The sequence below is a fragment of the Panthera onca genome, chromosome A3, assembly GCF_046562875.1.
Source record: "Panthera onca isolate mPanOnc1 chromosome A3, mPanOnc1 haplotype 2, whole genome shotgun sequence".
Lineage (NCBI taxonomy): Eukaryota > Metazoa > Chordata > Mammalia > Carnivora > Felidae > Panthera > Panthera onca.
In genome coordinates, this window is record NC_138341.1 from 89,393,243 (window position 1) to 89,465,331 (window position 72,089).

Consider the following 72,089-nt stretch of genomic DNA (forward strand, 5'->3'; position numbering starts at 1 on the left):
CATCACCTTTGTCCACTTCCAAAGCATTTTTATCACCCTCAAAGGAGACTCCATAACCATTAACCCAGTCACTCCTTATTCTCTCCTCTCCCAAGCCCCTGACAACTATCAATTTATCCTCTCAATTTTTTCCTGTTAAAAAAGAAAGAATCTGCATTTTCAGTAAGAGCATAGCCCCTTTTAGCAATTGTCACCTGTATGGTAAGGGAAAGGGGTCAAAATGTGACCCCTGTATGTAGCTGGCTGTGTAGACCAGTGCCTCTGGATTAATGTCCAGTAAAAAGACTTTGAAGAACTTATAAAGCATAGAGATGTTGTCAATCTGGGGATTGAGTGGCAAGAGCAATTAGGAAACCATCTTAGGTCTTTTGGTGTAATAAATGCCACAGCCAATAATAAATTCCCAGTTTCACACATTTCTAACATCAGATTATGTTGCTTGACTTTATCATCAAGAAAACAATGCTTATTGTCATAATAATGATCTTTGAATAATGAATAATTAATGATGAATAACCATCTTTGTATCCATTCCATGACTGAAGAAAGGGAGCTCAACACTATTGTGACTAAGATAATTAAACAGAACATGTGTGTGAATTTCTAAGGTAATCTTTAACAGAGAGGAATCTCTTTGTTACTTGTTAACCTTTTTCATCATCTTATTTCCAAATTAGGGCTGGACATAATTTTAGTTTTATCTGGATCAGGTTCTGTGTATGTGTAGGTGGGGGCAGGGGGAAGATAATGGAAATGTCATCGTTCTTTCCTACCAGTTGGGCCACTTGCCCCCTCCACCTGTTTTTCTCTTTTCCTACTGTTTTCCATTGCCATCCTTTCCCTCACTATTTGAGTCATTTTTGACAGCACAATGCGGCTGCACTGATGGAATCCATTTGCCTTGTAATGGTATTGTCAATCCAGGCCCAATGGGGAGACATCATGAAGAGGGACTTCAGCAGGGAGACTTCGTTGTTGAGTGCAAAGTTGCCTTCAAAACAGATAAACATCATAGATACATCAGAACCTTAACAAGCACCTATCCTGATTTTCATCCTTGCAACATCTATCCATCCATGTCCTCAACAAAAGCCTCCAAACATACCCCCCCACCACACCACCAAGTGGTCATTCCACTCTGTCTCCTGTACAGTGCCTAGTTTTTCTAAATTATTTATTTATATTTATTTATTTATTTATTTTCCTAGCTAACATACAGTGTAGTCTTGGTTTCAGGAGTAGAACTCAGTGATTCATTTCTTACATATAATACCCAGTGCTCATCCCCAAAAGTGCCCTCCTTAATGCCCATCACCCATTTAACCCATCCCTCCACTCATCTCCTCTCCAGTAACCCTCAGTTTGTTCTCTGTATTTAAGGGTCTCTTATGGTTTGCCTCCCTCTGTGTTTTTTATATTATTTTTCCTTCCCTTCCCCTATGTCTATCTGTTGTGTTTCTTAAGTTTCAAATATGCATGAAATCATGTGATATTTGCCTTTCTCTAACTTATTTGGCTTAGCATAATACCCAATAAATACATAAGGTTTACTTTTAAAATTTTTATTTATTTTGAGAGAAACACAGAGAGAGCATGAATGGATGATGGGCACAGAGAGAGGGAGGGAGAGAGACTCCCAAGCAGGTTCCATGCTGCCAGTGCAGAGCCTGATGCAAGGCTCAAACTCATGAACTGTGAGATCATGACCTCAGCAGAAATCAAGAGTCAGACACTTAACCAACTCAGTCATCCAGGCGCCCCAAGCTTTTTTAACATTTAAAAAAGAAATTTCTCAGGAAAATATTCCTGTGCCTGAACCCTTTTAGAGCTGAGTTGCCTGGTAGGTGGCAGGTGAGATGAGGTGAACCAAGTTAAGGGTCACTTTTCATGACCCTGACTTCAAATCTAGGTCCCTCCTTGTGGCTGGAGAACAATTCAGGTGCTATTTGAAGATATGCAGAAATCTTTTGCCCGCTGCTGCACATAACCTCTTTTCCTTTCTCTCCCTGCTTTCTTGAGGTCTTTTACTTGCCCTAACTTTATTTGGGCAACTTTTGTTGGGATGAAAAGCAGAAAACCATGTTTTTCAAAGCTCACTATGCTTTGGGTCCACAATTTAAGGCAGACAAATTTCCAAGGGTGATACCACACATATCTGTGTACTGGTACCTTATTTGAAGTCCTGTGCATCCTCTCTGGGTTTAATATGGAATGAAAAACTGGATATCTAGCCCATGAACATTTTCATTTGACAAAAAGAGGTGAACAAAGCCTGTGGTAGTCTTGAAGACAGCTCCAGTCCCCTCTAACCCACACAGAACCAGCAGTTCTGTGTTCCCTATTACTCTAGAACATGTTACATGGGGGAAGAGATGGGAGCTAGTGGTCAGCTGTACATTTGCATTAGAATTATGAATTGAGGAGAAGAGACTATCTCCCAGCCTATTTCAGGAAGGGAGTTGGATCTGGGGTGCAGGGGAAACTGTGCCCCACCAAGATATTGAAGGGTATGGATTTCTCTCTACCCTTCTGAATTCAAGGCCTTAACACCCCCAATTTCCAGTTCCACTTTTGAGATATGTGAAGTCTCTTGCCACTTACTCTTCCTAGATTTTGAATGGAGAGTTTTGGTCCTATTAAGCCCTAGCTACTTTATAGCTACATGCATTTAGATGAAGAGGTAATGGGAAGGTCTGCATGGTCCAGGTCATAACATTTGTTCTTTTCTTTGATTTTCTCACTTTTACAAGTTCTTGCATATTTGTCTGGTGGCATTTTGATTTTTTTTTTCCTTAATAACAGTCATATTAAAAAGTAATGCTTTTTAAATCACAAATTCAAATGAAGGAAGCCTGGCTGGTAGTGGAACAGCAATGCTGCTGTCACCCTCCCTGCCTTACACATATCCTCTTCTAGAAACCAAAGCCAGTGCTTAGTAAGAGCCATAGCCCACTCATTCTCTTCTCTAAGCCTGAGGTCCATCTCATCCCCATGAGGCAGAGACAGAGAATGCTCTTTCCTTTTTGTAGGGACCAAATATACATTATTTGGGAAGAATCAATATCTCTGGTTATGAGAATCTGAAGCCATCCTGTTCAGAAGATGTGGCCTTGTAAGAATGAGTCCGTTCTCTGATTAGGTAGTAAAAGTTTTCTGGGAGGGAAGCTGTGGAGGGGGGACACTCTGACCATTGGAAAATACTCCCCAGGCACAACCTAGGGAAGGGCTGGAGCAACGTGAGGTCTTCGCCTTCATGGCCCAGGCTGGCAAGACATGGAAGGGGGTGTAGATTCCCTGGGGAGTATGAAAGTGGGATCGCTCAAAACCATTTCATGATTCTGGAATCTCCCAGTGTTCTTGAAGTGTCTGATCCTGTCTCAGGCCAGTCCTCAAATTCCCAGAGCATTCAGGCCTCAAACTTCTACTTTTGGCTTCTCCTTCGTCCTTGAGTTCCTGCCAAGGTGGAATTACTTTCCTTGAGTAAATGTGAGCCCTTGTTTCTTCTTAAGGATGGTGATGTGTTCTTCATGTTTCAATGTGCCCTTTGCCCACAGAAGCAGCTGAATTCTAGTGGGCCTGGGCTCAGCACAGACACCAACACTGTTGTGGATTTGGGCTGTGGGTCTTCCTCTTCCATCTCTATATTCTGAAGGTTGAGTCCCTGAAACCAAACCTCACTTGGTTTCTTAATTTAGTCTTTGGTGGAAACTATAGTAGAAACTGAATTATCTTGTTCCCAGGTCTTTGGTAATTTCATCCCTAGACAAGAAGATTTTTCTCTGTGAAGTGGGAGGTTTCCTATTCCTTGTCCCTTCTTTGATCTCCTCCTGCAAATATTCTTATCTGGTCTCCTCTCTTGAGTTGGTGATTCATTCATAGGATAAGAATGTTCTCCCCAGTCCTAGGGAGCTCTGTTAGCCTATGGGCAAAATTAGATGAAGACTCGCATTGTTTCCGATATTCTTTACCTATAGGTGATGATTCAGGGAAAGGTGTACTTAGACTAGGGACTGCATTTTGTGTGTTTGACCCTTTTCCCTGAACTTTTAAGAGTGTTTCTCAAGGAAAATCATAGCCTCAGTCAGCTCTTGAAATACAAGTAGTTGAAGAGAGAAAGGTGGACTAGAGAGAGATATGTGAGGTCAGGTGAGAAGGTAGTGTGGAAAGACACAATGAGGTTTGAGTGGGGAAGAGGTTTCAGTACTTGAGTGTGCTTTGGGGGCAGAAGGGAAAAAGCAAGGGGTGGGGGTGACAGGTGGCTCATGGGGGATTCAAGAGTAAAAGAGTCTGTAGGCAGAGAGGCAGGCATTGTTGGCAGTGATAAAATGAAATGTGAGAGGTTAGCACAGTTCAGTGAGAGGGTGGAGGCTACAGGTAAAAATACCAGAGGGAGTGATGATGCTTTGGACCCCAAAAGTGATGGGAGAGAGCAACATCTTCCCCTGACTTCCTGCATGGCAGAATGTTTTACTTCCAGGGTTTTACTGACAGTTGCTGAGAGCATGGATCCTGCTGTAACTGCTCTAGAAAACTACTCTCAAAAGAGAGCTTGCACTTGTATTTGATCCTCAGAAGGATCTAAAGGGACTGAGAAGCAGAATGAGGACAAGCAGGTCTGGAAAGCTTGGTAGAGATCACATTCCCTAACATCCTGACTTCATAGTACCTCTCAATTCCTCACCCCAAGGCTTCCTTGCACATTTCCCACCCTTTATGTTCTGCCTCTCATATCAAACAAATGCTGCACCTGGGCCTGGGGCAAGGTAGGAAGAGAGTAATCAGCTTTTACAAAGAGGATGCCAGTCCAGCACCTTAGTCCCTTTAAGGCAAGCTCTGCAAGCTGGGAGAAGAGGAACGGGGGTTACACTGAGTGAAGGTAGAAGCAAGGGATCTATAGGAGGCTTTGGAATATGCAATTGAGAATATACTTTTTCACGATTAGACCTTGAGATCTTGAAACTCTCCCCCCAAGGGATTAGTATTCAAAATAAAAGAGTCAGTGCCAAGAATATGAAAGCCCACTATGTCATTTATAAAATGCTTCCAAGCTCATTGTCCTGGGTAATCCTGTGAGTTTTGCAGACCAGAAGCTCTCTCAAAGAAGTAAGAATCTAGAATTATAACAACTTCTCCAAGTAAAGATCAGAAAATTTTCTCTGTAACACCAACCAATATTCCTTTTTATACCACCTCTTAAGGGCAACTGCTGTCTGTGGGCAAAGTTTGTTGTCCAGCTTCATCACTGTATAACTCACAAGAGGGAAAGAACATGGATGAGAAGTGCCCCTTCCTCTGAACGTCTTCTTAGTCATTTCTGAGGTGGATCATCTCTGGGAACCTTAGTCCTCAGCAATTGTAGACCTGAAACCTCTTGGAAAGAAAACATTAAGGTTAAATCTGGGACAGGCTAGGGAGTCTGGAAGGTAAACCTTAGCTTTTAAAACTCCTACCTTGTTTCTCTTCCTATTACTGCACTGCATTCTAAAGAAGCAGCACACATGCATTATCAATGAATAAACTATCTTTCTAGGTTACTTTTGTTGAGGTTGGCATTATTACCATGACATTCATTTTTAAAGTGGATGGGAATATTTTACTCTATGCTTATCTGCAAAACTCAGATAAAAACACATTTCTTTGGTCCTCAATTAATATCTCTGTCAGTAGTCCTCTGCTGCAGAAGGGCACAGATCTCAGATAATCAGAAATGTGGGAGAATCCTGAGAAGATGGTGGCGTAGGAGGATGCTGGGCTCACCACGTGTCCTTTTGATCACTTAGATTCCACATACACCTGCCTAAATAACCCAGAAAACAGCCAGAAGACTAGCAGAATGGAGTCTCCGGAGCCAAGCGCAGACAAGAAGCCCATGGAAGAGGGTAGGAAGGGCAACGAGGCGGTGCAGGCTACAAGGACTGGCAGGAGGGAGTCAGGGCAAAGGGGCAGCCCACCAACCAAGCAGACCCCCCGAGTCTGGCTTGCAAAAGTGGAGGGGCCAGACAGAGTGTGTTCCGACAGCAAGGGGGACTTGACATCTGGAAGGTTATAAGCTAACAGCTCTGCTTGGAGAATGGGAGGACTGGAGGACAACAGGAGGGAGAGTTGTTGAGCCCTGGACAACAGAGCTCAGCTTGGTGGGGAACAAAGGCACTCGCCAGCACCATCTCCCTCACCCATCCCCCAGCCAAAATCCCAAAGGGAACCAGTTCCTGCCAGGGAACTTGCTTGCACCACGCAAACAACCAACGCTGTGCTTCTGCGGATCCATCCCTCCAGCGGCGGGTCTGACTCCCTCTTGGTGCCACAGGGACCCTCCTGAAGCAGATCTCTGAAGGAAAAACGAGCTGAGCCTGCCCCTCCCGCCCCTGTGCACATTGCCGATCCACCCCAGCTAATATACCAGATCCCCAGCACCACAGGCCTGGCAGTGTGCAAGTAGCCCAGACGGGCCACGCCACTCCACAGTGAATCCCGCCCCTAGGAGAGGGGAAGAGAAGGCACACACCAGTCTGACTGTGGCCCCAGCGGTGGGCTGGGGGCAGACGTCAGGTCTGACTGTGGCCCCGCCCACCAACGCAAGTTATTCAAGACAGCACAGGAGAAGTGCCCTGCAGTTCCTCACCACTCCAGGGACTATCCAAAATGACCAAACAGAAGAATTCCCCTCAGAAAAATGTCCAGGAAATAACAACAGCTAACGAACTGATCAAAAATGATTTAAACAAGATAACAGAAAGTGAATTTAGAATAATAGTCATAAAATTAATCGCTGGGCTTGAAAACAGTATCAAGGACAACAGAGAATCTCTTGCTACAGAGATCAAGGGACTAAGGAACAGCCAGGAGGAGCTAAAAAATGCTATCAATGAACTGCAAAATAAAATGGAGACAACTACGGCTCGTATTGAAGAGGCAGAGGAGAGAATAGGTGAACTAGAAGATAAAATTATGGAAAAAGAAGAAGCTGAGAAAAAGAGAGACTAAAAAAAACCAGGAGTATGAGGGGAAAATTAGAGAACTAAGTGATACACTAAAAAGAAATAATATACGCATAATTGGTATTCCAGAGGAGGAAGACAGAGGGAAAGGTGCTGAAGGTGTACTTGAAGAAACCATAGCTGAGAACTTCCCAGATTTGGGGAAGGAAAAAGGCATTAAAATCCAAGAGGCACAGAGAACTCCCTTCAGACGGAACTTGAATCAATCTTCTGCACAACATATCATAGTGAAACTGGCAAAATACAAGGATAAAGAGAAAATTCTGAAAGCAGCTAGAGATAAACGTGCTGTAACATATAAAGGAAGACCTATAAGACTCGTGACTGATCTCTCTACTGAAACTTGGCAGGCAAAAAAGGAATGGCAGGAGATCTTCCATGTGATGAACAGAAAAAAATATGCAGCCGAGAATCCTTTATCCAGCAAGTCTGTCGTTTAGAATAGAAGGAGAGATAAAGGTCTTCCCAAACAAACAAAAACTGAAGGAATTCGTCACCACTAAACCAGCCCTACAAAAGATCCTAAGGGGGATCCTGTGAGACAAAGTACCAGAGACATCGCTACAAGCATGAAACCTACGTGCATCACAATGACTCTAAATCCATATCTTTCTATAATAACACTGAATGTAAATGGACTAAATGCGCCAACCAAAAGACATAGGGTATCAGAATGGATAAAAAAACAAGACCCATCTATTTGTTGTCTACAAGAGACTGATTTTAGACCTGAGGACACCTTCAGATTGAGAGTGAGGGGATGGAGAACTATTTATCATGCCACTGGAAGTCAAAAGAAAGCTGGAGTCGCCATACTTATATCAGACAAACTAGACTTTAAATTAAAGGCTGTAACAAGAGATGAAGAAGGACATTACAGGGTCTATCCATCAGGAAGAGCTAACAATTATAAATGTCTATGCGCTGAATACAGGAGCCCCCGAATATACAAAACTATTACTCACAAACATAAGCAACCTTATTGATAAGAATGTGGTAATTGCAGGGGACTTTAACACCCCACTTACAGCAATGGATAAATCATCTAGACACATGGTCAATAAAGAAACAAGGGCCCTGAATGATACACTGGATCAGATGGACTTGACAGATATATTTAGAACTCTGCATCCCAAAGCAACAGAATATACTTTCTTCTCGAGTGCACATGGAACCTTCTCCAAGATAGATCACATACTGGGTCACAAAGCAGCCCTTCATAAGTATACGAGACTTGAAATCATACCATGCATACTTTCAGACCACAATGCTATGAAGCTTGAAATCAACCACAGGAAAAAGTCTGGAAAACCTCCAAAAGCATGGAGGTTAAAGAATACCCTACTGATGAATGAGTGGGTCAACCAGGCAATTAGAGAAGAAATTAAAAAATATATGGAAACAAATGAAAATGAAAACACAACAATCCAAACGCTTTGGGACGCAGCGAAGGCAGTCCTGAGAGGAAAATACATTGCAATCCAGGCCTATCTCAAGAAACAAGAAAAATCCCAAATACAAAATCTAACAGCACACCTAAAGGAAATAGAAGCCGAACAGCAAAGGCAGCCTAAACCCAGCAAAAGAAGAGAAATAATAAAGATCAGAGCAGAAATAAACAATATAGAATCTAAAAAAACTGTAGAGCAGATCAACGAAACGAAGAATTGGTTTTTTTGAAAAAATAAACAAAATTGATAAACCTCTAACCAGGCTTCTCAAAAAGAAAAGGGAGATGACTGAAATAGATAAAATCATGAATGAAAATGTAATTATTACAACCAATCCCTCAGAAATACAAGCAATTGTCAGGGAATACTATGAAAAATTATATGCCAACAAACTGGACAACCTGGAAGAAATGGACAAATTCCTAAACACCCACACTCTTCCAAAACTCAATCAGGAGGAAATAGAAAGTTTGAACAGATCCATAACCAGCAAAGAAATTGAATCAGTCATCAAAAACCTCCCAACAAATAAGAGTCCAGGACCAGATGGCTTCCCAGGGGAGTTCTACCAGACGTTTAAAGCAGAGATAATACCTATCCTTCTCAAGCTATTCCAAAAAATAGAAAGGGAAGGAAAACTTCCAGACTCTTTCTATGAAGCCAGCATTACTTTGATTCCTAAACCAGACAGAGACCCAGTAAAAAAAAGAGAACTACAGGCCAATATCCCTGATGAATATGGATGCAAAAATTCTCAATAAGATACTAGCAAATCGAATTCAACAGCATATAAAAAGAATTATTCACCATGATCAAGTGGGATTCATTCCTGGGATGCAGGGCTTGTTCAACATTCGCAAATCAATCAACGTGATACATCACATTAATAAAAGATAAGAACCATATGATCCTTTTCTGAAAGGCCTTTGACAAAATTCAGCAACCTTTCTTCATAAAAACCCTCGAGAAAGTCGGGATAGAAGGAACATACTCAAAGATCATAAAAACCATTTATGAAAAGCCCACGGCTAACATCATCCTCAATGGGGAAAAACAGAGCTTTTTCCCTGAGATCAGGAACACGACAGGGATGTCCACTCTCACCGCTGTTGTCTAACATAGTGTTGGAAGTTCTAGCATCAGCAATCAGACAACAAAAGGAAATCAAAGCCATCAAAATTGGCAAAGATGAAGTCAAGCTTTCATTTTTTGCAGATGACATGATATTATACATGGAAAATCCGATAGACTCCACCAGAAGTCTGCTAGAACTGATACATGAATTTAGCAAAGTTGCAAGATAAAAAATCAATGTACAGAAATCAGTTGCATTCTTATACACTAATAATGAAGCAGCAGAAAGACAAATAAAGAAACTGAGCCCATTCACAATTGCACCAAGAAGCATAAAATACCTAGGGATAAATCTAACCAAAGATGTACAAGATCTGTATGCTGAAAACTATAGAAAGCTTATGAAGGAAATTGAAGAAGATATAAAGAAATGGAAAAACATTCCATGCTCATGGATTGGAAGAATAAATATTGTCAAAATGTCGATACTACCCAAAGCTATCTACACATTCAATGCAATCCCAATCAAAATTGCACCAGCATTCTTCTTGAAACTAGAACAAGCAATCCTAAAATTCATATGGAACCACAAAAGGCCCCAAATAGCCAAAGTCATTTTGAAGAAGAAGACCAAAGCAGGAGGCATCACAATCCCAGACTTTGGCCTCTACTACAAAGCTGATATCATCAAGACAGCATGGTATTGGCACAAAAACAGACACATAGACCAATGGAATAGAATAGAAACCCCAGAACTAGACCCACAAACGTATGACCAACTAATCTTTGACAAAGCAGGAAAAAATATCCAATGGAAAAAAGACAGTCTCTTTAACAAATGGTGCTGGGAGAACTGGACAGCAACATGCAGAAGATTGAAACTAGACCACTTTTCACACCATTCACAAAAATAAACTCAAAATGAATAAAGGACCTGAATGTGAGACAGGAAACCATCAAAACCCTGGAGGAGAAAGCAGGAAAAGACCTCTCTGACCTCAGCCTCAGCAGTTTCTTACTTGACACATCTCCAAAGGCAAGGGAATTAAAAGCAAAAATGGACTACTGGGACCTTATGAAGATAAAAAGCTTCTGCACAGCAAAGGAAACAACCAACAAAACTAAAAGGCAACCAACGGAATGGGAAAAGATATTTGCAAATGACATATCGGACAAAGGGCTAGTATCCAAAATCTATACAGAGCTCACCAAACTCCACACCTGAAAAACAAGTAATCCAGTGAAGAAATGGGCAGACAACATGAATAGACATTTCTCTAAAGAAGACATCCAGATGGCCAACAGGCACATGAAAAGATGCTCAACATCGCTCCTCATCAGGGAAATACAAATCAAAACCACACTCAGATATCCCCTCACTCCAGTCAGAGTGGCCAAAATGAACAAATCAGGAGACTATAGATGCTGGCGAAGATGTGGAGAAACGGGAACTCTCTTGCACTGTTGGTGGGAATGCAAACTGGTGCAGCCACTCTGGAAAACATTGTGGAGATTCCTCAAAAAATTAAAAATAGACCTACCCTATGACCCAGCAATAGCACTGCTAGGAATTTACCCAAGGGATACAGGAGTACTGATGCATAGGGGCACTTGTACCCAATGTTTATAGCAGCACTCTCAACAATAGCCAAATTGTGGAAAGAGCCTAAATGTCCATCAACTGATGAATGGATAAAGAAATTGTGGTTTATATACACAATGGAGTACTATGTGACAATGAGAAAGAATGAATATGGCCCTTTGTAGCAACATGGATGGAACTGGAGAGTGTGATGCTCAGTGAAATAAGCCATACAGAGAAAGACAGATACCATATGGTTTCACTCTTATGTGGATCCTGAGAAACTTAACAGAAACCCATGCAGGAGGGGAAGGAAAAAAAAAAGAGGTTAGAGTGGAAGAGAGCCAAAGCATAAGAGACTGTTAAAAACTGAGAAGAAACTGAGGGTTGATGGGGGGTGGGAGGGAGGGCAGGGTGGGTGATGGGTATTGAGGAGGGCACCTTTTGGGATGAGCACTGGGTGTTGTATGGAAACCAATTTGACAATAAACTTCATATATTGAAAAAATTAAAAATTAAAAATTAAAAAAAAGGAAATGTGTATGCGCATTCTGGGAACTGACAGAGAGTGTCTGATCAGAGTCTCTTTAGGTCAGCCATAGTACACATGAGATCCTTGGCCCAGAGATAACTGAGAAGGGGAAGTGGCTGATAAGCAAGTGCTGAGAGCCTGCTCTCAAGTGTTCTGTGTTCACTTAATAAGCCAATTCATAAACCCTGAATCATAGTGTTTGTGGTTTTACCCTGGCACCCTGACTACACCCAGGAGGGTGGTCTGTGCACTTTGTGCAGAAGCCCTGGTTGGTTCCCACTTCAACTTTTGTCTTGCTTGGCCTGTTCCTCTAGATCTATGATGTTCATTAGAACATTTCCTTCAAGTTACTCCTCCTGGGGTCTCTATGGTCCAGTAATCAACTTAGAAGAGTGGAAAGAAAGATAAAATAGTTCATTTCTTTCAGTGGGCTGAAAATAGGGTTTTCTTAACAAATTTATGTCTCTGTTTTTTTCCAAACCTTGCTTAATATGGAAGGCACTGAATAAAGTTGGATCTCAGAAGATCCTAATCCTGTGCGAAATAACCAAAGATAGGATCAAAGCCCCAGGACTCAACAAAATACAGATGAAACCACTCATCAATTCTTCATAATCTGAAGTATGCTGCTGCCTCAGCAACTGAGAACAGAGAATGCATGGTTCAGTGTAGAGATCCAAGCCTACATCACAAAGTGGAACAGTCACAAATTGCTCTTGAGTCTGGGGGAGGGCACAGAAAAGGGAAAGTGAACCAATAGTCACTCCCTTACTAACCATCCTAGTAGATCCACCACCCCTTTTGGCTTCTAGATACCTCCACCCTTCCCTGTAACTACCTATTTTCTGTCGCCTAACTTACTTTACTACAAGTTCTTTTTTACTCTACCTATAATCCATTCTTAGCAGGGTTTCCCATTCTTCCTTAAAAGAATCTTGATAGGAGTCTATAGAGGGTTTTTTTGTAATGTGGGCATGTTAACGATATTATTTCTTTCAATTCATAAACATGGAATATTATTCAATTTATTTGTGGTTTTTTAAATAACTGTCATCAGTATCTTATAATTTTCAGTGTACAGATCTTTCATCTCCTTGATTAAATTTATTTCTAAGTATTTTATTTTTATTCCAATGTAAATGGTATTATTTTCTTTATATCTTTTTAAGATTGTTGTTGGTGTATAGCAATGCTACTGATATTTGTACATTTATTTTATATTTTGCAACTTTATTGAATTCATTGATTAGATCTAACAGGTTTTTTTTATTTTAAAATCTCTATTGGATTTCTATATATAAAATAATGTCATCTGCAAATTAAGATATCTTTATTTCTTCCTTTACAATTCTGATGCATGTTATTTCTTTGTTTTGCCTGATTGCCTTAGCTAGGACTTCTATACTATATTGAATAGGAGTGTTGAGAGTGGGCATCCTTCTCTTGTTCCTGATCCAAAATGAAGTTTTTAATATTTCACCATTGAGTATGATGTTAGCTGATGGTTTGCCATATATGGGCTTTATTGTGTTGTATTTGTCAAATCCATGTCAAATGATTTTTCTGAACCTATTGACATTTGTGTGGTTTTTATCTTTCATTCTAATAATCTGATGTGTTACAGTGATTGGTTTGCACATGTCGAACCATCGTTGATTCCCATGGACAAATCCCATTTGATCATGGTGTATAATCCTTTAAAGTACTGCTGAGTTCAGTTTGTTAATATTTAAGGAAACTTTTTTCATCTATATTCATCAGGGATACCAGTATATTGTTTTCTTTCCTTGTAATCTTCTTATCTGGCTTTGGTATCAAGGTGATGCTGGCCTCCTAAAATGTGTTTGTGATTTCTCCCTTCGTTGACATTTTTGAAAGAATTTAGGTAATCTAGATGTTAATTCTTCTTGTAAGGCAGGTCTTATAGTGAGGAACTCATTCAGCTTTTGTTGTTTGGAGAAGTCTTTATCTTTCCTTTATTTCTGAAGGACAGCTTTGTCAGATAGAGCATTCTTGGTTGACAGTTTTTCTCTTTCAATATTTTAATATATCAATAAATTCTTTCTTGGCCTGAAAAGTTTCTGTTGGGAAATCCATGATAGGCTCATGGATATTCCCTTGTATGTAATTTCTCTTCTCACCTGATGCTTTCAAAATTATTTGTCTTTCAATTTTTACAATTTAATTATGATGTGTCTTGGTGTAGCTCTATTCAGGTTCATCTCTTTGTGGTCTTTTGAGCCTCATGGATCTGGATATCCATTTCTCTCTCCAGGTTTAGGAAGTTTCCAGCCGTTGTTGCTTTAAATATACTTTCTGTCCCTTTCTCTTTCTCTTCTCTTAGGATTCTAATAATGCAGAGATAATTTCCTTTGGATGTTGGCCATAGGTTCCATAGGCTTTCTTCACTTTTTTCATTAGTTTTTGTTTCGATTTTGTGACTAGACCATTTTAATGTACTCTCTTCTAGTTAATTGATTCTTTCTTTTGCATCATTGTATTCTTCAGCTCTAGAATTTTCAGGGTTTTTTTATGGTTTCCATTCCTTTGTTAAACTTCTCATTTTGTTCATTCATTGCTTTCTTAATTTCTTAAAGAAAGGTGTGAGGACACATTTAGGAAATCTCATGATGTATTTGGGTTTTGTTTTAATTAGTTTTGGGCTGAATGTAGTGTTCGTTTCTGTTAACAAAATTGATTTAAAATACCACACATTCATAGCAATAAATGAAAACCTCAAGAAACTAGAAGAATCTCAAATAAATAATCTAATTTTACCCCTCACAGAACTAGAAAGAGATGAATACATAAAAGCCAAAGTTATTACAAGGAAATAAATGACAAACATTAGAGCTGAAAAAATGAAAGAAGACTAAGGGGACAATAGAAGCCAATGAAACTAAGAGCTGGCTTTCTGAAAATAAATAAAATTGACAAGTCTTTATCTAGACTCACCAAAGGAAAAAAAAAGTGAAGAAAGAGAGATAGAGAGGGAGAGACAGAACTCAAATAAAAAAACAAAAGAGCAGATTGAAAAAATGATACCAGAGAAATGCAAAAGATTGTAGGAAACTATTATGAACAATTATACACCAACAAATTGGGCAACCTAAGGGAAATTAATACATTTCTAGAAACATACAACCTGCTAAGAATGAATTATGATGAAATAAAAAATCTGGACAGATTACTAGTGAGCAGATTGAATTAGTAATAAAAAACTTCCAAACAGAAGTCCAAGACCAAATGGCTTCACAGGTGAATTCTACAAAATATTAAAAAAGGAATTAATACCAATCCTTCTCAAACTCTTCAAAAAAATAAGAGGAGAGAACCCTTCCAAACTCATTTTATGAGACCAGAATTACTTTGATACCCAAACCAGACAAGAATTCCACAAGAAAAAGAGAAAAGGCCAATATTCCTAATGTGCACTTAGCAAAAATCCTTAACAAGATATTAGGAAACGAAATTCAGCAATGCATTAAAAGGATCATATATCATTTCCCTTCCCTCAGAACACATATCTAAAAAAATGTTATGGCTTATGTCAGAGAAATTATTTGTTTGTGCTGTCTTCTAGGATTTTTATGGTTTCAGGTCTCATATTTAGGTCCTTAATCCATTTGAGTTTATTTTTGTGTATGGTAAAAAGTGGTCCGGTTTCATTCTTTTGCATGGAGCTGTCCAGTTTTCCCAGCAACATTTGTTAAAGTGACTGTCTTTTTTCGTTGGATATTCTTGCATCCTTTGTTGAAGATGATTGACCATATAGTTGTTGGATTTTCTGGGTTTCCTACCATACAGTTTTGATTACTATAGGTTTGTAGTATAAATTTAAATCTGGAATTGTGATACTTCCAGCTTTGCTTTTCTTTTTCAAGAGTGTTTAGGCTATTCAAGCAAGGTATTTTTGGCTCCATATAAATTTTAAGTTTGTTAGTTCTAGTTCTGTTGAAAATGCTGTTGGTAATTTTGATAGGGACTGCATTAAATGTGTAGATTGCTTTGTGTAGTATGGCGTTTTTAACAATATTAATCCTTCCAATCCATGACCATGGAATGTCTTTCCATATTTTGTGTCATCTTCAGCTTATTTCACTGTTTTTATACTTTTCAGAGTTCAGGTGTTAAACCTCTTTGGTTAAATTTATTCCTAGGTGTCTTTTTTTTTCATCTTCATTGCAATTGGAAATGGGATTATTTTCTTAATTTCTCCTTCTCCTAGTTCATTATTAGTGTATAGATATTCAGCTTATCTGTACATTAATTTTATATCCTGCAACTTTATTGAATTTATCAGTTCTAGTAGGTATTTGTTTGTTTCCTGGGGTCCTTAGGACTTTATCTATGTAGTATCATGCTATATACAAATAGTGACGGTTTTACTTTTTCCTTACCAATTTAGATGCCCTTTATTTCTTTTCCTGATCTGATTGCTATAGCTAGGATGTCTAGTACTATGTTGAATAAAAGTGGTGAGAGTGGACATCCTTGTCTTATTCCTGATCTTAGAAGAAAAACTCTTGGTTTTTCATCATTGAGTAGGATGTTGGCTGTGGGTTTTAAAAACATTTCTGCTGTTATGTTGAGGTATATCCCCTCTAAACCTACTTTGTTAGGAGTTTTAATAATGAATGGGTGCTGTAGTTTGTCAGTTGTTTTATTCCATTGGTCTATGTGTCTGTTTTTGTGCCAATACCATGATGTCTTGATGATTACAGCTTTGTAGTAGAGACTAAAGTCTGGGATTGTGATGCCCCCTGCTTTGGTCTTCTTCTTCAAAATTACTTTGGCTATTCGGGGCCTTTTGTGGTTCCATACGAATTTTAGTATTGCTTGTTCTGGCTTCGAGAAGAATGCTGGTGCAATTTTGATTGGGATTGCATTGAATGTGTAGATTGCTTTGGGTAGTATTGACATTTTAACAATATTTGTTCTTCCAATCCATGAGCATGGAATGTTTTTCCATTTCTTTATATCTTCAATTTCCTTCATAAGCTTTCTATAGTTTTCAGCATACAGATCTTTTAAATCTTTGGTTAGATTTATTCCTAGGTATTTTATGCTTCTTGGTGCAATTGTGAATGGGCTCAGTTTCTTTATTTGTCTTTTTGTTGCTTCATTATTAATGTATAAGAATGCAATTGATTTTGTGTCCTGCGACTTTGATGAATTCATGTATAAATTGTGGCATACTTTTGGTGGAGTCTATTGGGTTTTCCATGTATAATATGTCATCTGCAAAAAGTGAAAGCTTAACTTCATGTTTGCCAATTTTGATGGCTTTGATTTCCTTTTGTTGTCTGATTGCTGATGCTAGAACTTCCAACACCAGTGGTGAGAGTGGACATCCCTGTCATGTGTCTGGCCTCAGGGAGAAAGCTCTCAGTTTTTCCCCATTGAGGATGATATTAGCTGTGGGCTTTTCATAAATGGCTTTTATGATGTTTAAGTATGTTCCTTCTATCCCGACTTTCTCGAGGGTTTTTATCATGAAAGGATGCTGAATTTTGTCAAATGCTTTTTCTGCATCTATTGACAGGATCATATGGTTCTTATCTTTTCTTGTATTAATGTGATGTAACACATTGATTGATTTGTGAACGTTGAACCAGCCCTGCATCCCAGGAATGAATCCCACTTGATCGTGGTGAATAATTCTTTTTATATGCTGTTGAATTCTATTTGTTATTGTCTTATTGAGAATTTTTGCATCCATATTCATCAGGGATATTGGCCTGTAGTTCTCTTTTTTTACTGGGTGTCTGTCTGATTTAGGAATCAAAGTAATGCTGGCTTCATAGAATGAATCTGGAAGTTTTCCTTCCCTTTCTATTTTTTGGAATACCTTGAGAAGGATAGGTATTATCTCTGCTTTAAATGTCTGGTAGAATTCCCCTCGAAAGCCTTCTGGTCCTGGACTCTTATTTGTTGGGAGATTTTTGATGACTGATTCAATTTCTTCATTGGTTATGGGTCTGTTCAAGTTTTCTATTTCTTCCTGTTTGAGTTTTGGAAGCATGTGGGTGTTTAGGAATTTGTCCATTTCTTCCAGGTTGTCCAGTTTGTTGGCATATAATTTTTCATAGTATTCCCTGATAATTGCTTGTATTTCTGAGGGATTGGTTGTAATAATTCCATTTTCATTCATGATTTTATCTATTTCAGTCATCTCCCTTTTCTTTTTGAGAAGCCTGGCTAGAGGTTTATCAATTTTGTTTATTTTTTCCAAAAGCCAACTTTTGGTTTCATTGATCTGTTCTACTGTTTTTTGGATTCTGTATTGTTTATTTCTGCCCTGATTTTATTATTTCTCTTCTTCTGCTAGGTTTGAGGTGTCTTTGCTGCTCTGCTTATATTTCCTTTAGGTGTGCTATTAGATTGTGTATTCCGGATTTTTCTTGTTTCTTGAGATAGGCCTGGATTACAATGTATTTTCCTCTCAGGACCGCCTTTGCTGCATCCCAAAGCATTTGGATTGTTGTGTTTTCATTTTCATTTGTTTCCATATATTTTTTAATTTCTTCTCTAATTGCATGGTTGACCCATTAATTCTCTATTAGGGTGTTCCTTAACCTCCATGCTTTTGGAGGTTTTCCAGACTTTTTCCTGTGGTTGATTTCAAGCTTCATAGCATTGTGGTCTGAAAGTATGCATGGTATGATCTCAATTCTTTTATACTTATGAAGGGCTGCTTTGTGACCCAGTATGTGATCTATCTTGGAGAAGGTTCCATGTGCACTTGAGAAGAAAGTATATTCTGTTGCTTTGGGATGCAGAGTTCTAAATATATCTGTCAAGTCCATCTGATCCAATGTATCATTCAGGGCCCTTGTTTCTTTATTGATCCTGTGTCTAGATGATCTATCCATTGTTGTAAGTGGAGTATTAAAGTCCCTTGCAATTACCACATTCTTATTAATAAGGTTGCTTATGTTTGTGATTGTTTTATATATTTGGGGGCTCCCATATTCGGCACATAGACATTTATAATTGTTAGCTCTTCCTGATGGATAGACCCTGTAGTTATTATAAAATATCCTTCTTCATCTCTTGTTACAGCCTTTAATTTAAAGTCTAGTTTGTCTGATATAAGTATGGCTACTCCAGCTTTCTTTTGGCTTCCAGTAGCATGATAGATGGTTCTCCATCCCCTCACTTTCAATCTGAAGGTGTCCTCAGGTCTAAAATGAGTCTCTTGTAGACAGCAAATAGATGGGTCTTGTTTTTTATCTATTCTGATACCCTATGTCTTTTGGTTGATGCACTTAGTCCATTTACATTCAGTGTTATTATAGAAAGATATGGGTTTAGAGTCATTGTGATGTCTGTAGGTTTCATGCTTGTAGTGATGTCTCTGGTACTTTGTGGTCCTTGCAACATTTCACTCACAGAATCCCCCTTAGTATCTCTTGTAGGGCTGGCTTAGTGGTGATGAATTCCTGCAGTTTTTGTTTGGGAAAACCTTTATTTCTCCTTGTATTCTGAATGACAGACTTGCTGGATAAAGGATTCTTGGCTGCATAATTTTTCTGTTCATCACATTGAAGATTTCCTGCCATTCCTTTCTGGCCTGCCAAGTTTCAGTAGATAAGTCTGTTACTATTCTTATGTGTCTACTTTTGTAAGTTAGAGCCTGTTTATCCCTAGCTGCTTTCAGAATTTTCTCTTTATCCTTGTATTTTGCCAGTTTCATTATGATATGTCGTGCAGAAGGTCAATTCAAGTTATTTCTGAAGGGAGTTCTTTGTGCCTCTTGGATTTCAATGCCTTTTTCCTTCCCCAGATCAGGGAAGTTCTCAGCTATGATTTGTTCAAGTACGCCTTAGCCCCTTTCTCTCTCTCTTCTTGTGGAATTCCTATGATACTGATATTGTTTTGTTTGATTACATCACTTAGTTTTCTAATTCTCCCCTCATATTCCTGTATTTTTATCTCTATTTTTCTCAGCTTCCTCTTTTTCCATAATTTTATCTTTTAATTGACCTATTCTTTCCTCTGCCTCTTCAATCTGTGCTATTGGTACCACCGTTTTATTTTGTACCTCATTTATAGCATTTTTTAGCTCCTCATAACTAATTTTTAGTCCCTTGGTCTCCGTAGCAATAGATTCTCTGCTGTCCTGTATGCTTTTTTCAAGCCCAGCAATTAATTTTATGACTATTATTCTAAATTCTTGTTTTGTTTTATTGCTTAAATCGTTTTTGATCAATTCATTAGCTGTTGGTACTTCCTGGAGTATATTTTGAGGAGAATTCTTCCATTTCATCATTTTGGGTAGCCCCTGTAGTAGCTCCAAACTGCAGGGCACTTCCTCTGTGCTGTCTGGAGTAACGTGTTGGTGGGCGGGGCTGCAGTCAGACCCGATGTCTGCCCCCAGCCCACCTCTGGGGCCACAGTCAGCCTGGCGTGTTCTTTATCTTCCCCTCCTCCAGGGGCAGGACTCACTGTGGAGTGGTGTGACCTCTGTCTGGGCTACTTGCACACTGCCAGGCTTGTGGTGCTGCTTAGATGAGATCTGGCCAAGGGTGTATTAGACAGAGTGGATCTGCAAGGTGCACAGGGGCAGGAGGGGTAGGCTTAGCTCACTTTGCCATAGGTGGTCCCCTGCAGGAGGGGGCCTGCAGCATCAGGAGGGAGGCAGGTCCATTGGAGGGATGGATCCACAAAAGCACAGTGTTGGGCATTTGCGCGGTGCAAGCAAGTTCAGTCAAGGGAACTGGTTCCCTTTGGAATTTCATCTGGGGGATGGGAGAGGGAAATGGCATTTGCCAGCGCCTTTGTTTCCCCCACCGAGCTGAGCTCTGTCTTCTGGGGCTCAACAACTCTCCCTCCCAACATCCTCTCACCTTCCCCACTCTCTGAGAGCAGAGCTGTTGACATTTAATATTCCAGATGTTAAATCTCATTGGCTGTCAGAACTCATGGAGTCTGACCCCTCCACTTTTGCAAGCCAGACTTTGCTGGCTCTTCCTTGCTGGGTGAGCTGCCCCTCTACTACCCCGGCTCCCTCCCGCCAGTACATGTAGCATGCACCGCCTCTCGGCCCTTCCTACCCTCTTCTGTGGGCCTCTTGTCTATGCTTGGCTCCAGAGTGTCCATTCTGCTGTCTTCTGGCAGTTTTCTGGGTTATTTAGGCAGATGTGGGTGGAATCTAAGGGATCAGCAGGATGAGGTGAGCCCAGTGTCCTCCTATGCCACCATCTTCCTAGGTCTCCCTTCCTATGTATATGTTGTTATACTTTATGTCCTTTCATTTTGTGTGTTTCTTTACTGATTTTTATGGAAATATTTGATTTTACTGTTTTTGCACTTTAACCTCTGTACTGTTTTTATAAGTGATTAATATGAAACTTTTATTATGTTTGTATGTACCTGTAAACAATTTTCCTTTCCTGATTTTTCTTACTCTTGATTATGGTGTTTTATTTCCATTCAAATATTCTCTTAACATTTCTTGTCAAGCTGGTTTAGTGACAATAAACTCCTTTAACTTTTATTTGTCTGGAAAATTTTTTATCTTTCCTTGTATTCTGAATGACATCCATACTGGATAGAGTAGTCTTGATTGTAAGTTGCTTTTTCTTTCAGCACTTTGAGTATATTGTGTCACTACCTTCTGCTGTGCAAAGTTTCTGCTGAAAAATCAGCTGATAGCCTTATGGTATTTCCCTTATATGTAATCACTTATCTTTCTTGATGCTTTTAAAATTCTCTCTTTATCACTACTTTTTGACATTTTAATTATTATCTGTCTTGGTGTTGATTTTGTTGGGGCCTTTCTGTGCCTCCTGGATCTGGATGTCTGTTACCTTCCTTAGTTTACAGGAGTTTTCAGCTATTATTTCTTCAAATAAGTTTTTCCCACCTTTTCTCTCTGTTTCTGGAATCCCTATAATTCAAATGATATTCTGGTTGATGATGCCACTGAGTTCCCTTAACTTATTCTCATTTTTAATTCTATTTTCTTTTTGCTATTAAATTTAATTGCTTTCTATTGCTCTTGTCCAGCTCGCTAATCCATTCTGCCTCCTTTAATCTGTCATAGGTTCCCTCCAGTGCATTTTTATTTCAGTTATTGAGTTCTTCATCTCTGACTCCATCATCTGCTTTTCTCAAGTCCAGTGAGAATCTTTACTTTGAATTCTTTATCATGCATATTAGTAATCTCTGTTTCATTTAGTTGTAATTTCATTTAGTTGCTGTAATTTTGTCCTATTCTTTCATTTGGAATATATTTTTCTGTCTCCTCACTTTTCCCTATGCATTAGAAAAATCAGCTGTGTCTTCTGATATGAAAATAATGGCCTTATGAATCAGAGGGCTTTGTCCTTCTTTTCAACGTTCCATTACTGGGGAGACTGGGTGACTCAGTAGGTTAAGCATCTGACTTCGGCTCAGGTCATGATCTCACAGTTCATGAATTCGAGCCCCACGTTGGCCTCTGTGCAGACCCTGGAGCCTGCTCCGGTTTCTGTGTCTCCCTCTCTCTGCCCCTCCTCCACTTGTGCTCTCTCTCTTTCTGTCTCTCTCTGTCTCTGTCTCAAAAATAAATAAACATCAAAAAATTTATAAACATTCCATTACTTTTAAGAACTTTCATGAAAATATATGGTGAGAGGAGAGAAAAAATGAGAGGGTTTGGTTTTCATTTGTTAGCCCTTTTCATCTATATTGTGGCTAAATATTGTGATTGCATTTACTGTGAAAATTAAGGTTGAGATAACTATGAATTTTAAGTTTTATATATTTTACTTCTGATGTAATGTAAACCTATATATTTAAATATTAAAATAAATTATAAATTTTCTGCTTAATAAGTGCATTTCATCTATGACACCATCAAATCTTTAAACATTGATGTTTACAAAATATCTTCTTAATTATTATTGATATCTATTTTTAAAATTCTGAATCTTTTATTATTCATAGAATTATCTTCATGTTAGGCAAGAAAATAAATATTTGATAGCCTTCTGCAAACAGGCAATATTTTAAATTAAAAATAAGAAAAAATTACAGTTCATGATAAAAGATCTTGATTTACTTGAAAGTGACCTGAAGGCTGAAGAGCAATTAGTTCTACCTGAGGGCAGCTCAGGCTTTTGTCTCAAAAGCCACTTAAAAAAAATATTATTCTTAAATAAGCATACAGTGTAGTGTTGGCTTCAGGAGTAGAACCCAGTGGTTCATCTCTTACATATGACACCCAGTGCTCATCCTGAAAAGTGCCCTCCTTAATTCCCATAACCCATTTAACCCCCTCCCACCAATCCTTAGTTTGTTGTTTGTATTTAAGAGTCTCTTATGGTTGCCTCCCTCTCTGTTTTTATCTTTTCTTCCCTTCCCCTATGTTCATCTGTTAAGTTTCTCAAATTCCACATATGAGTGAAATCATATGATATATGTATATCTCTGACTTATTTTGCTTAGCATAATACCCTCCAGTTCCATCCACATTGTTGCAAATGGCAAGACTTCATTCTTTTTCATTGATGAATGAATATCTATCTATCTATCATCTATCTATATCTATACAGATACAGATCTTCTTAATCCGTTCATCAATTGATGGACATTTGGGCTCTTTTCATAATTTGGCTATTATTGATAGCATCAAAAGCCACTTCTGATTATTCTCTCAACTTAGAACAAATCAGCATAAATTTTAATAAGCTTATAACTAATTATACTGTTCACTTAGAGTAGAAATATCAAAGACATAGGATAAGTGCTGGGAGAAAAAAATTAAACACTAATACTAAAGAAGATTTAAGAATTTGGAGTGTGGAAGAAAGTGTCCTCATATGGAACTCATCTATAGGGCCAAAGATTGTAGTTAGGAAACTCTATAGTCTCCCAGGAGGATTGCCCATGAGTAGAAAATAATCCATACACAGATTTTTCTGGGCACACAGTGATTCTGAAAAATCTTACAACATAATCAATATGGAGATTAGAGAACTAAGAATGTATGGATGGCTTTAAAGTCAATGTACCTTAACAGATGAATGCAACAATTACAGTAACATCTGCATTTGATGGGAAATAGAATTAAGAGCAAGCCTCAGTGGATAAAATAAACTCCTTCTCTGTGTCCAGATGTGTTGGGTTAACAAGGGTTAACATGTAACTTAGGCATCTATATATATGTTGTCATGAAAATATGGGGCAAATGGGCCAAATATGTTTAAGTGGTCCTCAAAGTTCAGTGTTTTCTGGATGACATTAATTTCAATTATATGTGTATAATATGTATACATATTATATGTGTATAATGTGGTTTTGATCTGTTGTGGTTTTGACTTGGCCTCTTAGGCCTGTTTGGCCTAACTTCCATTAAGTTTGTCCACCCTTGATTCGGAGCTGCTTCCATGGCCATTTCAAGTTCCATTTTGTGGCTATCAATAGCTCTCATATGGAAGCTCTAGGTAGCTGCTGGGCATCCAGGCAAGTCTTGCCTTGAATGTGGCAGATAGAAGACGTTCTGCTTGGCACCTTTTTGGCATGAATACCTGTCTACAATAGACCAATAGCTTTAATGCATAGAGGAGACAAAAATGAAATTTTAAATCATTTTTCATAATTAAAACAATAAAAGTTTTTTTTTACATAGAGTTATAAATCTTGATTTCCTCTTAGTTTTTCTATGCATAGTTCTCAAACTCTATGCAAAACTAATTTGGTATTTCTCTGTAAGTGTTGTTGTTACAAATAAAAACATAGCCAATTCTTGCTTAGGGAAGTAAAAAGGGTATATAAGAGAGTCATCTAGTAAACGTTTTTTCCCCCTCACAGTGTCAAAATTAGTGACCTCCCCATCTAGGGTTTTCATACATGGGCCATTGTAATCCAAAAGTTTAGGGGAGACATGAATAACATATGTAACACATGAAATGGAACAAAATGTCATCAAAATTAAGATCTCAATTATGTTTAATGTGAAGTTGGAGAAGTGTGAAGTATGAAGGAGCAACTCTCAAGTTATGTCCCACACCAGGTCACCATGACCTCTGTGTGGCTGTGGGGTTGTGGGGTCATTGTGCTGAGGGAGAAGAGAGCATATTTTTCTTTTTAAATTTATGGAACAGGAGTAGGAATGAGGAGAGCCAGAGAAACAGCAGATTTGGCCTGGCTCTGTTCTGAGAGGTAGTCTCAGACACTCTTTCAAGGAATTACACAGTGTCTGGGCATGTATTTCCTTCTGCCCTTCCTGAAAAGTTCTCTTCTTGTTTCATGTCCTCCCCACTGAGTTGCTTCCAAAATAATTCTTCCTTCTTATCCTGAAACTTTCATTTCCTCCAAAGTTTGTTTTACTTCTGATCTTACTCCTCCTGCCCTCAATTCTACTTGTTTCACCTGAGTTCACTTCCTTTCCCGTATTGTCCCTCAGTTCTACTCTCCATTTCTCTCATTCAGAGCCCTTTCTGTTCACCATGCCCTATGGCTCACCTCCACTGCCTTACCCTTGGCTTCACTCAGTCCTCATTTAACTTGCCCAGAGTTTACCTCCCAGCCCCTCTTTATTGCTTCTCTTCCTCTTAACGCCTCTTTTCTTTCTTTTCAGTTCACTCTCCTCCAAAGTGTTTACCTCTCTTTTATGTGATTCTCCTTTTTCCGTTTGCCTCAGTTCGCCTCTCCACCCTGTCACCAGTCATCCCCTTCCCTGTCCTGAGATGGCCATCCCTCTAAACACATCCTCTTCCTCTACCCATCTTATATCTAACCCCTGCTCCCTAATCACTCCTTCTTCTACAGCTCACTTCCTATGCCCTTTTTCACCATTTCTCCCTCACACCTGCTTCCCTTTGCTCCCCTTTCAATTATCCTCTCCAGTATCTCCTCAGTTCTTTCTTCTTCCCTCAGTTTGCCTTCTGGGTCCTCTCCTTCCCGTTGCCTCATTCCCTGTCCCTCTCTGGCCACCACCTTTCTAGTGTACTTCCCCTCTTCTCTCCCTCACCATATCATCTCCTCCCCACCATCAACTCCCTTATCCTCCCACATTTCTTGCCTATTTCTCCCAAGTCAGTCCAACTGCTCTCATTTCACCTACCCCATTCAGGTCACCTCAGCTCAGCTCCCCACTCCTTCCTAACCTTTCCCTCTAAGGATCTCCTCACTGGCCCCAAGTGGCCTACCCCATCGTCACCAAGCCTGTCATTGCATCTCTCCCCAGACTTCCCACAACTGGGCATGTGTGCAGAGATCCAGTCTCTTCCCTGACTCTTCCTTTTGTCCAGCAGAATCAAGTTCAGCTTTAAACATCCATCCCCTGACTAGCACCAGCTGGCTCTTTCCGTGCCCTGGGGTGGCATTACAAGGATCTTAAACTCCACTTGCTAGGTTTCTAGTGGGGTCATGGGGCACAGTGCCAGCCTGACACTTTGGCAGGTGGGGCTTTGGCCTTTGCCTTGGCCCTGGGAAGCCACCTGGATCCAGAGCAACAAGCAGTTCTGCCCTCCCAAAGTATAGAAAGCTCCTTGGATGTTGTTCCTGAAGATTCTGAGATGGGCCTGGAGAGGGCAGAAGTTCATCCCATGAGTGAGACCACACTTGGCCAGTCCTGAGTTATCTACCCACCAGTCTCCTCAGGCAAGGCCGTGGGCTGGCTTCACACTGCAGCTCACAAAATAAATCTTTACCCAAGTAGGGGTGCCTGCGTGGCTTAAGCATCCAACTCTTGGTTTCAGCTCAGGTCACGATCTCACTGTTGGTCGGGTTTGAGCCTTGCATCAGGCTCCATGATCACAGCACTGAGCCTGCTTGGAATTCTCTCTCTCTCTCTCTCTCTCTGCCCTTCCCCCACTCACTCTCTTCTGTCTCTCTCTCAAAATAAATAAACTTTAAAATACTCTACCCAAGTCCCCTAACTTGTCAGCCACCTTACAAGCCCCTCTTATCAATAACAATACAGTGCTCCTGTAGCAATATCAAAGTTTTCATTTAGGGGGTCTCCCTGCTTTGTCTTCCAGAGCTGGGCAATGTATTGACCTTTGCCACACTATCACTTCTCCCCCTGAGAACCTAAACATCAAGGAAACATATTTCCTGGGAATCAACTGGGCTACCTTGTACTTTTCCCATATAGACAGAAATCCCAAAGCCATGGGCCCATCCCAAACCAATTAAATGAGCACATCCCTGGATGAGACTGATTGAGCCATTGTTAATTTTTAAATCTCTGCAAGGGATTCTACCATGCAGCCGGGGTGGGCAAATGTCAAGTTGTGTGTGAGGGAGAGGAATATCCAATTCAAGGTCTTGGGACCTCAGGGAAGAGAAAGGGCTATGATCAGGTAGGTTCATGGGGAGTTAACAGTAGTTAACAAAGGAACCAGCCTAGTGGTTAGAGATCCAGACTCTGGGGAGAACCTCCATGGGTTCTAATTCCACTGATAACTGTTTGTGTGGACTTGTTTCTGGACCTTTTTGTGTCTTTCTGTGTTTTCTCACCTTCAAAGTAGAGATAAGACTAGTTCCATGAATTTTTAATGGGAATTAATGAATTTACACTGTAAATGTAATTTTTATAGGTACTCAGCATTTCATGAATGTTTAGGAATAACAATACTCTATGATATTCCATGAACTACCTTTACAGTTGGGTACAGCACTCCTCATCACCTCATTTTTATATTGTCATGTTTAATAGCTCATTTATTAAATATTTTTATGTTACACTGTTTATTAATAGTTTAATCTGCTAAAATAGTAATTTTCCCTGATGCTGTCTGTATTTTAGCTGTAGTCACTGGATCAAAACCAACTTTGAGTGCCCTCTGGTGGCTAAATTAAAAACTGCCTCCCTTCTATTTCCAAAGTTGTTGAGTGGGGAGCATGTCCTGGGTGCCTGTTGCAGGGGTCTTCCCAGGAATAAGGCAGATGCTCCCTACGGGGAGGAGCTTAAGCTCACCTCCCAGTGGGATTTACCTAAATGTGTTGGATATATTAATGCCAGTAAGAAATGATAAAGTAGAAAGGGCATGGTTCTAGGGCAGCCATTCCTGGGTCATTTCATTCTGTAGCTGGGGAAAGATGAAAGCTACTTGGAGGGAACAATCCCAACACAAAAATGTGATATGATATGTGTGTTGTTGTTTTAACTTTTATTGTAATTTCAAGGACTCTTCAGGATATTCACCAACTTGTTCAAACACAAACCTGTGCCCACCTCCCTACCTCAGCTGTGGGGGCTTCACTCCCTTCACTCCCTTCACTTTACCCCACCACCTCAGCTCCTTGTCCTGCACCAGCCATCACCACAATGTGATTGGTTTATCTTTTCTAACCCCTTTTTGATCCCCTAACTACCAACCTTTTTCTTCCCACGTGGGGCTTTGCTTTGCCTTAGGTTTTCATGGGTCTCTCTTCTCTAACCCCACCTTAGCTCTCCCTATGTCTCTTGCTCTCTTCACCTCAATGTTCATGACATCAGCTCCTCTGGGCTGAGTTTTCTCTGTATAGACAGCATGGCCTTCTGTGACACCCCCATTCCCCCACCAGTGTATAGACAGTCCTGCCCCTCTACCCTCCCCTGGGCCTCCCTCAACATTGGACTCAGGTCTCCTCTGGGTGCCTGGGCTGGTCTCCTCCCCACCACTTCCCTAAGTCCCTTCTCCCTGCTGAGATTCACCACAGCCCCTCTGCCTCACCCCTCCCTTGGGACAAGGTCTTTTGTCCCCATTTATTGCCTTGTATTTCCAGGCCTTTGTAACTGTTCATGCAGCTTGGGCCTTCCCCTCATTTCACCTTCCAGTGCCCCTCCTCTCCGCCCTCCTCAGGCCTTGTCTTGGGATCCCAGCCCCTTCTCATTGAGTCAGAGCTGTCCCTGTACCCAGTTTAGCTCCCTGGAGTCTTCTTTGTGACCTGCTTTCCCTTTCCCAAATTAACCCCAGGTCTCTGTTCCCGTAGGAACATTCACCCTTCCCATAGTCTTCCTTCACTTAGGATGGCTCCTTCAGCCTTGGTCACCTTCCTGGGATGCCTGTGAGCTCTGAGCCCTGACTACTCTCACACCATCCCACACAACTCAGAGCAGCTCTATCCAGCTTCCCTTCCCCCAGTCAAACTCCCCAGGGCCTGTCATGTCACCTCCAGAAATCTCAGCCTGCTTACCTTTCATTTGGATGCCCAAAGACTTGGCCTAAATGAGGATGGCCAGGTTCTTCCTTACAGTGTCTAAGGATCATAGTCTGAATCTTTGAGGTGGCTCTTCAGGCTGTGCTTTGCCCCAGGGAACCCACACAGAGCCACTCCTCCTCACAGCTACAAGGAACAGCCTTTGATGGTTGCCCTGGCAGCCTCTGAGATGAACCAGGGAGAGCAGTTCATCTCATGATCCCCTTCCAAACACTTGCCGAAGACCAGTCCTAAAAGATGCTCCAGCCAAGCTTGTCAGAAAGGATCTGTCTCCCTGACACATTAGAGGAAATCCCAGCATCTGATGGCCCCCAAGCACCTTGAACACCATCTGGTAAATCACAGTCATGATCAAGGCAATTTTTCATGTCCTTACATGCCATGAACCGCCCCCTCCCAATAGAACTTTGTGAAGGAAAGAGCCACTGAGGTGATCCCTAAACTCTTTCCACACATCTCTTTGCATGACCCATGGAACATGCATGGATGAAACGAACTATAAGACCTGCAGCCAGGACAGAAAATCGGAACTGGGACTTGGACCTCCTGAGTTTTTGAGACTGAGCTTAGCAGTGACTATGGGGTTCAGGTGGCTTCAGTGGAGGACAGAGGGATAGAGTTGTGTAAGTAAATGCTCCCCTCCCTCCCTACACTTCCAGCCTGGGGTGAGAGAAGTCAGGCTCCAGAGTGCTCAGCAGAAATAGAATTAAAAAACCCCATTGTCTCACAGTATCCAGAAATAATTCACAACACCAAAGCCTTATCAGGCATCACTAGAATATTCCCACATTGCTTTCTTAATAACTTTCAGACACTGAAGATGGCAAGTAGAAGTTTCACAGCTGTGAATGAAGTGAATTTGAGGGGAGTTTAATCTCTTTAATGCAGATTAATGCTGTCCCTTAGGTACTGGCATGGTAGTGACATGGTCATTTAAAAAATATTTTCTTTTGGACTGGAAACCATGAAGCTGTGAGATCATGATCTGAGCTGAAACCAAGAATCCAACACTGAACCAACAGAGCCACCCAGGCATCCCACAAGAGTTTTAAATCAACTTGCATTTGTAATAGCTTCATATAAGATTGATTGTGGGTATTAATTTTAGAAATTCAACCCTACAGGATAGGAGCCAAGATGGCAGAACAGAATGAAAGCTTTTTGTGTGTCTCGCATCCATGAAATACAACCAGACCAACACTAAACCATCCTACATACCTAGAAAACTGATTGGAAGATTAACACAAAAATCTGCACAACCTGAACCACTGAATTTAGCAGGTACATGACATGAAGAGCTGAACTTGGGGAGCAAGAAGCCACAAAAAGTAGGGAACCCCTTTTGCAGGTGGACAGAGGACAGAGACTGGGGGGGGGGGAGCATACAGGAAAAGCACCCCTCCCCAAAAGCAGCTGGAGATAAAGTGGAAAATTGGAAACAGCCACAGGGACTAAACTAAAAAGGGAGAAAGGAGAAAGGAGAAATGAGAGGGCTTAAATCCCATTAAGACTGTAAACAAGGGGAGTGCAATGGCTGCCACTCTGCAGCTCAATACCTGGCGGTGCTCTGGTGGGAAAAGTGAATCCCCAGGAACAGAAGAGTGAGGTCCAGAAGGTTCTCGGGCCACATGAGGAAAAGCAGTTCCACTGCTGGAAGGACATTTGGTAGAGACTGTTGAAGCCACCTGGTCCCAGCAGACCCCAGAAGGCAGCCACATTCGCTGGTGCTGGGGCAAGTTTGTTGAGGGTGAAGCCTGGTGCCAGATGTGTGTTGTGATTTTCCATAATCCCTGAAACACTGATGCTACACTGTCTCACGATCTTTTTTTTTTTTTTTTTTTTTTTTTTTTAATTTTTTTTTTTTTTTCAACGTTTTTTATTTATTTTTGGGACAGAGAGAGACAGAGCATGAACGGGGGAGGGGCAGAGAGAGAGGGAGACACAGAATCGGAAACAGGCTCCAGGCTCCGAGCCATCAGCCCAGAGCCTGACGCGGGGCTCGAACTCACAGACCGCGAGATCGTGACCTGGCTGAAGTCGGACGCTTAACCGACTGCGCCACCCAGGCGCCCCTCTCACGATCTTTTTGGGGGGCAGGCTGGCACCTGGTCGCAGTCTCGGGGCACCAGCAATAGCAGGGTCCAGCAGGCGTTCCTGGGTGCAGACGACATTCGGCCATTGCTCATTTGGCCATTGCTCGGTGAGACCCTCCCAAAGAGGGGCGGAACGGGTCAAAGCCTCAGTCCTTCCAAAATAAGGGGTCAGGGAAAACAGCTGCATCTGAGGCAAAACTTGGGAGAGAGGTACTGCCTGGCGCCTGGTCCCGGAGAGTGGAAAAGCAGGGAATGGATGAGAGCCAAAGATGGAGGACCAGTGCACGATTGCTGATCTGGGAGAACAGACTGGGTAGCTGGGTGGCGCCATTTTCACCGCTCCCACGCATGCGCATGCACACCTACAAACACTGCAAGAATCCACCCCAGTAGGCTAGCAGCGCCATCTAGTGGAGAGCTGAGCTCTTACACCGAGCCCCAACCAACTGGGCCAACTTCGCTCTTCAAGAACACAAACCTCACTGCTGGCTTAATTTATGGACTATAAAGAGCTACATGTACTGACCTCTAGGGGAAAATGAAGCAATTTGAGTCCTATTTCAATCTGTTAGCAGGTTCATCTATTCAATTTTTTTTCTTTCTTTTTTTTCTCTTTTTCCTTTCTCTCTTTTACAATTCTTTTCTTTTTCTTGAATACAGAAATAGAAAAAAACTCATTTTTATTTTCAATTTTTGTTAAAAATATCTGTCTTTAATTTTTATTACTATTTTTTTACTTTTGTGTAAATTTTTTCAAATTCTACTTTACTTCCATCATTTTATTTTATTCTACTTCAGTGTACTCACCTTTTCAAATTTTCAAACAATTTTCTTTTTTTTCTTTTTCTTTTTTCTCTTTTTCATTTCTTTTTCTTGAATGCAGAAAGAGAAAAAGTTCATTTTTATTTTCCATTTCCTTTAAAAATATTTTTAATTTTTATTACTATATTTTTTGCTTTTATGTAAATTTTTTCAAATTCTATCTTACTCCCATCATTTTATTTCAGACTATTACACTGTATTCACTTTTTCCAATTTTCAGTTTCTTTTTTTTTCTTTTCTTTTTTTATATTTGTTTCTCTTTTTCGTTTCTTTGCTTTTTTATTAAATACAGAAAATGAAAAATTCATATTTATTTTTAATTTTTATTAAAAATATTTTTCTTTAATTTTTTCTACTATATTCTCTACTTTTGTGTATATATTTTTCAAATTCTATTTTATTTTTTAAATTGTTTTTTTAACGTTTATTTATTTTTGAGACAGAGAGAGACAGAGCATGAACGGGGGAGGGTCACAGAGAGAGGGAGACACAGAATCTGAAACAGGCTCCAGGCTCTGAGCTTTCAGCACAGAGCCCGACGCGGGGCTCGAACCCACGGACCGTGAGATCATGACCTGAGCTGAAGTCGGACGCTCAACCAACCAAGCCACCCAGGCGCCCCTTCAAATTCTATTTTAACATATCATCTCATTTTAGTCTACTTCAGTGTATTCATTTTTTCAAACTTTCAACCAATTTCTTTTTTTTTCTCCCCCCCTTTTTTTCTTTTTTTCATTTCTCTGATCTGTCAAACCACTTTAAACACCCAGACCAAAACACACCTAAGATCTAGCATCATCTATCTGATTTTTGTGTGCGTGTGGTTTTAATTTTTAATTTTTAATTTTAATATTTTTTTAACTTTAATTTTTTTAATTTCAATTTTTTTACCTCATTAATTCCATTTCTCCCTTCAAAATGACAAAAATAAGGAATTCACCTCAAAAGAAAGAGCATGAAGTAATGACAGCCAGGGATTTAACCAACACAGATACAAACAAGATGTCTGACCCAGAATTTAGAATCATGATAATAAGAATAACAGCTGGAGTTGAAAATAGATTAGAATCCCTTTCTGCAGAGATAAAAGAAGTGAAAAATAACCAGAATGAAATTAAAAATGCTATAACTGAGCTGCAATCATGGATGGATGCAGTGGTGGCAAGGATGGACGATGCAGAACAGAGAATCAGCGATATAGAGGACAAACTTATAGAGAATAATGAAGCTGAGAAAAAGAGGGAGATTAAAGCAAAAAAGCACGATTTAAGAATTAGAGAAGTCAGTGACTCATTAAAAAGGAACAACATCAGAATCATAGGGGGTCCCAGAGGAGGAAGAGAGAGAAATAGGGATAGAAGGGTTATGTGAGCAAATCATAGTGGAAAACTTTCCTAACCTGGGGAAAGACACAGACATCAAAATCCAGGAAGCACAGAGGACCCCCATTAGATTCAACAAAAACCGGCCATCCACAAGGCATATCATAGTCAAATTCACAAAATACTCAGGCAAGGAGAGAATCATGAAAGCAGAAAGGGAAAAAAAGTCCCTAAACTACAAGGGAAGACAGATCAGGTTTGCAGCAGACCTATCCACAGAAACTTGGCAGGCCAGAAAGGAGTGGCAGGATATATTCAGTGTGCTGAAACAGAAAAATATGCAGCCAAGAATTCTTTATCAAGCAAGCCAGTCATTCAAAATAGGAGAGATAAAAAGTCTCCCAAACAAAAATTAAAGGAGTTTGTGACCACTAAGCCAGCCCTGCAAGATTCTCTGAGGGGAGAAAAGATGAAAAAAATATATATATATACCAAAAGCAACAAAATATTAGAAAGGACCAGAGAACACCAACAGAAACACTAACTCTACAAGCATCATAATGGCAATAAATTCATATCTTTCAGTACTCACTCTAAACATCAATGGACTCAATGTTCCAATCAAAAGACATAGGGTAACAGAATGGATAAGAAAACAAGATCCATCTATATGTTGTTTACAAGAGACCCACTTTAGACCTAAAGACACCTACAGATTGAAAATAAGGGGATGGAGAGCCATCTATCATGCTAATGGTTGACAAAAGAAAACCAGAGTATCCATACTTATATCAGACAATCTATACTTTAAAATAAAGACTGTAGCAAAAGATGCAGAGAAGGGCATTATATCATAATCAAGGGGTCTATAGACCAAGAAGACCTAACAATTGTAAACATTTATGCTCCAAATGTGGAAGCACCCAAATATATACAATTAATCACAAACATAAAGAAACTCATCAATAGTAATACCATAATAGTAGGAGACTTTGACACCCCACTCACAGCAATGGACAATATAATAAACAATCAACAAGGAAACAATAGCTTTGAATGAAACATTGGACCAGATGGACTTAACAGATATATTCAGAACATTTCATCCTAAAGCAGCAGAATATACATTCTTCTCCAGTGCACATGGAATGTTTTCCAGAATAGACCATATACTGGGACACAAATCAGCCCTAAGTAAGTACAAAAAGATTGAGATCATACTGTACATATTTTCAGACCACAATGCTATGAAACTTGAAATCAACCACAAGAAAAAATTTGGAAAGGTAACAAATACTTGGAGACTGAAGAACATCCTACTAAAGAATGAATGGGCTAACCAAGCAGTTAAAGAGGAAATTAAAAATTATATGTAAGTCAATGAAAATTATAGCACACAACCCAAAACCTCTGGGACGCAGCAAAGGCGGTCATAAGAGGAAAGTATATAGCAATCCAGGCCTTCCTAAAGAAGGAAGAAAGATCTCAGATACACCACCTAACCTTACACCTTAAGGAGCTGGAAAAAGAACAGCAAAGAAAACCCAAAACCAGCAGAAGACAGGAAATAATAAAGATTAGAGCAGAAATTAATGCTATCAAAACCAAAAAAAACCCAGTAGAACACATCAATGAAATCAGAAGCTTGTTCTCTGAAACAATTAACAAAATTGATAAACCACTAGCTAGTTAGATCAAGAAAAAAAGGAAAGGACCCAAATAAGTAAAATCAAGAATGAAAGAGGAGAGATCACAAACAACACAACAGAAATAAAAACAATAATAAGAGAATATTATAGGCAATTATATGCCAATAAAATGGGCAATCTGGAAGAAATGGACAAATTCATAGAAATATATACAGTACCAAAACTGAAACAGGAAAAAAAATAGGAAATTTGAACAGACCCACAGCCAGTAAGGAAATCGAATTAGTAATCAAAAATCTGCCAAAAAACAAGAGTGAGGGCCAGATGGCTTTCCAGGGGAATTCTACCAAACATTCAAGGAAGAATTAACACCCATTCTCTTGAAACTGTTCCAAAAAATAGACATGGAAGGAAAACTTCCAAACTCATTCTCTGAAGCCAGCATTACCTTCATTCCAAAACCAGACAGAGACCCCGCTAAAAAGGAGAACTATAGAGCAATTTCCCTGATGAACATGGATGCAAAAATCCTCAACAAGATATTAGCCAACGGGATCTAACAATACATTTAAAAATTATTCACCAAGACCAAGTGGGATTTATACCTGGGATGCAGGGCTGGTTCAATATCCACAAAACAACGTGATTCATCACAGCAATAAAAGAAAGGACAAGAACCATATGATCCTCTTAATAGATACAGAGAAAGCATTTGACAAAATACAGCAACCTTTCTTTATAAAAACCTCAAGAAAGTAGGGATAGAAGGATCATACCTCAAGATCATAAGAGCCATATATAAACGACCTAACACTAATATCATCTTCAATGGGGAAAAACTGAGAGCTTTCCCCCTAAGGTCAGGAACAAGACAGGGATGTCCACTCTCGCCACTGTTATTCAACATAGTATTAGAAGTCTTAGCCTCTGCAATCAGACAACACAAAGAAATAAAAGGCATCCAAATAGACCAGGAGGAGGTCAAACTTGCATTCTTCACAGATGACATGATACTCTATATGGAAAACCCAAAATATTCTGCCAAAAAACTGCTAGAACTGATTCATGAATTCAGCAAAGTTGCAGGATATAAAATCAATGGGCAGAAATCGGTTGCATTCCTATACACCAACAATGAAGCGACAGAAAGAGAAATCAAGGAATCGATCCCATTTACAGTTGCAGAAAAAAACCATAAAATACCTAGGAATAAATCTAAGCAAAGAGGTGAAAAATCTATACACTGAAAAGTATAGAAAACTTATGAAAGAAATTGAAGAAGACACAAAGAAATGGAAAAAGATTCCATGTTCCTGGGTAGGAAGAACAAATATTGTTAAAATGTCGATACTACCCAAAGCAATCTACATATTCAACGCAATCCCTATCAAAGTAACACCAGCATTCTTCACAGAGCTAGAACAAATAATCCCAAAATTTGTATGGAACCAGAAAAGACCCCGAATAGCCAAAGCAATCTTGAAAAAGAAAACCAAAGCAGGAAGCATCACAATCCCAGACTTCAAGCTATACTACAAAGATGTAATCATCAAGACAGTATGGTTCTGGCACAGGAACAGACAGATCAATGGAATAGAATAGAGAACCCAGAAATGGACCCACAAATGTATGGCCAACTAATCTTTGACAAAGCAGGAAAGAATATCCAATGGAATAAGGACAGTTTCTTCAGCAAGTGGTGCTGGGAAAACTGGACAGCAACATGCAGAAGAATTAACTGGGACCACTTTCTTACACCATACACAAAAATAAACTCAAAATGGATGTAGGTCTTAAATGTAAGACAGGAAGGCATCAAAATCCTTGAGGAGAAAGCAGGCAAAAACCTCTTTGATCTTGGCTGCAGCAACTTCTTACTCAACACATCTTTGGAGGCAACGGAAACAAAAGAAAAACGAACTACTGGGACCTCATCAAAATAAAAAGCTTCTGCAGAGCAAAGGAAAAAAATCAACAACACTAAAAGGCAACTGACAGAATGGGAGAAGATATTTGCAAATGACATATCAGATAAAGCGTTAGGATCCAAAATCTACAAAGAAGTTATCAAACTCAACACCCAAAAAAAACCAAAGAATCCAGTGAAGAAATGGGCAAAATACATGAATAGACACTTCTCCAAAGAAGACATCCAGATGGCCAACCGACACATGAAAAAATGCTCAACATCACTCATAATCAGGGAAATACAAATCAAAACCACAGTGAGATACCACGTTAAACCTGTCAGAATGGCTAACATTAACAACTCAGGCAACAACAGATGTTGGCGAGGATGTGGAGAAAGAGGTTCTCTTTTGCATTGTTGGTGGGAATGCAAGCTGGTGCAGCCACTCTGGAAAACAGTATGAAGGTTCCTCAAAAAACTAAAAATGGAACTACCCTATGACCCAGCAATTGCACTACTAGGCATTTATCCAAGGGATACAGGTGTGCTGCTTCAAAGGGACACATGCACCCCCATGTTTATAGCAACACTATCAACAATAGCCAAAGTATGGAAAGAGCCCAGATGTCCATTGAAGGATGAATGGATAAAGAAGATGTGGTATATATATATATATGTATTAATTACGCGACAATCAAAAAGAATGAAATCTTGACATTTGCAACTACGTGGATGGAACTGGAGGGTATTATGCTAAGTGAAATTAGTCAGAGAAAGACAAAAATCATATGACTTCACTCATATGAGGACTTTAAGAGACAAAACAGATGAACATAAGGGAAGGGAAACAAAAATAATATATAAACAGGGAGGGGGAAAAACAGAAGAGACTCATAAATATGGAGAACAAACTGAGGGTTGCTGGAGGGGTTGTGGGAGGGGGGATGGGCTAAATGGGTAAGTGGCATTAAGGAATTTATTTCTGAAATCATTGCTTCACTATATGCTAACTAATTTGGATGTAAATTTTAAAAAATAAAAAATAAAGTTAAAAAAATTTCTTTTGAAATAATTATGGAACTTACAGAAGAATTGCAATAGCAGCATAATGAATTGCTGCTGATCCCTTCACTTGGATTCCTCAGGGGTTATGGTGTTACCACATTCCACTCCCCCTGCCACCAACCTTGTGATGGTCTCTTCCACAGTCTGGTCACCAGCCTCTTTGTGGAGAGGCAGGCAGAACCACAAACACCTTCTCTTTGATCCAATCACTGAAGGCTCTACTTCATCAGGGCAAATTCTATTCTCCTCCCACACAACTTTACCCCCATGAACACACATACACAGTGTGCCCTGCCTCCACAATAACTGACCCTCAAATCCATCCCATTCCACCTGTCAGTCTCCACTGGGTCTTTCAGCTCAAACTTGTATATATTCTTTATTGAAAATGTGTCTAAAAAATGTGCTCAAAACAGATTCAGCTTTATAGAATAAAGTAGTATCTATGTCTTTATATCCATGTAAACATTCATATTTTATACACAGGTCAATACCAGCCAAATACTACTTAGAACAGACATAACAGTTAAATACAAACTGGATTTATTACTCCATTCAGCAAGAGAGAAATGCACCATGGAACCATGGACTGTCTCCAAAAGAAGGTGTTAGAAGAGCCTTATTCTATATAGACTTTGCACTTTTGTTAGTTGATTTTAGGGATGGGTTAAAAGAAGCAGTGTTTTGTTCAGGATGATGTGTGTCAGTAGTCAGGAATACTTTTATGATTGGGACCTTAATTAATTTCATCTTTAGGTAGGTAATACCAGAGCAAAACTACAGCTGTAAGCAATAAAGAAACAGCAGTTGTCATATTGGCCTGGAGATGGGAGATAGCCAATATTTTGTGACTTGGATGATGTCTTTGTGTGCAGATCTGATTACAGAGTGGACTTGTTTTTGCTTTTATCCAGGTCATCCCATGGTCTTACTTGATGCTGATATTCTATGAAGACATTTATGTTCACCAGGAGCTGAGGGAACCAAGCCAGTTCCTGGATGACATGGGCTGCTTTTCTCCTTCTCTTACATTCTTTTTTTTAAAATAAATGTTTATTTATTTTGAGAGAGGGAGAGAGCTCATGTGTGCATGCCTGTGCATGCAAGTGGGGGAGGGACAGAAAGAGAGGGAGAGAGAATCCCAAGCAGGCTCCTCTCTGTCCGTGCCAAGCCTAATGTGCCAAGCCTTTATCCCACAATCGTGAGATCATGACCTGAGTGGAAATCAAGAGTCAGATGCTTAACCAACTGAGCCACCCAGGCGCCCCTCCTTCTCTTGCATACTAACGAGAAGTCGGGGAAGAAAGTAAGCTGGAGAATCGTAGTCCTTCTATTGGATGTTCATGGTGTCTGTTCTGGACTTCAAATCTTGGGCAAAAACAAAAGGAAGATAAAACCCTGGCAGAAAATAATAGAGCCACAATGGCCTGACTGGGGAGAAGGGAGCCTGGGCTGGTAACTTCAAGGGCTATCAAAAAAGGGAAAAGCCAGCATGGAGGCACCAAGAAGCCATTCTCCTTAGATCCACTCCCTCCCCAGTCTCTCTCAATGCCTAAAGTTGACACTTTCCTGCATCAGGACTACAGGTCACTTTCCTCCCTCTTCTGCAGTGCTCCTCTACCTAGTGCTACCTCTGCACACTGCCACATCAACCAGCCCAAACCCTGAAACTACTCAGATGTCAGCCCTACAAGGATCAAGGTTGGGAAATGCTATGCCTCTCTCCAGGCCAGATGTTAGCTTGCAGAGGGTTAAGAAATAGGAGAGGCTGAGCAGGAATCCCATGCCCATGTGCCACAGCAGCTATACTATGTCACATTTGAGAATATTCCCAATAATAAGTGAAGCTGATATGAGCCAGAAATTTCTACCATCAAAACCGTTTTGTGTGAAATATTCATGACACTGAAAAAGTAGTTGAAATAAAAACAAAGTAAGTTCGACTTTTATGCTGAAAATAAATGTGTAAACCAGGGCTGATATGACAGAACGGAATGATACTTTCACATCAGATCCAACAGGGAAGGGCATGTGTGCTCAGAGCTTGTTCAATTAATACATTTTGGGTGCGAGGTTAACCCTGTGCGTCACTCACCTATGCCCAGTGGGCTGTCCCTCTGAGACTGAGGGAAAAATTGTCTCAAGGACTTGCAGTTTAACTTTGTGAAACAACTTTTTCTTCTGCTTTTTAGAGGACCTGAGGGCATTTTGCCCCTTAAGGAGGGCACACCTTGGTTGTTTCCCAGACTTTCTTCTCTAGCTCGTAATTTGGCAAAAGAGAATAATAACAAGGAAGACATGAGTAATTAAGATTACATCAGTCATTTTATTTCAAATACTTTAATTACAAGAAGTTTTAAAAACTGGAGAAATCCCTAAGTATATTCATTCATTAAATGCAATGGAAAGAGATATCGATTAAATGTGTTTTTTTCTCAGAGCGCCCAGATGGCTCAGTATGTTAAGTGTCTGACTTCAGCTCAAGTCATGATCTCACAATTTGTGAATTTGAGCCCCACATCAGGCTCTATGCTGTCAGCATGGAGTCTGCTTGGGATCCTCTGCCCCCCCCCCGCCCCTCCCCCATTTGCATTCCCTCTCCCTCTCCCTCTCTCTCTCTCTAGCTCTCAAAAATAAATAAACATTAAAAAAATGTTTCTTTTTAGGGCGCCTAGGTGGTTCAGTCGTTTAAGCATCTGACTCTTGATTTTGGCTCAGGTCATGATCCCAGTGTCATAAGATTTATTCCTGGGGTGCAGGGCTAATTCAATATCCACAAATCAATCAATGTGATCCATTACATAAATAAAAGAAAAGAAGCTCATTATCCTCTCAATAGATGCAGAAAAAACATTTGACAAAATACAGCATCCTTTCTTGATAAAAACCCTCAAGAAAGTAGAGCTAGAAGGAACGTACTTCAACATGATAAAGGCTCTATACAAAAAACCCACAGCTAATATCATTCTCATTTGGGGAAAAACTTAGAGCTTTCCCCCTAAGGTCCTAAGGTCAGGAACACGACAGGGATGTCCACTCTCAGTACTGTTGTTCAACATAATGTGTGAAGTCCTAGCCTCAGCAAAAAGACAACAAAAAGAAATTTAAAAACATCCAAATTGGTTAGGAGGAAATCAAACTTTCACTCATCACAGATGACATCATACTCTATGTAGCAAACCCAAGAGACTTCACCAAAAAACTACTAGAACTGATACATGAATTCAGCAAAGTCACAGGATATAAAATCAATGTACAGAAATCATTTGCATTTATATACACCAGTAATGAAGCAGCAGAAAGAGTAATCAAGCATCAATCCCATATACAATTGCACCAAAACCCATAAGATGCTAGGAATAAACCTAACCAAAGGGGTGAAAAATCTATACCCTGAAAACTCTAGGAAGATTTGAAAGCGATTGAAGAAGATAGAAAAAGAATGAAAAATATTTCATGCTCCTGGATTGGAAGAACAAATATTGTTAAAATGTCAAATTGCCCAAAGCAATCTACACATTCAATTCAATCCCTATCAAAATAACACAAGCATTCTTCACAGAGCTAGAGCAAACAATTCTGAAATTTGTATGAACTGCAAAAGGCCCCAAATAGCCAAGGTCAAGTTAAAAAAGAAACCAAAGTTGGAGGCATCATAATTCTGGACTTCAAGCTGTATTACAAAGCTGTAATCATCAAGACAGCTTGATATTGGCACAAGAACAGACACACAAATCAATGGAATAGAATAGAGAACTCAGAAATGGACCCATAAATGTATGACCAACTAATCTTTGACAAAGCAGGAAAGAATATCCAATGTGAAAAGGACAGTCTGTTCAGCAAATAGTGTTGGGAAAACAGGACAGCGACATGCAGAAGTATGAAACTGGACCACTTTCTTACACCATGCACAAAAATAAACTCAAAGTGGATGAAAGACCTAAATGTAAGACAGGAAGACATCAAAATCCTAAAGAAGAAAAAACAGGTAGGAACCTCTTTGACCTCATCACAGCTACTTCTTACTTGACAGGTCTCTGGACGAGAGGAAAACAAAAGCAAAAATGAACTATTGGGACCTCATCAAGATAAAAAACTTCTGCACAGCGAAGGAAACAATTGATAAAACTAAAAGGCACCCAATGGAATGGGAGAAGATATTTACAAATGGCATATCAGATCAAGGGTTAGTACTCAAAATCTATAAAAAAACTCATCAAACTCAACACCCAAAAAACAAATAATCCAGTGGAGAAATGGGAAGAAGACACGAATAGACACTTTTCCAAAGAAGATATCCACATGGCTAACAGACTCATTATGCTCAACATAACTTGTCATCAGGACATTACAAATCAAAACCATAGCGAGATAACACCTCACACCTGTCGGAATGGCTAAAATGAACAATTCAGGCGACAACAGATGTTGGAGAGGATGTGGAGAAAGAGGAACTCTTTGCACTGCTGGTGGGAGTGCAAACTGGTGCATCCATTCTGGAAAACAGTATGGAAGATCCTCAAAAAATCAAAAATAGAACTGCCCTATAATCCAGCAATTGCAGTGCTAGATATTTATCCAAAGGATACAAAAATGTGGATGCCAAAGAGCATATATACCCCAATGTTTATAGCAGCAGTAGTGAAAAGAGCCAAATTATGGAAAGATATCGAATGTCCATCAACTGATGGACATTCCATACAATGGAATACTACTTGGAGAACAAAAATAATGAAATCTTGCCATTTGCAACAATGTGGATGGAACTAGAGTGTATTATGCTAAGTGAAATAAGTCAGTGAGAGAAAGACAAATGTATGATTTCACTCATGTGGAATTTAAGAAACAAAACAAATGAACATAGGGAAAGGGAAGCAAAAATAAGATAAAAAGAGGGAAGTAGACAAACTATAAGAGTTTGGGTTTTTTTAATATAATTTATTGTCAAGTTGGCTAACATTAGCGTATATAGGGCGCCCTTGGTTTTGGGGGTAGATTCCCATCACTCGTCACTTACATACAACACCCAGTGCTCATCCCAACAAGTTCCCTTCTCAATGCCCATCACCCATTTTCCCCTCTACCCTGCCCTCCCCATCAACCCTCAGTTTGTTTTCTGTATTTAAGAGTCTCATGGTTTGCCCCCCTCCCTCTCTGTTAACTATTTTTTCCTCTTCCCTTTCCCCATGGTCTTCTGTTAAGTTTCTCAAATTCCACATATGAGTGAAAACATATGATATCTTTCTCTGACTGACTTATTTCACTTAGCATAGTACCCTCCAGTCCCATCTGCATTGCTGCAAATGGCAGGATTTCATTCTTTTTCATTGCCAAGTAGTATTCCATTGTATATATAAACCACATCTTCTTTATCCATTTGTCAGTTGATGGGCATTTAGGCACTTCATAAGAGATTCTTAAACACAAAGAACAAACTCAGGGTTGCTGGTGGGGTAGTAGGTGGGGGGATGGGCTAAATGAGACATGGGCATTAAAGGGGGACCCTTGTTGAGACGAGCACTGGGTGTTATATGTAAGTGATGAATCACTAAATTCTACTCCTGAAATCGTTACTACAGTATATGTTAACTAACTTGGATTTTAATTTTTTTAATGTTTATTTGTTTTTGAGAGAGAGAGAGAGAGCAGGGAAGGGGCAGAGAGAGAGGGAGACACATAATCTGAAGCAGGCTCTAGGCTCTGAGTTGTCAGCACAGAGCCTGACATGGGGCTCAAACTCATGAACTGTGAGATCATGAGTTGGATGCCTGATCCACCAGGTGCCCCAACTAACTTGGATTTAAATAAGAAAAAATAAAGTAAGGACATAGAATAATGCAAAAAAAAAAATTTAAATTAAAAACTGAGGGTTGATGGGGGGGTGGGAGGGAGGGGAAAGTAGGTGATGGGCATTGAGGAGGGCACATGCTGGGATGAGCACTGGGTGTTGTATGGAAACCAATTTGACAATAAATTTCATATTTAAAAAAAAACTTAGAAAAACAAACTTTAAAAGAAAAAAATAAAAATTTAAAAAAGCTAATAAGAGATATGGAAAATTAATTACATGTAATAATGGCAGTATATTAAGGTTTCATGCATAAAAGTGCAATATAGGATGAATAGTATTTTAAAACTATTTTCCAATCATTCTTCCAAACCAAGGTCTTTAAAGATAATAAATTCTGTGGCAAGTAGCAGTATGCCTAGAGAAGTGTCTTTAATTCAGTGTGACCATGGTTTAGAAAAGTCCAAGTTACAGTATAAAAGCAGAAGCAAACATTCATTAAATAAAATATTTAAATTGTAGTGCAATTTTTATAGAACACTAAGATATTTTTATTTTTAATATTTTTCTATTTTTCATACAAAAACATAGTTTGCCTGTCTGTAACCTGAAGTTTCCTAAATATTCTATCTGTTAGAATGTATATAAAATGGGAAGTCTATCCAATTTATCAGGTACCAAGTGTGCAATGTCTCCTTTGTAATGTTCTTTTTCTTAATCAAGTGTGAGCCAGTGAGCAGTGTGTGAGGAGACATTCATGTGCATGAACAGTTTTCACTCTGAGTTAATCACACTAGAACATGTTTTAGAGGCAGTTCTATATGTCATTCAACACCTTTACGTATTTAAACTTTAGAAAGTTCCATGTCTCATGCAAGTCTTATAAAGGACATTTTCAAAGGGTTTTAGGTCTTCCTTTTTCAGTAGGGAGATTTTGTTGATATATAATTGCAGTGTGAGGTATTGAAACACACCAGGGTACTGGTTTTAATGAGTCATCTGAGAACACAGAGCTAGGTAACAGGGGTGATCATAAATGTACAGTATTTTTTAAAAATTATACACATGTGAATGGGGGATGTCTATTGATTGGGGAGAAGGAGCACATGAGAAACCATGCAAGAACTGCACTGTTCTTCTTAACAGCCAAAGTCAGAGGCTTCAGCACTGCAGCTCTGATGTACAGCAAAGCTAAAAAATCATGGTTCATGCCCATCCCCACAAGACTTGAAAGTACCCCTTTCTGATATAGGAAGTTTAAACCAGTGAGCTCATCTTTATGCTTCCTTGTTAATGGAAGAAAGAAATGCACAGAGAAGTTCAGTAATTTCCCCAGGCCCCAGTGTTAACTATGCAAGAAAACCAGGCTTACAGCCAGCTCTTATTATACTGTTCTACTTATCATAGAATATCATAAATGTTTTGTTTCTGTGTGTCCAAATAGTCTCCACAGGGAAAAATAATAAATGGAACAGTATCTTTTTAAACTACGATAAAAAGGAGCACCTGGGTGCCTCAGTCAGTTGAGTGTCCAGCTCTTGATTTCAGCTCAGGTCATGCTCTCACAGTTTGTGATATTGAGCTCTGCACAGGATTCTATGCTGACAGGGTGGAGCCTACTTGGGATTCTCTCGCGCGCGGGCATGCCTGCTCTCTCTCTCTGCTCATGAATGTGAATGCACTCACTCTCAAAATAAACAAACAAAAAAAACCCTTTATACTCTAAAGGAATTTAACTAAAGGCTATTATTAGCAAGACGAGAGATAACAAATGGTGAAGATGTGGAGAAAAGGGAACCCAGGTGAATTGTTGGTGGGAATATAAATTTGTGTAGGCACTGTGAAAAGCAGTATGGAAAATACTGTGGAAAACACTAAGTGTCCATCAATGGATAAATGAATAAAGAACATGTTTTTATATATAAATATAAATACACACACAAAGGTGGTGGATTTGTTAAGTAACCTTACTGTGGTTATCATTTCACAGTATATACATATATCAAATCATCATATTACATACCTTAAACTTAAAAAATGTTATTTGTAAGTCGAATCTCAGTAAAGCTGGAAAAAATTACCACAAGTAAGCTTCCTTGCTCCAAAAGGTTTTAGGATGCTGATCTAGAGGACAAGAAAACAGAGACATGAAATCACATACATTTTAAACTTTATATTAATCTGCATCCTGTTTTTGCAAATGGTGATTCTGATGACAACAATAAGTGAGGTGTTAGTTATGTTAACTTGATTCTAGAGAGATTTAGGTTTTTACCTGTTGAGTTGTCTGCTCTAGAATGCCATTTATGTCATTAACTACTGAACACAGTTCATTGTCTAAAGGCAATATGCCAAAAATAAATTTGTCCAGGTTCAGTTTCCCAAATACAGAAAACCTTTACACTTATCCATATCACTGACTTACAAAAGACTTAGCTTTGTCAAAAATAAATTCTGAATAAATTTTAATCCAATACATATTTGGTTGGGATAGTTTCTAAAACCATTAAAGATACCCTTCCCTCGTTGACCAGTTTCCATTTTATCTAATAGAACCATTAAACAAATAGTTATTTGTTGTCAGAGTGGTTTGGTACTTTCATGAATGTAATATTTATCTATAAATGTATACTCCTCATCAGCATCCCACATTTAATCACACACTATAATTTTAAAAAGTAGAAAATGAGATAAATATTAATTATAGAAAGAACCACAAACAACAAAAAATCAGGCAAATAGTTCTGACAGTTGAAAAAAATAGAATTAGGAAATCTGCTCAGAAAATCCCTTGGCATACTGGGAGGAAAGAGTTCCCATTCTAGATAAATTTCTATGAAAAAATCAAGAACAATTCCAAAGAATACACAACCAAGGCAAGTTAGGATTTCAAAAAATACAAGGCACATGGCAACATAGACTCATAGGTCTTAAAGGGAAACCACAGACAGCTGATAAGAGATGTGGGAACTTCTATTTCACTGAGTTAAATTATTCATTGATGTATATTTTATTTTTTACCAGAAATGTTTAAATACTCCAGTCTTTTCGATCATAAGAGCCAGGTTAGGAGACGTGCATGTGCCTCTTCCAACTTCAGTCCTACCCCTTCTAAGTAACCTCTCCACAACTGTTCCATCTCTGAGGAAAGTCTTTTCATCCTTCCAGGATGACAGAAGTAAAGAAAACATGAGGAAGTGATCCATACACAAAGTTAGAAATAAGTCCATCAATCAATTCCTGTAAGAAATTTCATCCACTCTACTTGGCCTTGGACCTAGAAGAGCAGCCCAGTGCAGGGAGTCTCCGCAGGGGCCGAGGTGGCCTGGAGGGGCCCCGGTCCCAGGAGGTCTGGGACTGGTATTCAGGGGAAGCCATGGCAGCAGCCCAGAAGTGGGACCAGGCTCGGCCCTAGCTAGTCCAAGATATGTCTGGCTTCCTGGCCTTGGTGCAGCAGCCTTTGGGGCTGTGCAGCCAGTCCTCAGCCTGCTTGCCACCCCACTCTGGGTCTTAGGCCCCTGTGGCAGCTGCCCCAGCACCCTGGCCACATGCATGCTAGGTGGGTTTCAACAGGCATGGAGGGGCCCTAACCCTGCACCTCCTGCTGCACCAGGGCTGGGAGGGTTCTGGTCTCTTCCTCTGACTACAAGGGCCTGAGTTGGGACTTGTGGCTGCCTGCCTCGAAGGTGCCACTCACCTCTTCACTGCCCTCCACCACAGAGGAGCCCAGGACAAGCAATTCCTGGACTGGCAGGTACTCTCCCAAGGGTGAAGGGTGCGGAGCCTACTGAGGTCGCAGCCCCAGACTTTTCAGGGTGCCCTCTGGCCCAGGATATGAGCTGGGTAGTGAAACTACTCTTCTGGGGCTGGCTCCATGGGAGGCCACCTGGGGGTGAATGGGTGGAGGCAGGGCAGGCAGAGTTTCACTAATTTTTTTTCACTTCATTGCCAGTGATTTTATTAAATTATGATTATTGGTTTCAGGAGTAGAATTTAGTGATTTATCACTTATGTATAACACTGAATGCTCATCCCAACAAGTGCCCTCCTTAATGCCCATGACCCATTTAACCCACCCCCACACTTCCCCTCTAGCATTCCTCAGTTTGTTTTCTGTATTTAAGAGTCTCTTATGGTTTGCCTTCCTCTATATTTTTATCTTATTTTTCCTTCCTTTCCCATATGTTCATCTGTTTTGTTTCTTAAATTCCACATATTAGTGAAATCATATGATACTGGTCGTTCCCTGACTGACGTATTTCGCTTAGCATAATAACCTCTAATTTCATCCACATTGTTGCAAAAGGCAAGATTTCATTCTTTTGGTTACCTGAGTAATATTCCATTGGATATATATATATATATATATATATATATATATATATATATATATATCTTCTTTATCCATTCATCAGTTGATGGACATTTGAGATCTTTCCATCATTTGGCTATTTTTGATAGTGCTTCTATAAACATTAATGTGTATGTGCCCCTTGGAGTCTGTATTTTTATATCCTTTGAGTAAATACCTACTAGTGCAATTGCTGGGTCAAAGGGTAGATTTATTTTTAACTTTTTGAGGAATCTCCACAGTATCTTCCAGAGTGGTTGTACCAGTTTGCATTTACACCAACAGTATAAGAGGGTTCCCCTTTGTCTGCATCCTTGTCAACATCTGAATTGTTTCCTGCGTGGTCAATTTTAGCCATTCTGACAGTTATAAGGTGGTATCTCATTGTGGTTTTGATTTGCATTTCCCTGATGATGAGTGATGTTGAGCATTTTTCATGTGTCTGTTCGCCATGTGGATGTCTTCTTTGGAACAGTGTCTATTCATGTCTTTTGCCCATTTCCTCACTGGATTATTTGTTTTTTGGGTGTTGAGTTTGATAAGTTCTTTTGAGATTTTGGATACTAACACTGTATCTGATTTACCATTTGCAAATATCTTCTCCCATTTCATCAGTTGCCTTTTAGCTTTGTCGATTGTTTCCTTCACTGTGCAGGAGACTTTTATCTTGATGAGGTCCCAATAGTCCATTTTTACTTTTGTTTCCCTTGCCTCCTGAGACATGTTTAATAAGAAGTTGCTGCAGCCCAAGTCAAAGAAGTTGTTGCCTATTTTCTCCAGTAGGATTTTAGGATTGTGATGTTTTCTGTCTCAAATTTAGATCTTTCATCCATTTTTAATTCATACTTGTGTATGATGTAAGAAAGTTGTCCAGTTTTATTCTTCTGCATGTCGCTGTCCATTTTTCCCGGCACCATTTGCTGAGGAGACTGTTTTTGTTTGTTTGTTTGTTTTTTGTTTTTTTTTTTTCCATTTTATACCCTTTCGTGTTCTGTTAAAGATTAATTGGTCTTATGTTTGTGGTTCCATTTTTGGGTTCTCTATTCCGTTCCATTGATCTGTGTGTCTGTTTTTGTGCCAGTAGCATACTGTCTTGATAACTACAGCTTTGTAAACAGCTTAAAGTCTAGAATTGTGATGCCCCCAACTTTTCTTTATCAACATTACTTTGGCTATTCATGGTACTTTCTCATTCCATACAAATTTTACGACAGTATTCTGTGAAGAATACTGGTGTTATTTTGATAGGAATTGCATTGAATATGTAGATTGCTTTGGGTAGTATAGACATTTTAACAATATTTTTCTTCCAATCCATGAGCATGGAGTGTTTTTCCATTCCTTTGTGTCTTCTTCCGTTTCTTTCATCAGCTTTCTATAGTTTTCAATGTACAGATAGTTTTGCCTCTTTTGTAAGGTTTATTCATAGGTATCTTCTGGTTTTTGGTGCAATTGTAAATGGGAACAATTCCTTCATTTCTCTTTCTGCTGCTTCATTATTGGTGTATAGAAATGCAACCCATTTGTGTACATTGATGTTCTATCCTGTGACTTTGCTGAATTCATGTATCAGTTCTAGCAGGGTTTTTTTTTTTTTAAGTCTTTTGGACTTTCCAGGTAGGGACTCATGTCATCTGTGAAGAGTGAAAATTTTGACTTCTTCCTTACCAACCCATATGCCTTTTACTTCTTTTTATTGTCTGATGGCTGAGGATAGGGCTTCCAGTACTATGTTGAACAACATTGGTGAAAGTGGACATCCCTGTTGTGTTCCTGACCTGAGGGGGAAAGCTCTCAGTTTTTCACCATTGAGGATATTAGCTGTGGGCCTTTCATATATGGCCTTGATGTTGAAGTATGTTCCTTTTATCCCTACTTTATTGAGAATTTGTATCAAGAAAGGATGCTGTATTTTGTCAAATGCTTTTTCTGCATCTATTGAGAGTAACATATGGCTCTTATCTTCTCATTTATTAATGTGGTGTAACACATTGATTGATTTGAGAATATTGATAAGCCCTAAAGCCCAAGAATAAATCCAACTTGATCATGGTGAATAATTCTTTTGATGTACTGTCGAATTTGATTTGTTAGTATCTTGTTGAGAATTTTGCATCCAGGTTTATCAGGGATATTGGCCTGTAATTATCCTTTTTAGTGGATTCATTGGTATTGGAATCAAGGTAATTCTGGTCTCATAGAATGAGTTTGGAAACTTTCATTCCTTTTTTTTTTTTTTTTTTTTTTGGAATAGTTTGAGGAGAATAAGTATTAACTCTTCTTTAAATGTCTGGTAGAATTCCCCTGGGAAGCCATCTGGTCCAGGACTCTTATTTGTTGGGAGATTTTTGATAACTGATTAAATTTATTTGCTGGTATTGGCACTCTCCAATTTTTCTTTTCCTTTCTGTTTCAGTTTTGGTAGTGCATGAATTTCTAGTAATTTATCCATTTCTTCTGATTGTCCACTTTGTTGGAATATAATTTTTCATAGTATTCTTTTATCATAGTTTGTATTTCTGTAGTGTTGGTTGTGATCTCTCCTCTTTCATTTGTGATTTTATCTATTTGGGTACTCTCTTCTTTTTGATAAGTCTGGTTGTGGGTTTATCACTTTTGTTTATTCTTACAAAAAAACAGCTTTTAATTTAACTGATGTGTTCTACTGTGATGTTTTGCTTGTTTGTTCCTTTTTCATTTATTTCTAATATTTATTATTTCCCTTCTTCTGGTGGCTTTGGGATTTATTTGCTGCTCCTTTGCTAGCTCCTTTAGATGTAAGGTTAGGTTGTATACTGGGGACCTTTCTTGATTCTTGAGATAGGCCTGAAGTGCATTGTACTTTCATCTTACGACTGCCTTTGCTGTATCTCAAAGGGTTTAGACTGCCATGTTTTCATTTTCATTTGCTTCCATGTATTTTTTTTTTATTTTTCTTTTAATTTCCTGGTTGACCCATTCATTTTTAGTAGGATGTTCTTTAACCTTCATATATTTGAGGGCTTTCCAAACTTTGTTCTTGTTGATTTCAAGTTTCATGATGTTTTGCTCTGAAAATATGCATGGTATGATCTCAATCTTTTTGTTCCTATTGAGGGCTGATTTGTGATCCAATATGTCATGTATTCTGGAGAATGTTCCATATGCACTTGAGAAGAATGAGAATTCTGCTGCTCTGGATGAAATGTTCTGAATATATCTGTGAAATCCATCAGGTCCAGTGTGTCATTCAAAGCCATTATTTCCTTGTTGATTTTGTCCGTAAATGATCTGTCCATTGCTATAAATGGGGAATTAAAGTCTCCTACCATTATGGTCTTATTATCAATGAGTTTCTTTATGTTTGTGATTAATTGATGTATGTATTGTCCTCCACATTGGAGGTATAAATATTTACAATTGTTAGAACTTCTTGATGGCTAGACCCCTTAATTATGATATAATGCCCTTCTTTGTCTCTTATTACAGTCTTTGTTTCAATATCTAGTTTGTCCGACATAAATATGACTACTTCATCTTTCTTTTGTATCCATTTCTTCTATTTCCATCCATTCTGATACCCTATGTCTTTGACTAGAGCATTTAGTCCATTTACATTCAGAGTGTTTATTGAAAGATACGAATTTAGTGCCATTTTGTTATTTGTAGATTTGATGTTTCTGGTGATGTTCTCTGGTCCTTTGTAATCTTTGATGGTTTTTCCCCCCTCCACTTAGAGATTCCCCCTTATAATTTCTTGTAGGGCTGGTGTGGTCATGAATTCCTTTAGTTTTTGTTTGGGAAGGTCTTTATCTCTCCTATTCTGAATGACAACCTTGCTGGATAAAGGATTCTTGGCTACATATTTTTCCTATGCAACAGAAGGAATATTTCCTGCCTCTCCTTTCTGGCCTGCCAAGTTTCAGTGGGCAGGTCTGCTACTAACCTCATGTGTCCACTCTTGGAGTTTAAGGACTGTTTGTCCCTAGCTGCTTTCAGAATTCTCTATCTTTGTATTATTCCAGTTTCACTATGATATGTCATGGTGTTGAACTGTTTTTGTTTATTTTGAAGGGGTTTCTCTGTGCCTTTTGGACATAGAAGCTTGTTTCCTTCCCCAGATTAGGAAAGCTTTTTAGCTATAATTTGTTCAAATAAACCTAATGTCCCTTTTCTATCTCTTCTTCTGGGATTCTTATGATACAGATATTGTTTCATTTCATTGAATCACTTAGTTCTCTACATCTTCCCTCATGATCTAGTAACTTCCTTTCCCTCTTTCTCAGCTTAATTATTTTTTATTGTTTTATCTTCTATTTCACCTGTTCTCTCTTCTCCTCCTCCATTCTCACTGTCACTGTGGCTAGTTTATTTTGAATCTCAGTTATAGCATTTTAAAAATCATTCTGACTGGTTCTTAGGTCTTTGATCTCTGCAGCAATTGTTTCTCTGTTGTCTTCTATGCTTTTTGCAAGCTCAGCCAGTAGTCTTAATGACCGTTGTTCTAAATTCTTTTTCCGATATATGTTTATACCTGTTTTGACCAAGTCACTGACTGTGATTTCTTCTTGACCTTTCTTTCTGGGAGAATTCCTCCATTTGTCATTTGGGCTGTTTCTGACTTTTGTGTATTTTAAAAACTTGTTATGTGTCTTGCGCCTGAGAGTACTATTAGATTAAAAAGGGGTCATACACTGTCTTGGGCCTGGTACTCCAGAAAGTGTTTCTGTTGTATGCTGTGTGCACCTTGCTATTGTGTTTGGCTGCTCTTTCCACTGGTACTCTTCAGAGCTCCTCTTTGCTTGCAGTGGTGAAGTGTTGGACCTTTAACTAGTTGTGTTTTGATTTGCTTCTTGATATGATTCTGGACAAAAGGGGGGAGGAGCATTAGCCCATAAAAAGAGAATCAAAAAAGTATAAGGCCGAGTCCAAGGAAAAAGAAAGGTTAAAAAAATAAAGAAAAAATAACAGAAGAAAATAGAAAAGAAAATAATAAAAAGCCTGATCAAAAAAAAGAGAAGATAAAAGGATATGACAAAAAACAAATCAGAAACTATGAGCCTGATTGTAAAAGAAAAAAGACAAAAGAAATAAAAAGGAAAAAACAATAGTTTTCTGTTGATGCCTTGGGGAGGGGGTGGCTGTGTGGGTCTGAAGGAGAAGTTGGTTGTGTTGTCCCAGTGTCAATCTTTCCCCAGTAAATAAGCAGTTTCTAGGCAAAGAGGGGCAGGGTTTGGTGTAAGTGGGTTTTGCCTCCACTGGGGGCTGCTGTGTTGCTCTCAGAAATCTCACAATATTGGTATTGAGGAGAAAGTGGTGTCACCCCAATCTCTAGTCTTTGGACTGAGGAATCCCAATCCCTACTGTTCAGGCAGGCCTTTCAGATTAGCGAGGGAAGCCAGCTCGCCTTATACCAAAATTCACGTATTTTCTCTGTCACATGGTTGGGATTCAAAATCCAAAGTCTTAAAGGAATAGTATGGTGTGGTTCTTCTCCCCTCCTCCAGAGCAGAGTCTCTCCACCCTGCTGATGAAGGCCTTTGGCTGTCACCTGCAGGGTCTTTTGTCCTTGGGGAGGCAGTAAACCCTCTTCCAAAAGTATTCCAGTGTGCTCCAGAGGTTGCTACAACATGCTATGCACTCTACAGCCAGTTCACTCCTTTGCAGGAGTGCATACCACGGCTCCACTCCAGAGAAAGTTGCATACTTCCACAACCTCAGGGTTTGAGCCCCAAAGCTGTTTGCAGAAAAGAACTGGGACACTCAGTGCTTCTTGCTCCCCAGTCCATGGTCCAGAGGAGTTTTCCTCTTGTGCTAATTCAATCCCCACTTTCTCAACTCCTCTCTCTTTCTCTCCCTTTTGTCTCTCCACAGAAATGGTTCCCTCCCCTCTGCAGCTCTGCTGTTTTCTCTCCCCCAATTTACATCTATCACCTCGTATCAGCCAAGCTGTCTCCCTCCAACTTTAGAGATCCTTCTGCTGCTCTGTAGATTTATTTCCTAGGTGTTCCAAGTAATCTGACCTCAATACAGCTATTTTTGAGGGGTGAGGTAAACCCAGGATGCCCTTATATCTCCACCATTTAACTATTAGGTATTTCTAATCAATTATTCATAATAGGCAAGGTTCTTGGCAACCATGTATTTAATATTTTAGATCAGTTTTGACAAACACATGTAATGAAATTAATATCTCTCTTCAAACTGCACTTAATTTAAATGTAGAAAGAAACAAATGAACTCAGGGGGGTCAAATTCCCAGCTCAAGTACCCCATAATTGAGCTGAAATTTCTATATGTTTCTTTAAGTAAATCCTGTATTTCCAGAGCTTAGCTTTTTGAAAACTTCATGCAGAGTCTCATCTATGCCCCTGAATAAAATACAACACACATTGAATTCCCATCACATATCAGTGAATGAAATTACATTGCCTTAGATGGGATGGGGATCAGAAAATCAGTATGGGGACATGAGGACAGCTTTTGATTGAGCTGGTATATTCAGCTCCACAATTGTGCAGAGTCTGCTCTGTCAGTAGAGGAATCCCTCCAACCCCTGTCTGAGGAGGTTAACTCTGATTTCCTGAGGATCCTGTAATGGTCTCCCCTGAGATAGCTGCCTTGCAAGACACTGCTGATCTTGATCGGACAAGTACCCACCAGCCTTGTTGGCTTCTATACCAAAACTCACCTGAGGCAGACTCAACTACCAGCAAGTCCAAAACCATGAGATAATCAGTGTAACCCATGAAGAATTGTGCTACACGCCAAAATAACTGCATTCTTTTTCCAGTTCATAAAGAGAAGTCTAGAAAAACTCTGAAGAAATGGACATTAAGGGTTTGGGATGATTGTGGAAGTAACATGCAGCTGAATTAGGTGGATATTGAGTTGGACCTATTTAACAGAAATTCTCTACTCAGTGATGCATCTCCAGAGGGTACAAAGAGACCCTTGGATCAGTTGGACTAGTTGCATCAGTTGGTTGTCTCTAAGGTGGACCAAAAGGTGGAGTACACAAAATGAAATTGAACTGCTCTGGTACTCTTTAAAAGGAGCAAAATAATCATTCAGAAGCAGCTCACAAAACTACAAATGAACACAGGTTAACAATTTAAGAAAACGAGGAAGAAAGTGAAAAAATAAAATGAAAAGTTCAACAATGAGCAAACAAAAAAACATAATTGAAACTTTTGGAGTAGAAGAATGCCAAAACAGAACAAAACAGTTTGAGTGATATGTGACCCTTGCTGCAAACATGGGTCTTTTCTGGGTGACTCTCACTGTAATTTTGCCCAGGGGATGCCCAAACATGCAATAAAGTGTTCCTTCTCTGCCATATAAGAAGTTAAGGATTTGTTAAATGTTACTACACATTTGATCAGGTCTCAGGAGCCTCACAGTCCTGCAGGAGTATGCCTTGAGACACCAGTGCCTTCCTCTTGGCCTTCTAGTAGCCCTGAGATCTGGCACTTCTCTTTCTCTTTGAAGGAGACATACTGGCTTACTAACTTTCCTTCATCAGTCACTTTTGTGAATGATTTTGCTATATCAGGAAGGACCTGTGCTGCTAAGAACCAGGATTTATACTCAGTTGCTGGCTATTCTGAAAAAGTCTCCTTCACAAAATCTAGCCTTCTGTGAGTCTTGATGACACTTGCAGCCATTACAAAGGAAAGGATAAATCATAAATTCCAAACAATTTATCTGTCACTTGCTCTCGCAGTGTGTTTCTCGGAGGATGATGTTCAAAATGCCAGCTGGTAATTCTTTAGCTTCTAATCATGGGTTGAGTACTGAGGGTGAGCTCAGAGCAGTGTTGTTTACCATCCACAATGAAGAACAATTGGCAAGGTTGTGCCCATGCATGACTACAGACTATCAGTTTGATGGCATTTTCCTGCTGGACCCCTCCACACCACCTGACTTCACCTCATGTCTCAGAGCTACCAACAAGAAAGTTTGATACTCCATGACATAGCCAAAACATAAAAATGGAAAAGAACACAGATACCCAAGGGCACCAAGCTTTGTGGGCTCAAGCCTCATTGCCCGTTTAGGATAAGCCATTAATGACATGACTGAGTGTGTAACTGGTGACTGTCTTAGACCATGGAACTCCAAACCACATGTCCCCAGAGACTCCTTGGACAGCAAATGAGAGTACGGGTCCTCACCAGCCAAGATGGTGATCTATTATCCTCACAAACCAGATCTCACTTGATTAGTCAGGACTATCCAGGGAGGTGGAGACATACTTGATTGAGAGGCTGGGGGCCTTCTAGGGAATTTTTGCACTAAAAAATTTTATATGGAAGTAAAGGAAATCCTAGTTCACAAAAAGCAGTAATGCTCAAGAGAAGATGTATAGCTGTAGCTTTAAAAGCTGCACAAATCTTTTCCCCCTGGAGATGAAAGCAGGAAAAGGAAATCAGAGGTTGTGAACAAGGATCCCAGGATGATTCAAGTTGATCACAGAGCCTCTAAAGGAGCCCTGAGGATGGAAAGTCCTGCATGCCCTCATTCCATTTGTAAATTCTTCTCTTGGGCTTGTCCTTTCCATATGCACATTTTGAGCTTTCAAAAAAAAAAAAAAAAAGATTTTTTAGGGGTGCCTTGGTGGCTCAATTGGTTAAGCGTCCGACTTCGGCTCAGGTCATGATCTCATGGTTCATGGGTTCCAGCCCCACATCGGGCTCTGTGCTGACAGCTCAGAGCCTGGAGCCTGCTTTGGGTTCTGTCTTCCTCTCTCCGCCCCTCCCCCACTTGCACTCTGTCTCTCTCTCTCAAAAATAAACATAAAAAAATTAAAAAAAAGATTTTTAAAAAATGCTTATTTACCTTTGAGAGAGAGATAGAGCAAACAGAAGAGGGGCAGAGAGAGAGGGAGACACAGAATCCAAAGCAGGCTCCAGGCTCTGTGATATCAGTGCAGAGCCTAATGCAGGGCTTGAACTCACTAACCATAAAATCATGACCTGAGCCAAAGTGGGAAACTTAACTGACTGAACCACTAAGCCACTCCCATTTTAAGCCTTTTACATTACCCTTAGAGCTAATGAATTTCCAGAGATTGAACTAGGAAAGTACAAGTTCCTAATATTTGGTCAAAAGAAATGTCAAGACAAGCTAAAAGTGTTCCTCTTTCTCCCCACAAAGGTATAAAGACAGGTATAAAATTCTCCTGGCCTAAGACATGGTCCTGCCAAGTGTTAAAGACAGTCAAATATCAATGGCCGTTGCTATACCTGTGAAAGTATCTTGAATCTCTCAATCCCATCAGTTCCAAGAAGCTGTCTATGCTCCTTTCTGATATTGAAATAAATATAATTTCTGAATAAGGGGTGCTTGGGGATCTCCTTCAGTTTCCAGGGAGGGGGGCTAGCCATTCTCTATTCTCCCCCATACAATAAGCTGATGACTCTGAAAGGGCTCTTAATTCAGGGAGGAATGTGAGAATCTGTCTGTCATTTAAAAGAGCACAGGAAATGAAAGAACCAAACCACAACCCCCAAGTTGTAACAGGAACAGGATTTTGATATAATATTCAAACCTATTTACTATTTGTAACAACAAAAAAATATTCCCCCTCCCAATAGGTTAATAGGCACTGGGGAAGAGGGCTGAGTGAGAGGGACTGGTGGTGGGAGAGGGTGTCAGCCCCTTCCTAGTGGCCTTCAGGGGAACCAAAACAAGACTCACAAAGTCCTTCTTATCAGAATGGAAGTAAGAGTCCCAAGGAACCCTGAATGTCCCAGGTGTACCCCGTTGCTGAGGAAAAGGCCTTACTTGGTCTCAGTAGGGCGGCTGGTTACTGGTACTGGGCTTTGTGTTCAGGACCTGGTGGCTGCCATAAGATCACCATCCCCCTTTTTAAGCCCCCTTCACTCTGTGCTCCATGTCCTGTTCTGAGTGCTCAGTCAGCCAACAGCACTTCATTTGTTTCTGCCTTGGGAGTGCTGAGCCACTTCATATCCCTGAACCAGACCCTGGATTGTTCCTCTGGCTCAAAGTTGTAAGGATTTGCAGCTACCTGGAGCAGCAAGATCTCCATCATTATTTTGTATTCCTGGGATGCCAGAGGGAAGGACAGGATGCAGAGAGGGCCTGGGCAGGGGATGCTGCAGGAGACTTCTGGGAGGTGAGGACTAGGGCAAGGAACCAGTCTTGGGTCTTTGCATACACTAGAACCCTCATTTCCTTGAATCACATGCAGGTCTTGCCTGTCCTCATAGATGCATTATAAAGAGTCCCTCCTCCAGGAAGTTTTCCTTGATGCCATTGCCCTACCCCCACCCACAAAGTGGATGGGTTTCCCACTTCTCTGTCCTCAAATTCTCCAAGTAAATGTAAGAGGAAGGGGGTGGAGGCAGAGAGTGTGCTGCCCAAGGTCATTTCTTATTTCCACTCCCTTAACCACTCCCACAGTGAGTACAATTGCTCACCTCTGTTCCTTTTCTGAAGGTTGATCTCATTCCCCTGGGAGACGGACAGCCAGAGTCCACCAGAAAGACACTCTCCATCCTTGCCCCCAGCAAATACTACCCCCTTGTGCCCACTGGTCAACATAGTGCACTAAGGTCAGGTCCCATAAAGGGGTCAAACACACAGAAAACAGAAGTTGTCCCTAAGCCGGGCTCTGGGCTCAAAAGAAGTCAAAACACTGGGGCAGGCTCAGGCACCTAGTAGCCCAGCCCTTTCTGATGACAGAGAGGAAGGCTGAGGCCTCATGCTCCACTACTGAGGACTGCTCCACTACTTGTGGGCATCTAGAGGAGGAGAGGCCTGACTTCACTCTCCCCAGATGGGCACCATCTGAGTGGAGAGGCTAACCCCTGCTCAGTCAAAACCTCCTACAGCTTTGCAGTCAGGCAATTCTGCTGCTTCAGCATCCTGAGGAACGAGGACCAGTGTTTCACAGGGACTTTCCCTCCCTCATCCCTAAGATGGTCATGAAATTCCAGCTCATAAAGGTGGCCTTTCATGAGGGGAAGTTTGCCAAGTACTGAGGGCTCAGGGATCAGTATAGGGGCTCTTGGTTCCCAAACTTCAAAATCCTGGTCCTCTTTGATCAGCTCATAGGCTCACCCATTTCCAGAGTGTCCTCCATTGTCCAGCCTCCTCCTCTGTTTATTTGGAGGCCTTCAGCTGGTAAGGAGAACCCCCTAGTCTGTGACCCTGGAGCCCCTCCTTACAAGCACATTCACCTGCTGCTGCTGCCTCTCCGGGCTCTCTGGGGGTTTACCACCTGGGCAGCAAATGTGAAGAGCCCTTCCTGCCAGGGTTAAAGACAAGTTCATTGAAGCCACCATTACCCCATTTCCCCCCTACACCCCCGACCTTAAACCCTGGACATCTGATCCAAGTCAGCTGGTCCCAGTGCTACTCAGTCCTCCAGTATGGTCTGAGTCTCAATCAATCCCAGTTCCAACATTCACTTTGTTAACTTTGGGTCAGCAGATTGGCTTCCCTGACATGCTTCCTTATCTGGAGGGTCTGAGAAGAACTACACCTATATCACAGAGTTCCCTGAGGACTCAGTGTCAGGTTTCTGTCATTAGTGTTCTGGTCTTTACACCTCCAGTTGGAGCAGGGCAGAAATCTCCACATATTGCTTCCTTGAACCTTACACTCCATGAGGCCTTTGCCATAGAATCATCATCCCTCAATTTCCCAGATGAGACAGAGGCCCAGTGTAGGGCAGTGACTTGCTCAGGGGCCTACGGAGGAAAAGCCACTTGCCTTTCCCAGCTAGAGGCCATGAGCCAGCAACCTTTATCCCACCCCCAACCCCACCACTGACTTGCATCCTGTCCTAAGCCAAGCCACTGATTGAGGTGATGGGGTATCTTAGGAACCTGTTTGTTTAGCACCTCCCTGTCCCAGCTCCACTGGAGTCTCTGACACCCAGGCTGGAACCAAGGTATGCTAAAGGCTTCACCTCCATAAGGAGCCCCTCAAAACATCCCCATGCACAGAATTTTTTCTTCACTCAATCAGAGGTGCCATCTCTGATTAACAGGGTAGGAGGTGAGAGGACACTTGCTTCCTCATTTACATAATGCTTCTGATGTCCATTCAGGAAGGGTCCACTAAGAAAGAACCTATCAGTTCCCCAGACAGTTTTCATAAGACATTTGGAGGATATGTCTTTGCCAACTAGGCGCTCAGGTGAGAAACCTGACTGTGGTAGATGAGAAATGATGGTTATAGAGGCACAGTGAGGAGTTGCAGAATGCACTCACATCTGTCCCTAGTCCAGGCATTCTGGCACACTGTTTGTCCACCTGGCACATGGTATTCCCCTGAAGTGCCCAATCCTAGGGCAAGCATGGTGCCCTCCACTGGAGATGTGGTGAAGCCAGAAGGATGAGCAGGGACCTGACTTCCTATGGACAGATTGGGCTGGTTTAAGGAAGAAAGGTAACCCCAGATACCCCAACCACCTAGTGGTTTAGAGGAAGGTAAGTGCCAGCAGGATATAGCTGCGTGGAAGCCACACACTTACTAATTCTGCCATCTCAGCATCCCCCCACCCTGAACAGCCCATCCACCACCATTATATTCCATGACCAGTGTTTTCTGCCCACAGACTGACCCCACCTGCCCATAGGCCAAACATCCATCTTCCTATTAACCCAGAAAGCCTAATTTTTCAAAGAAATATTAAGTGAGAAATGAACAAACTACATCCTGCCCAGTCCCCCTTCCCTCTCAGCCCTCCTCTCTCTCCAGATCTCCATCCTCCAGTCTACCTTGATCATCAGTTCCCTGCTCAGTGAATAGCCTTGGATATACAGCTCCTGAAGTTTTTGGCAATTCTCCCTGAGAGAGGAGGAGAAAGAAAGAAGGACAAATTTAATAATAATATGGGGAATTTAAATTTATTTCTTTCCCACTGGCTTCTTCTGAGAATGGAAGTCTCCATGGGCCTGGGGATGGAGCTGTCATGGTGGCCACCTGGGGCCTGTATTCGAATTTCTATTGAGAATCTCAGTTTTGACCAGTTTGTGTTCCAACTGGGCATGGAGTTCTGTTGCTGTAAACACTTGAAAATCTCCAGTTGGCCTAACCCAAGGTGACATTTAATGAAACTGATTTCTGAAGCAGAAGTGGTGAGCTAAGGACCCATGGAGATGTAGAGACCCTGCCTACTAGCCCAGGTACTTTCCCAAGAGTTTGTTGTCTCCCAGGAGGTCCCAGCTGACTGAGGTGCCAATAGCAGAGATATGGAAGATCCCTAATTAACACTGGTCTTCCTTGGGGAAAGGCCTCCACACCTGAAAACTTACACCCATGAGTTACACCACTCTGCAGAGAAGAGAGAATGGCATGCAGTAAAGAGTTATGCAGGATTTGACACTCCTCAGGAGGGAAGAGAATGGGCTTCCAGATGGGGTGCTGAAGCCCTAGTTGCTCTAACTTCAGTCCTGTCAGTTTAAATCTCTGCTCCTGAATGAGCCAAATGGTCAGGAAGCCTAGAAGTGCACATTTAGGGCCCAAAGAGTAACACTTCTAGGGAGGAGAATTTTAGTTCGACCTAAGAAAGGAGCTAGGTAGGAAGTGAGCATCCCACCACTAGGACATGTGAGTCAAGGTCAGTGTGCCCTGGTAGGAAGTGATGAGGTACTGTAGGAGCTCAAACCATAGACTTCAATCCTGAGAACTGAAGTGTGAAGGGGAAGTTCCCACAACTCTATGGAGGGACTCCACTAAGCCTTACATTATTTTCCTGGGCCACCTGGATCCAATGATCCACTGGCCTGGACTGTCATCTTAGGTCCTCAAAGCTGGTGGTGATGACGCAGTTGGTCATACTTTAGAAATGGCTGTGAGTGGGCCAGACAGTGGGTGTCAGGTACTCATGGACAAGCTTGTTCCTCTGGGGAAAAAGACTGGGCATGACCTTTTTAAAAAGCTCCTAGAGCAAGGACAATGTCATCTGGTGCAGCCATAGCATAGCTCAGCAGCTGTGGTCATCAACTGTCCCTGACACAGGTCTCTGGTCATAATTGGAACTTTGGATCCTCAGGGAGTTGAGGACATTGCCTAAGTCCTGTGGAAGTCCTAGTTTTTTTTCTCTGTCCACTGAGGGCACGCAGCATGGGATGACCCAGGACCCAATACTGGTGGGGAAAGAAGAAGGCATTTGCACTCACCCCATCTTCACTAACTCCAAGACCTAAGAAGGTGGCTTATGTTGACTCTTCCCAAGGGGGCATCTTTCACCCAATCTGATCACCCTCTGCACTCTTTATTGGTCTGCACATTCCCCTGTGACAGCTAGAACCATGGCCTGTACTTCCTTGTGATTATGTGTATATCACGTATCTAAGAAGTAGTAAGGCTGCTGAGCCTACTGGGCAGATGGGTGGCCACCAGTTGGGACAGGTCCTGCCTGGATTTCTATGTGTTCTACCTCATTTAATCTTCACAGCCACTCTGTGCAACAGGTGCTATTAGTTTCCATCTCTACTGATAGAAGTAGACAGCAAAGGCTTGGAGGTTAAGAAAGTTACGTTTGTCATATAAAGGGCCAAGTGGTGGAGCTGGGATTTGAACCCAGTTCATAAGAATGCAGATTAAAGCCAGGCATATCTGGGATAGCTGATGGCAGAGGGAAGGCCTTCTCCGCCTCTCCCTGAGAACCTAGCTGTTCACCGCATCCTTAACTGCTCTGCCACCAGCTGGGGAGGGAAGGCCATGAAGTCAGGCTTCTCCTTAATTGGTCGGTTCTTTCTGGACACAAACCAGGGACAGGAGGCCTCTGGGGTTAGAGCTGATTCTATTTTTAGGAGGCAGAGATGGAATTTTGACTATAGCTGATAGTCTAGATGACTTCAGCTCAGTACCAGGCATTCATCCTGGAGATATTTGTTTTTGCACCAGCACTGGAATGGTTGATGGTGTAAATTCTGGCTCAAGCACTAGGGCTGGTAGTAGAAATAGAGCTGGAGCAAGCTCTAAATTCAGAGTCAGCCCTTGTTCTAGCTCTGCAGCTTGCTGTAACTCTGGATCTGGCACTGGAGCAGGACAAAGAGGAAGGTTCTAACATATAACTGACTTTCCATGTGTCTTTCCAACAACAGGGAAAAAAATCTCACTTTCTTTTAAACAAGACCCAGCACATGAACTGCACAATACATAGTTTTACCAGACTGCAGTTCCCCCTACCCTGTTGGTTTGTCTCAATGGGCACTAGGTGGTCCAATTGTACCATGAAGAGGGAGTCATGGTACTTCAGATCTAAGCAAGTCAGATTGACTTGTGAATATGCCACCTTTAGTTTTAACCAAGGACAGTGGCAGGAGTCACCAGTCATCCTGGAAGTGTTGATGTGACCAGGTACCCAAGAAGGGAGAGATGGTGTTAGGGGGAGTCATGTGTAGAGTCTGAGGCTTGTATTTTCATTTCACACCATACTTCCACAGCCCTCTACTTTGTGTCTGGGGACCAAAAGATGTCCCCAACCCCACTCCCAACCACTTTGTGGGAGTCCTTGCCATGAAAGTCCTAGTCATGGAGCGGGTCTAATGTTGATCCTATTTGAGTCTTGTCTTCCCACTGACAGTCATCTCCTGAAGGCCCTGGGCATAACGTACCACATCCTCTATGCAAGTGAGCATCAGGATTGAAGTTTGAGGCCTATTTGTGAGATGGCTGCTCACCACACCTACTATTCTGGGTCACAGTTGTGGTAGTGAGGAGAAGTGGATATGGAGAGGAGCAGGCAGAGCAAGATGGGGCTATGGAAAGGACAGGTCTGTCAGGGTCTGTCAGGGCCTGGCTCAACTAAGCCTCCCCTCTGCTTCCCAGGGGCCAAGGACGCCATTAACAGCTGACTTACTTGCTCATGCAGCAGCATCCCTAAGATCTCAGCCACCATGGTAATCAAACATGTTAGATCAGAGTACTGTCAGTTACTCCCCAAGCACAGACCACATACCATTCCACTGTGTCTTGTGGAGACATTAGGTCATCTTTCTAAGTTGAAAGAGCAGTCCCTTTTTAGTTGGTCCTATGTTTCGTCATCCCAGTTTGAAGATGGGAAGATGCACTCATATCTAGAGAGGGCCGTGGAGGCATCACATCTAATACACGATGGTCATGACTGCCTATGATGTATATTGTGGCTGACTTTCAGACTAGAATTGGACTGACTTTCAGACTAGAAATGGAGTCTGCTCCATTTATTGAATTGTTTGAATGTCTGTGGAAGTGCCTGCATGTAGTAGCTGTTTTATATATATTATGTAAAAAATGAGCCCAAACCACAACATTCCTAGATATCTCAGTGGGCTGGCATTCCTTTTCCTATTCCCAGAGATGCCTAATCTGACCACACAAGGTCAAGATCCAGTACTAGCTGGATGGAATCTAAAAACTTCTTTGCAAATGGGAAAACAGGTGTCTCTCCATGTACTTTTCTGATTTCAGAAAAGCCACAGGACACCAAGGGGTGAAACAGAGCTTCTTCATTGGGGAGAAATAAATAATAAACATGAAGAAGACCCTTCCGCATATCCAGGAGCCAGGTAAGGACCCCTTATGACTTATCCCATGATTTCCTACACTAACCCTATGATGTTCATTCTCTTCCCACCTCACTTTTCAAAAGAAGGAAGTGAAACTCAGAGAGGTGCAGTGACATTTCCCAGAACCACAGTAAGCAGAAGACTCACTGTAATTCTATCTCAGAACCACACACTCACCTGTTAAATAGATGGTCCAGGATATGTTAGATGGTGTTGGAGTAATGACAGGGGTCCAGGAATGTGGTGATGTAGGAGATGTTTCTGCATGGTTAAACTGGAACCAGGTATTCAAACACCACTGTGCCTGCCTGTAATGTCCACATCATGCCTCATTTAGGCACAGGGTTGACTCCTTTTCACAACAGGTAGACATGAGGAAAATATGGTCAGTGGTTTCACCAAGAGCCACTGGAAAGATCTTTGGAGCTCAGACCATAAACTCCCATCACCTCATGAACTTGTGCAAGAGGAGGGATCTGAGTGCCTATGCCAGGAAAGGTTCTAGGCTCTGAAACTACATTTTTATTTTGGGGGAATGATAAAAAATTGGTACCTTCAAGGCATTTTTTGCTGAAAACCATAGCACCTCCCTGTATTAAGTGAAGTATTCCAGTGAGTTATCAACAAACTTCACCTTAGAAATTGAGAAACAGAGGCGTAGGGATTTCAAATGGCTGCTCAAGATAATGCAGGTCAGAACTGAGACATTTCCAAAGAATAAGCTGCATGATATTCCTACTAAGTGACTGCATCTTTATCAACTCCTGAAATGGATTGGAATGATACACAGAATCCACATTCCTCGAAGGCCCTACAATTTCTTAGTTTTGAGTTTTCATTCTGGGTCCATCTCAGTAATCTTGGGGCCCTGGGTGTGGGGACCACTCTGTGTTGAGTTACCCATACCACTGTTGGCCATTGTTGGTGTCCTGATGCAAGTGCCTCTTGTCTAGGGAGATGGAGTAGTTAAACACATTGTCTAGCTCCTTGACAGTGTCCTGAGTGGAGCTCTGCAAAAAACATAGCCTAGAATCTAGCCAGCAGGCATCAGAGGCCTTCCACTCAATCTGTGGTTTTAAGTTAGCAAACTAATACAGTCTGTTAGGACACTGTGAAGATGGACCCTGCAGCACTGCTGAAATGGCAGCAGAACTGAATTGTGTCAAGGTCCAAGAACACTGAAATGCTGAATCACTGGCAAATGAACTCCCTTGAAGGATATTATGAAAATGAGTAAGACCATAGCTCCTGACCTGGTGGGCCTACAATGATTTGATTTGTTCTGTGAGATGATGAGTTGTAGAGAAATGTATAAAATACAATTATCCTAATCTTCTATTTTATATAAAATATCATATCATGTGTGAGAATTTGTAAGACTTGGACAAAGCCTGCAAGGACATTTGATGGCCTGGATACTTTGGTGGGCAATTAAAACAATGGAAACAGTAACAAAACACAAAGATAACATATTTTTTTCCTACTTTTGCAATAAATATGTGAAGAATGTATTTCTACTCTACCACACAGCTGGTGGTTTACTTGGGGAGGTCCAGATTGCTTTGGCAGTGGGCGTGTGAGATGCTCAGTGGGAAAGCCCTGGGAGAGTCCCAGGAAAGTCTCCAGATTTGAATCTGAGCTCTGATCCTGCCCCAATCATCTTGGAATCCTGTGTGTCAAAGCCATTCTGCTTTTTTTTCACCACAGACCAGCTCTGATAGTGTTGTTGACCTATCTCTAAGGAGATATACTAGTGGAACCTACCAGGTAGCACCTCAGTGCTCTCCTAGTGAAGTCTGCAAAGACGGTGCATGGTAGCTGGGCCAGGAATCAAAGACATGTCTGGACTATACCACTGTGGGGATACCCCCAAGAGAAAATCTGTTCCCCAGTTCAGGCACAATCATGCATCCACAAAAATCTCTAGTCAGGGAGGGAACAAGATGAAACCTCTAGGGTTCACGATTAATGTATGGGTAGAGGAACTCACCTTCTCATGCACCAGCTATGACTATGAATGACAAATGCAGCAGGTTTCCAATACCTAACCGCTTCCTCCTGTCCAGGAAGTTCCCTCCTCTCATCGCCTGCCTTCTCTCTCCTCAACAGACATATGTGATGTGGGGAAAGGGGTGTGGGGAAGCTCAGATGAGATCACAATTCTGTTCTGGCCTGAGATCACAATTCTGTCTTGGGCTAATATTCTGTGTTACCTTTTGGCGCTTCCTTCCAAATGCCTAGAGGCATCAGCGATGATGGCTGAACCAAGGTCTACAGTGAAAAAAAGATTCTCCCTCAGGGCTTCCCTGAGCCCAGATCCTCTGAAACTAGGGATAAGACATTGCAGTGTCTTGCTTTTCTCAGTGTTTCCACTCAAGTAAGGTGGATAGGGGGTTGTCTGTAGATTGTGGGTGTTTGGTTACCACAATTCTAACTTCTGTTCAGGTCTATGGAAGGTAGTAGGGTCACTTTTTAAAGATGCCATTACCAATGCCCCTTCCTTCAATCACCTTCCTTCAAATTCACCTGTGGGCTGTTGATGACTCACCCTCCTCCCTCATGTTAACACCTTGACCATTCAAAATTATCCTAATCATCCCTTTCACAGCTTTCTGAAAATGTAATCAGGATCCTAGCTTTGAGGAGACAGAGCTGCATTCAGACCTTTTTCTTACCAGTTCTGTTTCCTGGGAAAATCTCTGTGTTTCTTAGGTCCTTTCTAAGTGTCCAAGCTTGCACAGTGGCGATCAGGCTAGAGTTTACTTTCTAGGGACCTCATCAGGTGTATCTGAAGTAATATCTAGAACACCTATGGGATGGTGCCACGTGTCTTAAGGCACAAACTGAGCCATTGAAGAATTACAAGAAGGGTTTGTACTATTACTCAAAACAGTCCTTGGTTATAGCAATGTGACATTGGAATAAATTCCCACCTGGCTCATTTTTCAAATGAGCACCATGAGGGGTTTTAAATAATGCAAATTCAGATATTGTCATCCTCTGGCATAAACCTGTTGAATTGTTTCCTGTTATACTTAGGATGAGACCCACGCATATCATCTTAGCCTATGAGGTGAGCTGCCTCCACAATGGCTTTCAGTGATCCCCACCCATGGTATACACATCCCTTGAGTGTTTAGAAATAGGCTTCTGATTAACAAAATACAGCCAGAGTGATGGGAGGTCATTCTAAATTTTAATTACAAAAAATTATCTCACTTCCTTCTTACTCCCTCCCATGTGTTCTTCCTCTTCATCTCTATCTATGTTTTTATCACTATCTCTCTGTCATTTCCCTCAAGTTGGGGAATCAAACCCAATGTTTGGAGCTGCTCTGTGTAGAGACCCACATAGGAGGGAACCAACAGAGTGCCAAGGCCAACAGACAGAAAGGAACTTGGACTGTCTGTCCAAACTGCATCCTATATCCTTTGAGTGATACGGAGAACAAATCCTCCACCAGTGGAGCCTCAGCTGAGGCTGAAGCACCAGCCTGTGAGCTACATCGAGGCAGAGACACTGAGCTAAGCCATACCGAGATCACTGGTCCACACAAATTGTGAGTTATTAAAATATATGTAGTCTTAAAATGCAATGTTTTGGGGCAATGTAGTCAGAAAGGAGACTATAACAGCCTACCAGGCCCAGAATGAGGTCCTGCCATGCTTTCCTTTCCCTCCTCTCTCCTGCCAGGTTCTCTCCAGCCTCTCTGGCCAACTTTCTACACTCCTTTGGTCAAACCAACTTCTGGCTCTGAGTTTCAGCACCCATTGTGGCTTCTCTCTGACACACTGCTCCTAGACTTCTTCAGGGTGGCTCCCTCTTGTCATTCTGGTTCTAGCAAGATTCTCCTAGTGACACTTTAAGACTGCCCTCCCCAACCCTCCTTCATTGCACCCTGCAGTGTTTGCACTACACCACTTTCTCTTTTCCTTCACATATCTTTGCTTTTGTGCTCTTATCTATCTCCACTTCAGACTGTGACCTCCTGGCAAGCAGGGACAACTGGGTTACTTTCAACCCCTCACTTAGGCCCACTAGGATTCCTGGCACAGGGTGAGGGTTTGGCACAGAGTTGTTGAATGAACATATGGGAAGATCTTGTGCCCCTCTTTCTACTTTTAACAAACTCAAATAGTGGAGGTGAACACTGCTGATAAAGGGAGATGCAAGTTGTTTCTGAGGCAGGGGGTGGGGAGAGACAGCCAAAAAGACCTCTGCCTAAAGGCACAGTGGGCTCTAGAAGTTTAAGGTGTATAACATAATGACTTGGCATATACATATTGTGTAATGGCTACCACAATAACTTTAGTTAACATTCACCACCAAAAATAAATATATACATTTTCCTTTGTTATATTTTAGGGTTTACTACCTTAGCACCTTTGAAATATATCACATAGCATTAATAACTTATAGAATGTTGTATGTTATATATCTCCACAAAACTGAACAAAAAAAAAAACCCAGAAAACAATAAAGGAAAAAACTGCCCCAAAACTCAGTGGACATAAAAGACATGAGCCTGCCTTTCTCCTGGAGGTCAGCACCAGCACTGCATCCCAGGCAGAAACACAACCAAAAACAGGCCTCTTTATTTGAGTGTCTGCATAACAGAGACTCTTCAGACCCCTAGGGTAAAGGAGCAGGACCTGAAAACTTCCAAGGCTGTGAGAGGGACATCAAGAACCTCCCTTGCTCTCTGATTCCTATCCACCCCCACAATGCCCTCTTTACTTGTGAGACATCCTAACTTACTTCCAGATGAGAACTCTCAGGGTACAACAAGCACTGATCTTGTCCTTAGACAGTGGTATGAGTGCACAGTACTCTGGCATATTCTTCTTTATCCCAAGCTCTTATCCACACAATCCCTGAAGCCTCTGTCAGTTCTAAAGGATCTCCAGGGAGTGTAAATCATTTTCTCAGGTTCTCAGTGCACAGTGGGTCATCACTGGAGATCCAAGGCCATTAGGAACTTTATGAGCATATGAAATTCTTACAGTCACCAACAGGAAGGAAGTTACTTTATATAGGAGGACACTGAACTTTTTATCATATACCCAGTCTACCCAAGGCAAGATGGTCTTATCTTAGCTCCAGGTATCCACAGATGTGGAAGACAAGACCCCAGTCCTGACTTCTTCAGGCTGGGCCAGGGATAGCCCTGAACTAGGTAGAAATCTAGAAGTGTAGGGATCCCCTCCCCATTTTTGAGCTCCCAAGCATGAAGCCAGGAGAATGGATACCCCTGTTCCATGGAAGAGCTGCTTTCATGCTCTTTATCCTCTGCCTCATGTCACTTACCTGGTTTCTACTCTTCCTTGATTGTACCTTCATGGTCCTCACTTGAGAAGTCAATATGAGCTCTTGTGCCTGTGTACATGTGAGGATGCAGGGATGAAAATAACCCCATATGGGGAGGAAGTGGGCAGGGTTCCTAGGATCTTAGGGTCTCTCATTTCTAAAATAAACCTGAAGGGAAGGGTTGAGACTTGACCAAGGAAGCTGGAGCTTGGCCTAATCTTCAGATAACCTCCTGTGGGATGAGTCAGTACCTACTTCTTTCTGGGCCACAATTTCCCAATTGTACATCAGGATTTAAGATGTGGAACAGCATAAGCAAGTGATCAGCCAGGGTAAGTTTTCATGCTCAATTAGTACTGAATGGGGTGTCAGTGTGGGACGCTGCTCAGGTAAGCATAGGTACAGAATGCTTATTATCACAGGGGTGCATTAGGGGACAAGCCACTAGTCAACAAGGCCTCATTTCAAGACTGGTAGACAACAAAAGCCAGATGCCCTACTGAGGAGAGATTAGGCATGTTGTGCATGCATAGACAGCATATCCATCCCTTTGGTCATGAAGTAAGTCTCAGTGCCCTTGCCCCCTCCTCGTCCAATGACATTCCTTCTCTTTCTATTAGAAAATAACATAGATGTTGGCCATGTAAAAGCATCAGATATGAGAATTATCCAATCTGCCTTCACTCTTATCTCTGCCACTATGCACAGGGGAATATGTCCCAGAGAAGTGACCTCTCTTGTCCAAGGTCACACAGGAGAGAGATACTCCTTTTTCATTAGGAAACAACAACAACAACAAAATCCTAAAGGAAGGTTATGCAACTTAATCTTGAAATTCCCACTATGGCAGTTCTTACATTATCTGTCTTTTTGCTCCAACATCTTAGCATGTGGTCCCTATCATCAGGGCTGTCCATGGACCAGGATGGCAGTTGGAGCTTCAGGCTAGACCAACCACCCTGTCTTCATTTCAGACATCAGGCAGGAGAGCAGAAGGAGAGAAAAGCAGGCCCTCCCAGCTGTGTCATTTCTGTTTGAGCAGCCTCCCCAAAGTCCCACAGCATGCTTCTGACCACAAAAAATTGACCTGAATTTCATCTTGTCACTCCTGGCTTCAGTAGACATTGGGAACATTGCCTTGTAATTTTCTGAATGGCTGCCTGAAAAGAAATCTTTCTCTGTATAGATTAAGAGATAATGGAAAGGTGGAAACTACCAGAAGTTGAAGAGGAGAAGAGGATGCTATTGTCACACAAACTGGGCTTTTGTTCACTTTCCATAGCCTCTCTTTTCTATTTCTTTATTCAGCCACAGAAATAACAAAAGTCTTGCTTTGAAAGCAGAAATTTGAGTGGAATCCCTGATTTCTGTTCCCACCTGAATGACCAGAGGCACTAGATGGCTTCCATCTGACTGTTACTTGTAAGTAGTTCTAAGCAAATCCTTTCTATTTCATACAAGGAGTGGGATGATTCTAAGGTTGTAGCGCCTGTTAGGTAGACACCGTGTTCCTAAAGAGCTGAATCAAATTAGGTTTCTATAATTCAAAATAATACAATGTTTTGACACTTTTTATTTTCCAATAATATATACTTAGAACCTACCTGGTGCATATTATTAGTTATGATAATCTTCACAAAACAGAATAATCAAATGGTAAATAGTCAAATGTTATAATTAACTAAACATTGATGGAATTAAAAATGTATCTGGATGTGTTTTAATAGGAATTATAAAAGTCAGAGAGGTTGACTTGGTAGAAATAACAACACCTAAACAAAACTTAAAATAGGAGAATCTGTAGACCTGTAGTCAGTACATGATCATGTGTATTAAAAAATCAATCCAGTGGTGCCTGGATGGCTCAGTTGAGCATACAACTTTAGCTCAGGTCATGATCTCATGGTTCATGAGTTAGAGCCCTGCATTGGGCTTGTTGCTGTCAGTGAGGAAACCACTTTAGAACCTCTGTACCCCCCGTCCAACTCTCTCTGCCCTTATCCCACTCATGTTCTCTCACTCAAAAATAAATTAAAAAAAAAATCAATCCATTTGCGTAACCTATATTAACAGGGCGGTAAAAGATTCAATCAATTAAAAATAATGAGTAAACTAAGATTGTTTTAGTGTGATATTCACTATACATTGTGGTATAATGAGCATACAGGTTTCAGGTTCAACAAGTCTGTATAATTATATACTTGGTGATCACCACGATAAGTGTAGTCACCATCTGTCACCAAACAACGTTACAACTATCTTATTGACTATCTTGCCTGTGCTATACTTTTCATGTCTGTGATTTAATTATTTTGTAACTGGAAATCTGGACCTCTTGATCCCTTTATCAACTTCACCCATCCTCCCACCAACCTCCCCTCTGTTGTTTTTTGTATTTAAAAATCTGTTTTTTGTGGGTTTCTTTCTGCTTTGCTTGTTTTGTTTATTTTTTAATATAATTTATTGTCAAATTGGTTTCCATACAAC